The 72,089-nt window shown below is 42.3% G+C and overlaps 1 protein-coding gene and 1 non-coding gene across 2 annotated transcripts; one reads left to right on the forward strand and one right to left on the reverse strand.

The window, feature by feature from the left end:
- Positions 1 to 309: 309 nt before the first annotated feature.
- Positions 310 to 24,075, reverse strand: ADRA1B (adrenoceptor alpha 1B). Its single transcript, XM_005298002.5, has 2 exons — positions 22,625 to 24,075; positions 310 to 2,146 (listed from the first exon to the last, which is right to left on the reverse strand). The coding sequence occupies exons 1-2, from the start codon at positions 23,595 to 23,597 to the stop codon at positions 1,578 to 1,580; spliced, it is 1,542 nt and encodes a 513-aa protein (XP_005298059.1). The 5' UTR covers positions 23,598 to 24,075; the 3' UTR covers positions 310 to 1,577.
- Positions 24,076 to 51,507: 27,432 nt separating this feature from the next.
- Positions 51,508 to 51,702, forward strand: LOC112058782 (U2 spliceosomal RNA). Its single transcript, XR_002887959.2, has one exon. It is a non-coding gene; the product is annotated as a U2 spliceosomal RNA (small nuclear RNA).
- The last annotated feature ends 20,387 nt before the right edge of the window (positions 51,703 to 72,089 follow it).

Raw genomic sequence — 72,089 nt, forward strand, 5'->3', positions numbered from 1 at the left:
TCATCATTGTAGTATATGAGCATGTGATGACCTAGACACAAAACTTCTCTATCTTTGCTCACTGAGCTGGAGGATATTTGGCCCAACCACAGATCACATCCATCTTCATCAACCTAATGAGGGAATATACATATGCAATGAAACCAAGGGAAATGCTCTCATGGGAGTCAACATTGTAAAAACATCTGTTAAGTGTTTTCCGCACATCTGTTTATGGTTCAGCCTCTGTTTCAGTATTCACAAAAACATTGCTAAAATTCCTAATAAGGGAAGCCTTGGGTCAGAGGAAGGAGTAAAGACCAGTTGCCATGGTTTGTACCACTTTATGTAAAAATTCACAGTCGTTAGTTTCACGATTCACACTTAATTGAAAGAGATGAAAACAACTTCCAAACATGGGTTAAAACATATTTGAAGATGTCCTCAGAGATCCCCCAGTTATTACCATGTTATTGAGCTGAAGGATGCAAAGCAAAGTGGGACTCTCATATAACTGCATCCTTTTGATTTTTCCATTTCTGATTTCAGTGACAAAGCAAAAGTCACTAGAAATGCAATGTCACCTCCAAACACTGCCAAAAGCACCAAGTGGGTTTTACTGAAATCCAGCATATTTGCTCTCAGGCTGGGTTATGTGCTTCCAGCGGTCAGTGCTCTTTTGTGCTATGTCTGCAAAGCTGTTTATGAAGGATCTGGAGTGATTTATGGGTTTTGCTTTGGAAACCAGACCCTTTGGTTGCCCGTAAGCTTAAAGGACAATTACTAATGTGCTGGCGCACGAATACTGAGCCCTGACCATTGCTGATGTTTTTAAGCTTTCAAAAAAATAACATGGTAAAAGATAGGGGAGTTTGGCCAAGTTGGTTCACTTCCATTTTTAACTCGTCGCCAACTCATAATGCTACCCCAAAGGATATCAGTGGCTATGATGGGAGATCCCACCTCAGCCTGCGCGCACATGCACGAATGGGAGAGTGGGAAAGGAGGCTCTCCTGGAATGCCAATTGGATATTAATAAACAAAAGTGATGTATACATGTGAAGTTACTTTAATCTTTGACATTGTTTGTGGTTTCTAAAGTGCTAGCGTTCAGTGAAGTACACCAACAGGTAAGGTTTTTACAGACAAAACCAGAAGCAGCTGGTGGTACCCTGAAGAGGTACAAATAAAACCACACTTCCTCTTGACGATACACTCTCTCTCTCTCTCTCTACTTATATATACTTTCTATAGCTATGTGTGTTTGGCTACTCCACAGCCTTTCCATCAGAGCTGAATATTTGGCTGAGTGCACATCACTGTCTTTATAGGGCCCTTCCCTGCATTGTGCACACATTTCTGCAGCATCTCTGGAAATCAACGTGGAGCACTGATCTCCCTGCAGTGGTGGGACTATGCCAATATTCTGACATTAGGCTGCCTGTTACTGCCATCCTGAATGAACTCCCTCCCGGCACCATGTCAAGCATGTCTAGATTGGGTGCAGGTTCGTGTCTTTGCCTAAGTTAAACACCAACCAACTTAATGTGTGCAGATGAGCCCAGAGTCCAGGCCTTCCTGCATCCAGGGAACAGCGTTTAGAATTCGCTCATTTCAACAGCCATTCTGCAGTCAGCTGTGCTGTTCAGTGTGTCACAGATGGTCTTGCAGCCCCCATTGGGCGAGGCTTGGCTGCCAGCAGCGATATGTCCATTGTGCTCTGTTGGGAGCTTGAAGGTGAAGAGGTGGCATGAGTCCTTTCGCCTGCTGCCTTCCTGTAGGGGGCCCAGGAAGGAGCTGGAGCTCTTCCACTCCTGGAACGTGTACATTTCCATGGGAGGGTGAGTGACTTTGCTCAGGTAACTGGGGCTCGGGTTGGCTGAGGATAATGTCCTCTGACTGCCGCTTAGGAAGCTCCTGCTGTCTTCCAATGAGTCCTTGCGGGAGCGTTCGAAGGAGCCTTGGTTCCAGTTCCTGTAGTTGTAGGCCCACCACCCCAGCCGCCTCCGCTGGTGGCACTGGCACTTCAGGATCCGTATAAAAGCCCTCTTGAACTCTTTGCTCGAGCAGGGGTAGATGATTGGGTTCAAGCAGCTGTTGAAGTAGCCAAGCCAAAAAATTATCTTGAAGATGGTTTCAGGTGGCTTCAAAGCAGAAAACATAGACCCTATCAGGGAAAAACAAGCAGAGAAAGCATCAGAGATAACTGGTCCTGACTGCCTTTAATAAAGAGAATAAGGTGAACCCATGATGTTCATGGACGATCCTGTGAGGATGCCTTTGTTAAAAAGTTATGTCACCCTTGCCACTTCAGTTAAAGTCAACTTGACATTCTTGATATTTCTAAGGTACAAAACCCACCCCCCAAAAAACCTCTTTTGGATAAAGAAGCCTGATTTTCTTTTTTCGTCATGCAGCTACAAAAAGGTGCACAAATTCAATTTAAATCCCCTCCCCCCCAACCGCTGTATATTTATTTATTTATCTATTTATTTATATTGCAATAGCACCTAAAGAATCAGGGCCCCAGTGTTGTTGGCACTGTAAAAAACACAAAGAGATAGTTCCTACTGCAGAGAGCCATTTGTAGGTCACCTTCAATAGAGACAGATCTATTCACAAGGTCCTTTTGTGCTTCTAGTCCTGGTGCGTATCTGTGCTCAGACATAACTTTCCACAAACTTGCTATGGCAGCCCTAAGTTTGGGCACTTGTTCTTGCCTGTCCTGTCTAGGTTATCTAAGTCACCAATAGGAAATAATATTAAAAAGATACAAAATCTATTTACGCCTGAAATCAGTTAAAGGCCACACAGGTCTGCATAGACCAGGGCTTCTCAACATTTTTGTAGCACAAGTAGAGGGATCATCTCATGAATATATCCCCTCCCATTCACTATCACATGATTTCCTTGAATCAACTATTGCAGTTGTTACATAGTAGGGTTACCATACATCCGGTTTTTCCCGGACATGTCCGGCTTTTTGGTAATCAAACCCCCGTCCGGGGGTAATTTCCAACAAGCTGAACATGTCCGGGAAAAATACTCCCTGGCTTACCTTAGAGCGGGCACCGGGTGCTGCTGTGCTCCCTGACTCCTGGGCTCTGTAAGAGCCGAGCTGCCCGAGCGCTACCGGCTTCGGGCAGCCCCCATGCCTCTGGACCCTGCGCCCCCGGCCGGGCACTTCCCCTCCCAGGCTCCAGCTGTGCTGGGGAAGCGCCGGCCGGGGGCTCAGAGTCTGGGGGCTGCCCGGCAAACCGTGAAGCCGGTAGCGCTCGGGTAGCCCTTTTCGCATGGTTGGGAGGGAGGAGGGGGAATGTGGGGTGCTCAGGGGAGGGGGCGGAGTTAGGGTGGGGAAGGGGCGGAGTTGGGTCGGGGCCAGGGGTGGGAAAGGGGCGGGGCCAGGGCCCCGTGGAGTGTCCTCTTTTTTTATTTTTTAAATATGGTAACCTTATTACATAGAAAACTAATATTAGCAAAGCATTTAATGTATTTAACGTATTAATTCAATAAAATGAATTTTAGCAAAATGGAACATTCTGAACGAATGCCTGAAGGCTCTGAGTTAAAATTATGGGCCCCGTTCACACATTTATATTTCTAGCTGGAGCAAGCTGAGTACGTGGATTCAGTATGGGAGCTTAATTTCAGGAATTGATACTAGATTCTTCTAGGCCTTTTAAAAATGGAGAGATGCATCTGAACCCACATGTCAAGGCTCTGAGAACAGAATCCTTTTACACTGGAGCAGTTTCAAATGATCTGAGCCATGAAAGCACCCAAGTCAGCAATAGCTATCAGACTGCTTTACTGTGGCAGGAGGGATGTGATTGTAGGCATATTTCCCCATCTATCCCAGCAATGCAAAGGCTGTGGTCTCTAGACCTCAAAGCTATGCAAAACCCTGGTTAATGGACACAGCTATGTGCTATTTAGTAGTGGAACAGCTATGTCATTCAGATAAGCATAGCTGCTGCTTTTCCAGTCAGCTTGGTAGGCTTGATAGTTACTACAAGGGGCTGAGCAAGCTTAACTCCCATGAAGCTAGGGAGAGAGAGAAGCACATGCAACACATCTCATGCCTCAGCCTGCCTTCATCCATGCACCAACCAGCATGGCTGAGCTGGTGCAGAGGGGGAAGTAATGTGCTATTAATAGTGACAAACTGCAGATTACTTCCTGGGAGTCAGCATCTCTTGCTTTGGGCAGAGGCAGGAAGTAATCTTCAGTTTGTCAGTATTAATAGCACATTACTTCCCCTAGCTCTGAGGGTTTAAGTGGAATTTAAAAGGCGCATAGTTCTTTGTTCATGCCTTCTGCAGTGGACTGCATTTCAGTGCACAAACCAGTCTCTAACCATTGTGCTGCTCCTAATATTCTGCAGGTCTCTCCCTCCCATCTGCTGGAGCTCCCAGGAAGTGATGAATGCAGGAAGTGATGAATGTAGCACAGAGTCTAACACTGGAGAAACAGTGAAAAGTACCCAAAAGATTTCCAACGGACAAACCAAAATAATGCAAACACATTGACTGTCTGCTTAGCATTAAGTACTTTTTAATGAAAGATTCAACACACATTCATGTGATTCTAGGGAATAAACCATAAAAAGGGTGTGAAACCCTTGTACTGTCTTAGTGAAACTTGATCCAAACTTATGATTTGAGCCAATATGGGCAAGATACGCCAAGTCCTCCCATACACTCAGTCGCAAACTCTTTCAGGATTCGTTTTCTAAACAATAATTACAAATATTTTCCTTTGGATTTGAAGAAAAAAGTTTTGTGATTGTACTACACAAATATGAAAACTGATTATATGGAAGTACTAGTCTGGGGCTTATCCTTTAAAGTGTCTCTATTTTGTTTTCCAGAACCATCATAAAGTCTAGATGAACTCAAGATATTAAGGACCAGTAGGACCAATGAAAGCGCTGAAGAGCACATATTATTGTTGTGCTGGTCCTACATAAACATTGGCTCTTTCCCCCCAAGAAACTGGAATATGTATTTTTAATATTGGAAACATTTAGAATCTAGAAGAAATTCCTCCACCAGATTTTAAAGTTTTGGGGCAGGACAGAATTTGGACATAATCCATTTGACAGTGTCTTTTTCTGTAAATAATAAATAATAGCTAAAGAAGAAGGAAAGATTGCTGGAAAGACTTTGCAAGAGGAGTTCCACAGAAGAGATGAGTGGCTATAAGTATGGGGAAAGATAAATGGGATGCGTCTGTATATGCTGTCTTGCATATAAACAGAATACGATACAACACACTGATACACAAAGATCAAAGTCTCAAACAAAGCAGTGGAAAAGGTTAAAACAAAACTGAAAAAGTGGGTAATATTTGAAAGAGCTAGTGGAAATGTGTATAGTATACAGTTAAGGAAATAAGGTAACAGGCATGTCTCTCTCACACACTTTCAGGATAATCACGTTTTCAGATATTGACTGATGACAATCTCCAGTCAGTCAGTTTGAGTTCTCGTATGTAAAAGGGCAACTTCACAAGGGTGAAGAGAATTACTTCCTAACATTCCAGGCTGAGTGAGGTAGCATGTGTTCAGTTCTTATTCTTGAAATGTCACTGCACCGTGGCAGATAATTGAAAAAAAAAAAATGACAAAGCAACTACAGTACTGCAGTCCATCCATAATCGAGTGCTTAGCAGCAAAGATCTGAAGACATATCAATTTGGAAAGTAGAGGTTTGGACTTAAAAAATGATCTACGTCTAGCAACATTTGAAGGAGAGTTTTGCATATTTCTCTACTGCTTTTTTTGAGTAGTATGGGAACAAGATTAAAGATAGATATTTAAAACATTGATGATTAAATTATTATGTTTCCAAATATATTTATTTTATTTCCCACAGCCGCTGCAAAAATGAACAAAAACAGTTGTGACTATAAGACTTAGACCCATGGAGATAGCACACAACACCTAGAATTCATTATTCACACTATAGTATCCAAGATTATGCTTTTCTGAACAAAGAGATACTAATTTGACAAGTGGATATCCTTCGAGCTATTAAATTATAGAACTGTATGGTAATAGCTCTTTTTTCAGCAGTTGTATAAAACCAGTGACTTCTTATCTGAACAACGCAAGCCTTACAAATATGTAAAAACAGCTCTGGAGGCTAGAGAATTTCATTTAGTATGTAATGCAGGATTACTGCATAGTTTTAGGAACATATTAGATATTAGGATAATTATTTTGAAGGTGAACTGGCAAACAGAGATGTTATCATACCAAAGGAGAATTAACAAATTCCTGAATAGAAACGTAACTATTTTGCTTTTACACAGCACTTTGCATCTATAGGTCAACTCAAAGTGCTTTTACAAAGCATCATCATCCACATTTTACCAATGGGGAAACTGAGTCACAGAGAGACAAACTGATTTGCTGAGCCAGGATTAGAACCCCACCTCTCGTAAGTTCCAAAACCATTGTCTTATCATTGTACCATACTGGGTAGCTGATAAGACTTTGTAATAATGACTCAGATAGGTCCTAATCCCACAAAGCAGAGTTGAGGACACCTGAAATTAATGAAAGTTGAGCACTTTGCTGAGTCATTCCTACAGTTGGCAGTGCAGAGGTCATGGACAAATACAGTAGTTATTGTGAGATCAGCAAATACCCACATGCTATCTGACAGAGAGGGAATATTGACGAAAACTCAGTGATCATCTGAATGATGATGCCTCTACCATAGAATCCCCCTCTAGCTCTAGTCAGTTTGGATTATGAGCCCAAGACCTGGTTTGGGATCGGAAACTACATCCTTTGGCCCAGAAACTGTGAGCTTGCTATCAGCTAAACCAGGTTAAACCTGCCCCATTTTAATGCTTTATTTTCTTTATTTAGGGTCATAGTGTCCCTGACCTTTGTGCAGGCACACAGGGTAATGAGAGCGCCAATAAATTCCTACGTGTCCCACGCAAGGGCCAGTAACAGCCTTAGTCTCTGAGCTCAAAGGAGCACGGACTGCTACTTTTGTGTGTCCCCAGAGGTAAATCTAATCCCAAAGAGGGCAAAGATGGAGGAGGAACCCTGCCAAGCAGAGCAGGCTGCACCGTCCTAAAGTTAGGTGCACTCTGTACATTTCTGCTGCACTCCTGGCAGCTGAGGGAAGGATAATCCTTCCCTAAAGTATCAGTGGAGTAGGGAGCTCCATAGCAGCCCCAAAGCATGACTGTAACAATAGATGCAATCTAACCCGCAGACACTCACTAATGGGATTGAGGCATTTGGTTAATTTACTGCTGAACTTGTAAAGACTGAACACAGTTTCTTCACTTACTGTTGCCTAAGATCAAATGTAGTATCACTTTCTGTTTAGTCCTCTATGGGGAGCCTAGGGACTGTGTCCAGCTCCTATGGGGACACACACAATGATCTAGGGTGTGTCCATCTCCTATGTTCCCAAGACAGAACCACTGATAATATTTAAATGTTTTCTTTTTTTTTTTTTTTTTGCAACGCAGCAAATTTTACAGTTGCAGTAATGGAGGCCCATTGACAATCTGGCCCTCAGTAAATATATCCATTATTTAAGTGAGGATTGGTGTTAGAAAGACTGAATTCACTACACAAAGAAGCTTCTCAGGACAATCCATTGCCTTAGGCAAATCTTTAGTCTGCTGTCCCCTCCTGCCTCTGTAGAAAATTGGTGGCAGGCACACAGTGCCTCCCCCACAGCTGTCATCTCCACCTCCAAACCTCGGGTAGTCACCTTGGAGGCTGACAGGGCAGACAATGGCCTGGGGAGGCAGAAGCTGCTGGGCCCCAGTGACAGATCCCATGGGATGAGAGCAGTCTGACAGTCAGGCACTGGCCAGAGCAGCTCCCAGCCAATGTTGCAGAAGTGGGGAGGCCAAGGCCAAAGTGCCCCCTCCCTCTCCATGGCTGGATGCTCCGGCGATGAGCCACCTGCCCTCTCTTCTGGTGCTGCAGCAGGCCCCGGTGGGCAAAAGGTGTAATTGCAGCACCTCCCCAGGAGAATCAGTTCTGTGGGGGGTAAAAAAATCTGCGGGGGACATGAATTCTGCGCTTATGTTTATTTTGTTAAAAAGTAGGGGCTTATGGCCCTACCGCTTTTAAAAGTGGGGGGGGCATTGCCTTGACCCCTCCAGTTCCAGCACTGGTGCTCCCAGCCCATGGGTAATGGGTATCGCAGACCCCTACCCTGTACAAAGCAACCTGGGCTGGGGACAACAATCCCTCTCACACAGACGCAGCAGGCTCCTTCTCACTGGACACAGTGGGAGTCTCTGTACCTCAGCCCCCACACCACTGGCCTGGCCCCGCACCGCCAGTCCCCTGCCCGGCCCACACACACTGCACCTCCTGGCTGCACCCCCAGCCCACTCCAGCCCACACCATTTGCCCAGCCCCCCACAGACTCACATCTTCCTGGCTGTGTGCCCTGTTGTCGGGCTCGTAGCCCACATCACGGCAGTGCCTCCAGAGCCCGGACATGGTGGTAGGGAAGTGATGATACCTGGGCCCAGAGACTGCCTGGGGGCAGCAGGAGACAGGTGTAGTTGGCTGCCAGCATGGACCTGGATGGGTCACTGCACTTGTGGCCAAAGCCCCGCAGAGCTCAAGCAGCCCTGAGCTATGATGTTACCTGTTCCGGGGGTGGGAAGCGATTCCCTGGGAGCCCGGCTGTGGCTTCCTGCTCCTTGGAGCTCAGCCAGCCCAACAAGCCTTATCTTCCGCAGCTGCTGCCTAGTCATCTCCCTATAGCTGGGGCAGCCTCTAGGGTTACCACCTGACTGGTAGTTGACTGGCCTGGCTGGTTTTTTAAATGGATTTGCCAGTTGCCAGAAAAATAATTTAATCTGACGAGGTTTTTTTTTTATGTGGGTTTAAAGATTGGCATTATTATCACAATACACTGGAATATCTAATATTAAAAGTTTCTTTGTCCAACGAAAGATGCTGCCGTGTTCCCATTTCCACAGTTTAAGTGATAACAAATCAAAACAGTTGAAAATACAGCAGCTGTCTGCCCACGAACACGCAAGCTCACTGCACGTGTGCGTGAGAGGGGGTTTGAGTCTTGGGAGAGCGAGGAGACTGGGATGTTATCAATCTTATCTCCATGTGTTACCGCTCCAGATACTATAAGTGGCTGTTGAAGGGGGGGTTGTGGAATGCCTTGCGGTTGGGGGTTGCGGTTGTGGCCAGGGCTGGCTCTAGCGTTTTTGCCGCCCCAAGCAGCAAAAAAAAAAAAAAAAGAAAAAGAAAAAAAAAAGAAAAAAAGCCGCGAATGAACCTCTACCGCCGCTTCATTCTACAGCAGCAATTCGGCGGCAGGTCCTTCGCTCCAAGGGGGAGTGACGGCCCCGCTGCCCAATTGCTGCTGAACGGCAGGATGTGCTGCCCCCCTCTTCATTGGCCGCCCCAGGCACCTGCTTGCTACGCTGGTGCCTGGAGCCGGCCCTGGTTATGGCGGGCTTGCCTCATGTGCGGGGGTAGATGCTGGATTTTTTTCATTTCAAAGGTAGTTACTCTTGCGGCCTTTGAGTAGGCAAATAGCGCCCTGTGCACTTTATGTTCCCTTCAGGACTTTAGAAAGTGTCTCAGGTTTCATATCCTCTCCCCCTTCTGCATGTGGGACCTCCAAAGACATCAATAGGAATTTCCCACAAAGATAGAAGACCCTTTGTTATTAGGAATTTTAGTTTGATCGGGGCCTCTGTATGAACCACCTCATTCTAATCGTGCAGTCCTGGGCACAATTTGGCCACTGTTGCACAGAGCTCCTTTGACACTTATCCGACAGTAAAGGTAGGGAAAATATATTTTGATTAGCTTGTATATTTTTAACATCACCCTTTCCCCCTTCCTTGGTACTAACAATGCCTTTTATTTCATCATGCATCCATGCCTTACCTTGTAATTAACCTGCCAGGAGGAAACAACTGTGGGCTATTTTGGTACCTTGATAAAATAATAAAACTAATCCTACCAGGCACAGTCTCCAAACAACAAACTAATATTTCCTACTCTAATCTCTAGCTATTTTCCCATCACAGTCTGATAAACAGATTAAATATTTCCCAGTCCTGATTTAGATTGCCTTTCAGAATAGCTGAAAAAATGTCGCCTATAATTATCTCGTCAGTGATTTATTCCTGATGGGGAAGCCAGAATAACTCCCCCACTCTAAACTAACTGTTTCCTGGCACTTCATGTTCAATAACTTCCCAGCCAGGGAATGTAGTTTTTCTTCTCTTTTTATTTTTATTTTATTTATTTATATTTATTTTATTTATGATGGTTTATATTGTGATTCACTAAATATAGCATTGCATATGATTTACCTCTGTCTGCAGCCTTGACACCTTCCCCTTCTAGCCATTTTGCAAATCCCCTTATCCAGTAATAATGCAGAACAGGAAATATACCAGGAACTCAATCAGTCTAATAGTTTTTGATGGCATTTTGAAAAAAAAAAAATCCCTAATAATTACCAACTGTACGCACCAGACATGACAGAGCTATTCAGGTTGTAAGGAGACTGAACAAAAGTGAATAACATAATTAGGAATTAAAAGATATTTTGTCTAGTGAAAGTTAATTTCAATTAGAATGTCATTAGCATTTCAAGCAGTTTTTAATGAACTGTTTATTACAGTCAAACTATGTAAGTCACCCTCAGTGAAATTGGCGAAGGCTGTGGGAAACAATCTACGGGATTAGCCTGTCATTACACATTTTGAAGCATATCAGACCAGCAGCGCATTGGGTAATTGAAATGAACCAATCACTAGCTCTAGGGTGACTGTTCCTCATCAAGGGCCTGATCCTGGAAAACACTGAGAGGTACTGAGCACTTCATAGGATCAAGCTCTAAATAACTTTGTTATGTTCTACTATTTTTATAGAACCCAGGCTCAGCCCCTAAAAGTGGGTCCAATCCTGCAGTTTGTACACATCACGGCTTCTGTTAACATCTGGGATTTTGCCTGAGTAAGGACTGCAGGACTGGACCCAGGGCTGTGCAATACAAAACATACGCCTTTCTCTTTTTTGCGCTTCTTTTCTTACCTGATTATATTCTTCTTTTTTTCCCAGATGGAAAAACAAAGCATAGAAAATAATTCAGCACACACAGAAGAACACCCAGCCTTTCCCCACGAACTGCTAAGGAATAGGTAGCGATGGGCTGGAGCTGAAACCATGGGGGCAACTACCCTCCAACACTGGGAAAGCTTGGATGCAGGTCAGAACTTTGTGGTCAGTCCCATCTCTGCAGTGACCCTCCACATCTGAGCATTCTGAAACAATGGGGCTCAATGTTAGGGGCCTAATCTATTGCACATTGATTCCATGGGAGCCTTTGAATGAGATTTGGACTTCAGTGGGCTTTGGATCAGGCCCTAAATCAGCAGGGCGAACAGTAGGAAGATCCTCTGGATTTGCCAAATCCTGACACACATAACCGAACTTCACATTGAGGACAGTTCAGATATAGTCTGCTAGAGAGGAACCACAAACACTGTAATCTCTCATGTTCTCTCTTGCTTTTTTGGTTTCCTTTAATCTAAAGTAAAAGCTATTAACATTAAAATACTCTGTGTCTGGAAAAACAACACAGACCACCTTTAAAATTATTGGCTGTTCAGGCTTTGCTGTTCAGGCTTATCCGCAATCTGGTCTGTTACAGGAAAAGCCAGATATATAACAATAATCATCACTGCCATACTCTGTATCTTGCATTAAAAGCTAGATCGGAGTATTTCCAGAGTATGGATAATCACAGCTAGAAAAACAAAATTTTTTGTGGATCCGCTGACACCTTAACTAGCAGATTTCTAGGAAGGGCATTTCTTCTCCAAGATCTAGCTCCATTCTCAGCAGCCTAATATGGTATAAATATTTGCTCAATAGTTTCCTGTTACCTCAGTCCACCAGTAACTATATTCCTGTAATGTGTGACAGCAAGATGGCAAAGTTAAGACTCTTCATTTAAGTACAAAGGATAAATTTATTCTACTGGATACAGTACATCTGAGAGGGTCCTGTTCTCATTTTTGTAGGAAAGAACTGAGCGTAAATAGTTAGACTAGCCAAACTAAACCAAAAAACCCTACCTCAAACAGAGTTTTTACCCTGAAAAGGAGGGCACACGCCAGAGACTCCATGAAGCTCAATAGGGTCTTTGCTATTGCTATTGATTTTTTATTGGTTAAGGTGCTCAAATGCTGCAGTGATTGGCAGCAGTTTAAACCCCTAAGATATAGGACGTGTCTGCGAAGGAAATGCTGTTGAAGTTGGCTTATGCCAGGCCGTTAATTATGCCACTTCCATTCACACAAAAGGAAATAAATTGTGAACACCATATAAATCAAACTGTTCATCATTTATGACATCAGAGACCTCAATTGTGTGGCTACATTTCCTTTCATCTCCTCCTGTGTGCAGGGAATATATTTTATTTCTGCTGTGATGGGCTTGAGAGCCAGGCAGCCTCTGGGTACATATCAATTGATTTACACCTTGTTTTAATGTAAGTGGGTTGATAATCTTCATGCGTGGGTGTTCTCGGAATATAGATTTGCCAGGAGTGCTTATATATTTCTCATTTGTGCCTAGCCCGTGGGAAACTGTAAACCATTTTTATTCCAAATTACTGGCATTCTCCTCTTTTCCTTTCCTCCTTCTCTTTACCTCCCCCGGCGTTTCTTTTTCTATCTTCCTATTTTCTGCTTTCTGTCACTTTTCTTCTCTTATTCCTTTCTTCTCTTCATTTTTATCATTTATTCCTTCCCCCCTCTTCTTCCCTCCTACCTAGTTTTTCTCTCCATCTTCCTAGTTTTCTATTTTCTAATCACCATTTTCTCTTCACAGTTTATGATTTTCCATTAGCCTAGCACCCATCTTTAATTACATGTTGAAGTGGTCTTAAACACATAGGTTAATTACTCATTATTACAGTAGAAACACCTGCTCTGGTCAGACAGATGAAGTACTGGAGAGTAATCATTTTGCTATTTTGGCAGATGTATGATCACACAGTAACAAAGTTTTGGTGGATGTAGGTTCTCAGATGTCACCTTTTCTAGCTATAAGTGATAAAGGGACCATATTAAAAAAATCTTATACATTTGGTTTTATGTACACTGGGGCCCACTTAGAGAAAAATCTATCTGTTATCATTTATAGGAACAAATGGGAATCATTTGTTCATACAAAAGTAGGATGATGATCTGGAATTGCCGTTCTGGTAATAGCGCACTTCTTACAGAGAAATGTAATGTGAAAGAATAACCTGATAGTGAGAAAGTTTCACTGGATAGATTTTTTAAAAGATTAAATCAAAGCACACAATAGCATTTAGCAACTACCTGAGTTGGAGCGTAGTCCAGTATGAATGAAAAATCAAGAGTTCTAAAGTTCCAAACACTGAGTCAGGAGGGTTTTATAGACAACACTGTCACCTTCTTGTGTGAATGCCACAGGCTAGGACTAGCTGGGGGCGCTAGTTACTACTGATTCTGAGTGTGGGTGGTAGAATCTGATCCTAAGTTTTTAAACTTCCTAGTGGTGTTGTAGGGGTAGATGTAGGAAATATAATTACTAGGTGCAGAGAGGCTGAGTGTATTGCTGAGCAGAAGAGGGAAATTCCACTTCACGAAGGATTTTAAGATTTTGAAATTTGGCTTCCTTCCAAATTGGAAAGACACCTGAACCTTCTGAAATTTTCCATGAAAGAAAATAAATAAATAAATAAATAATTTCAGATCAATTAAAATGTATGGTATGGTACAACATTTAAAAAAAATTGAAACAAAAAGTAGCTTCAAAAAACAAAACAAAAAAAAAAAATAGAAATGTTTGTTCCAACAATGCCAAAACGGGATGTTTTGACATTGTCTGAACTTTTTTTCCTGGTTTGCTCTTTAGTGAAATTGCAGTTCATGAAGCATTTCAATTTTGAGGGCAATGCATTCTCTGACAGAAAATGGTTCTAAGTGTTTCACATGTGTTCTAGAAGAGAGACTTGTCCAGTGTCACACAATGTGTCATTCTCAAAGCCCAGACTAGAACCCCAGTCACCTCTTTTCCAATCTTCTGCTCTGCTCACTATCTCATGCTGCCTCCCTTAATAAGGATGAACTAAAAGCCAAGTTTTTATTACTGTAGTTAGTTATGGCATTATACTAGCAGTGAGAAAAACTGGCTTTTATGGGGTTGAAAGTCATTGCTTCCTATCTGTAAAAGGCAATGTTAAGCTAAATAGCAATAAAAGGTTAAACTAACATTGTGTTTGCCTAAGGGTAAAGGGCAGACACTACATGCGTGTGGTAATTAGGTTCTTATTGGATAAGTGAGAAGCATGGAAGCTAGCTATTACCAGAACTGTTGCAAGTGCTGAATATATGAAAAGCAGGAAGACACGCTGAACTTTGCTAGTTTGCTGTAGTCCTTGTTACAATGTACTTAGCCAAATCAGCATGCCAAGTTTTTAATGTTAATTGGATTCCTGAAGCTCCTGATTTTTTTGCCTCCAACATTCAATATTGGTTTACATTCCTCTAAACTTATATAAAACAGAAAAAATCCCTAGTTTACAAACATTTGGTAATTGAAGTCACAGACAGAGGCTCTGTTATCTGTCTCAGTGGTTTATGAATGATGCATACTCATGCTTCCATCCTGTTATAATTTGGAAATGCAACCTGTGCAAACCTATAAATATTGTCAGCATCATTAAATAGCCAATAACATTTACACACATAGAGCCTGATCTGTATTCTTTGCGCACACAAACTCCGCAGGGAATTCTGTGGGAGTACAGGGCGTGCAGGGAATGCAGAATCAGACTCTGAAAGAGCACTTCTCTGTACTAATACCTTGGTAAACAGGACAAAAAGCTCTGGCAAGGGTAGTCCCTGCCTTCTGGCAGCCTGGAGTAGCTTTGTTTTTTGTCCTCTTAGCCTAATTAAAATCCACACATTCAGATGCCTTCTCTTATCATCCACATCATCTATCTGTGATTAATGGTGCGTCAAATTCCAAGTGAACAACTCACCCTTGCGAACACAGTATGATTTCATTCTGCACTATACAAGGCTCCAGCTCTAGGGACTTGTCTACACACTGGCTAAAACTTCACTGGAGGATGCAATAGTGGAAGCTATAGCGTAGACAGGGTTCAGGCCTTTTTACCACTGTGTTGTCTAACACTGCCCAGAGCAGAGCCCTGTCTTCACTTTTCAGTGTGGCTGACATGGTCCTTGTATGTCCCATATGCTGCAGGCATTGACAGAATGGAGTAGATAAGATTCTACTCCCAAGCATCTACATCTTTAATGGTCAGTCCCCTGCCACTCACCCACTTAATCCTGGAATGTAATAGAGGCACTGGGAATGACCAATGATAACCCTCCTAACATGACAGAGAGTCATTGGCTGGCACATTCCATGATGCCATCTAGGGAATGGGGCCATCTCTGAGGCCCCACCCTGCAATTCAGCCCACATATGTAGATCTTCAGATGAAAGATGCTGTCAAACTAGAAAGCATTATTGTTATAATAAAGGGCTTGATATCTGAATTTAAGATTGGCACAATCTATACGAGGGCTGAAGGACCGATTGATCAAGGTGATCAAGGTGATGGTACAATAGCCCATTTGAAAATAGGTACTAAGAATGATTTCGTAACAGGAAGGACAATGGAAGCTTTCTCTTCTGGGGAGAAAGAAAGAAAGAAAGAAAGAAAGAAAGAAAGAAAGAAAGAAAGAAAGAAAGAAAGAAAGAGGAAGCCAATATCTTAAATAAAATACCACTTGGAATTCTTTGTGCCCCATCTGTAATATTGTAACTATCAGCAGAAATACAGGACATTTCGTGGATAGCACAAATTCTTTCAAGTTCATTCTCCCTTTTATTTACATGCTGTCAAAACAGTCCTTAAAAATGCATAGAGGGAAATTCAAGCAATAACTTTAATGCAAATAGAAATCTGTCAGCCAGATCCTCAGCTGGGGTAAATCAGTGTGCCTGCACTGAAGCCAATGGAGCCATGATGATTTCTACCAGCCGGGAATCTGGGCCTTTACGTTTAAGTTGTCTTCCTCTCCTGTTATCAAGACTTTCATTTATGGTATTTTTATATTCTAATATAATGGTCTTAGGGCCTAACCTTTCTCCCATTGAAGCCATTGGGAATTAAATGGGGACAGGAGTCTGATCTTATTATTTTTGGCCAGAATAAAACAGTTTTGCAGCTGGCTAACTGGATAGGATATGGCCAGGGCTTGCTCTTGTTTTGCAAAGGATTAGTTGATTAGGGAAAAGCTAATCTAAGTCTGCAGACATTTCATTTATTACACTTATGCATTTTCAAGTACTGGGCTTACTTTATAAACAGTTTTTAAAAACTTCTTATTCTTGATGTATGGCCTAAACATTCTTTCTTGGATATCTCTTTGGTACAGGATAACCCTCTAGCTGGGAGACCTAATAGGAGAGCTATAGAGAGGCTATCTTGGCTTCCATTCTAAATTCTGATATTCACACCTTGATGATCATGGCTTTTTAATTAAGCAGGTTAGTGCACAGGTTTTTAGGCCTCAATCCCAAAGCCATTGAAATAGCAAAATATCCCCATAGCATTCATTGGGTTTGGAATCAGGCTGTTTGTTCAGATGGTGCTAAACCCTATACTCTTGCCCCTGACCTTCATTTAATAGATCTGTCCATTTTTGCATTAAAAAGTACCTATCCCATACAGCTACTATGGCACTGATCCTGTAGGCACTTGGACATGTGTATAAATTTACTCACATGAATAATCTCACTGAAGGCAATAGGATGTGAGTAAAGTTACACACGTTCACAACATCTGCAGGATCAGGACATATGCCCATTGCTCTGCTGGGTGTTGATAGCAATGTTCCTCACTAGAAAAATCAATTCCTTCGTCTGTTTAAGTTTAATAGCTGCCCAATGGCTAAATCCCCATATTTCTCCTTTGAATCTTCTGGCTCAATAAAGTATGAGCCTTCCCAACAACAGAGAAATATATTGCCCTAGAAAATAAGAAGATATCCATATTACCTCCCTTCTTGAGATTCGTTATCATTTTTACTGAGGCCAGTTGGTATCACCAGAAATCAGAGCCTCTCTTGTCCTGCAATGTCTGTTTAGAATTTGTAGTGTTTAGTGCTGATGTTTATCTTTAGGTGACTAGTTACTGTCAATACTTTTCTTTATATTCAAACTGTTTTTGTATTTTACTTGCATATTTACTTCAGTGTGATGATGTGTTTTAACATTTGCCTGTTTGCCACCTAAAGCCCCAAATATAAGTTAGTAAATAAAAGAAGCATCCAATCCCTGGATGTTCATACAATTTCAGGTGTTTTGACAAACAGCTTTGCTTTGAAAATAAAACATTACAAGCAAAGTAACTAATTGCTTTGGGTATTTTGGATGAAATTCACCACTGTGCAGAAGGGTCTGAATAGGGCTTAACTGGAACTTGAGTGGCGCGTAGGCCTTGTGCTGCAATGAATCAATTTGAGAAGGGTAAGTACTCCATACATGGCAACGTGTGCTGGGCCTCTGCAGTAACTGTCCATCATGATCTTTGACCTCATGTGCATTAGTCAGAGAATAGACTGAGCTGTTTTGTCCTACAATTTGAGCTATTGAACTTTGTTCCAAAGATCTGGGCTGAAACTGAGCATAGGATTAAATTGCTTTTCTAAAGGGCTTTAATTTGCTATTAAAGGGATTAAATTGCTATTCTACTACTTTTCTAAAGGGCTGAAACGCTATCGGACACTGAACTGGCAACTTGAGGACACCAATCTTAAACAGCTAGACTAAAGAGGGTTATAGGAAGATATAGGTCTAAAGCGTTTAGGAGTCTACATACAAAGCCAGGACTAGACCTAAAACCTTTGATAAAATATGAATTCCATGGAAAGATGAGACCTGATCCTCAATTCCTGGTGCACCAGGAATGCAGAATCAGGCCCCAAATTACACAAACTTACATTGTAACTTTGTACTTATTGGTTGCTTGTAGGGCCCCTAATATTATAACTTATTTTATTGTCCAATTTAAAAAGCCTACTAAAAAAAGGCTTTTTTGAAAGTAACATTATTGCTGTTTTCTTTTACATATCTGGTCTCTCATGCTGCGGCCACTGATGTCAGTGGGAATTTTGCATCTCATTTCAGTGGTTGCAGAATCCAAATTTATTTAGGCCTGCAATGGGTAGACTCCTTGTACCTGTCTGGAGCCCCAGTGAAGTCAAGTTGCAGGACTTGTGTCTTACATGATAATAATTTTTAGTGCTGGTGGTGGCTTTTTTCCTTGCAACATATGTTATGTCGTGTATAAGCTTTACGGCTGGGCTTTTCAAAGGAGCCTGCAGGTGCTGGATGCCAAACGCGTATTGGTCAAATTGTGAGTTGGATGCCTAATTCATTTACACTTCTTTGGAAAGCTGTGCCTAATAATTCACCTCATAGAAATAGCATTGACTTGCAACTTGTAGCCCTGCTGTACCATATAGAGCCTTTTCACCCTGGATGCATTTCTTTTTATACATGTAATGGCTCAAAATTGGTTCCACCTTATGTAAAAGAGGGTCTGGATCACCAATGGTTTCAGACTTCTTTTCCCACTACTCTAGCTAAAAGTTGTCTATTTTTATTTGACATTTTTCAACAGTGAGTGTTTAATATGTTCCTGATGCCTTTGAATATTTTTGGGTGAAAAAAAGAAATATTTATTTTGAAATAACCAAGATATTTACATTTTGAAATTATGTTGATGAGTTTGTGGAGCTACCAATTGCCTTGACAGCATATATGCCTTCATTTTATTTATCATACTGCATCACACATAATTCTGAATAGCAGGATAGCTGGCTATATAAACTGAGTGTTTATAAACATGCACAAGAGGGATATAATGTAGGCCTTATTTACATGAAAGAACAGCTGGTACCTCATGGGGAAAAAAAACTTTGCACAGTATTCTGTTTGGAAACAATTCTGGTGCGTGCATCATCCTATGCTTAGTGCTGGAAGCAGCATGGTCCAGTGGTTAGAGCTAGGTGTGGGCGTCAAGCAATCAGGGTTCTATAGTGACTGGTTGTATGATATGTAACAAATCACAACCTCTGTGCCTTAATTTCTCTGTTTGTAGAATCAGCACAGTACTTTTTCACCTTTGTAAAGTGCTTTGAAGTCTTTGGTTGAAAAGCACTCTGTAAATGTGAAATATTATTTCTCTTCCTTTATTCTTTATTACAAGGAGCACATTTATTAAAACAAAATCTTTGTTTCTCAAGAATTCATGTGATCCTGCTGCGTATTCCCACCCCCGGTGCGCCGATGTTATAATCCTCTGTTTGGGACAGCACAACAGGTAGCTGTGGAAATTATTGCAATGTCACAACCAAAGGATTAGAACTTTAGCTGGGGAACAAGCAGCAGGAGTGGAGGAACCTTTGAGAAAAAAAGAGCTTATTTACATACAAGCAGAATCATTTGTCAAGGCAACATTTTTCAGTGTCCCGGGATTCAGGCATAACTGTACAGTTGTAAAGTGTTTCAAGATGTGGGTCAGATTCTGATCAGTCTTACATGACTGCAAATCCAGAATTGCTCTATTTTACATCCATGTATATTGTGGGGTCATGTCATCACTGAATGAATCAGGAGGGGAAAGCCGGATGATTGCAAAGGAGTGTGCATGTAGCTATTACTAGAAATAACGGGTTGGACTTCGGAAAGGGAAAATGTAGGCTGAACTATAAAGAGAAACTTGCAGGGAAGTAGAAGAAGCTGCTTTAAAAACTAGTTTGGACCCAACAGCAGAAAACGTATCATAGATAACAATTCTGTATTGATCTTATGTTCTTATGGGATGTGGCTGACATAACAGGCCCTTTTCACCTTTAACTTCTATGCATTTTCAAAGCACTGCAGAGGTGAATCTAAATGACCATCCATCAATGTTGAACAACTATGTATTGTCAAACAAATAGGATTGTGACATCTCTGAATGAATTAAGGAAGAAGATCAGGTGAATTAGGATCTGATACACCTTCTGTTTCTGGTGATTAGCAACAATTGAAAAAGTAATAAGAGGAAAAGTACACAGCAGTTAAATAGGCTTGACTAACATTTTTCTGGGGATCAGAGCAAATTGAACAAGGATTTGGGCTCCTGGAGTGGGCTGGCAGAGAGATGAGGTTGCAGACACAGACGACTGGATTGCTATTCTAATGTACTGATGAGTATGTATACCCTCTAACAGGAATGGATACTGACAACAAAAAACATCTCATAACTGATCTAAGTAGCAGCACTTTCAGTATCCCAATCCTGTGAGGTGCCAAGTTCTCTCAACTCCTCATTTTGTTCAATGGGAGTTGTGGAAGCTTAGCACCTTGCAGGGTCAGGCCTTAGAGCCCAGGTGCCAGAGCACCTGTTTTCAGCCAGATAGCTTCTCCTCAGCCCCTGCTTTCATCTCTGAATCTCTGTGTCTCCAAACACAGTGTTGAGACTTTTTGATCAGTCACTCCACTTGCAACATCTTGGGCTCATGGTTGAGACAACAGGTGAACTAATGTTTTAAATTCCTCACTCAAGTGTCTTAAGCAATAATTCATTAGCCATCCCATGGGTGAGCAGGGAGCCTGCAGCGGCTTTTAACCTTTCTCAAGGCAAAATGAAGACGTGTCAAAATATGGCCTCTTTTGACTCCATATCTATACTACTCTTGTTACTATGATTTTGGGATAGGTCCTCAGCTAGTGAAAATCAGCAAGTGAAGCTACTGACCTAAAAGGCTACACTTATGCCAGTTGAGGATAGGCTGACCAGATAGCAAGTGTGAAAAATCGGGACGGGGTGGGGGGTAATAGGAGCCTATATAAGAAAAAGCCCCTAATATCGGAACTGTTCCTATAAAATCGGGATATCTGGTCACCCTAGTTGAGGATCTGGCCCTTTACATTTAAGTATGCCAGGATATAGCAGTGATTTTTTGTAAGGTTCCTACAGCAATCTAAGCACAAAGGGACTGAGCTAATTTACTTTATCAGAGGGTCCTGAACCACTGGATTCTACTGCCTGAGTTTGGAGATTCTTTATATCTAGACTGTAATGTTGTACTTCATAAACATGCTTTGCACAACACATCTACCCTGTATGGATGACATAAGTATTTTCCCAATGATCTGTAGCATTATCCAGTATGGTGGAACTTTCTCTGACAGAGGATAGTGTTTGACATCAGGGGGGCTGAGGTCAGGAGACCTTAACTCAGAATTTCCCTGCCCTTGTGGGTTTGTCACACCGGTAACCTTATGTCTATGTAGGTGTTTATATGATTAATTTTAGACACATTGAGACAGATCTTCCCAATTTTCACCAGCTGAGAATCTAGCACAGAGAATAGCACACCCATAGTTTGATCCAGTAAAAATGATAAACTTAAAACTTTTAACCAGGACCCCTCGATCTTTGACGCAGTTTAGAGACAATTTGTTCAGCAGGAGTCAGGGGACCATAGGTGAAATGTATAAACAAATTCTTTAGCTTGCCACAATGACTGGATTAGAAATATTTTGTTTTACAGTGACTAAGTAAATATGAGACCCAGAACACCGAGAAGGCTATTTTCCACCTTCTTTCATAGTTAGCCAGTAGGATCATTTGCTCTGTGTAACAGCTGATTTTGGACAGAGATTTTAGAGAAGAAGTTTTAAGAATTCTGTGCTAACAGGTTGTGAGATGTTGTGCTGTGATGCTGATTCAAGGTGGTGAATAATATTACGGACAAAAAGGGAGAATGTCGAAAGGATTTCAGGAAGGGAGCCCTGTGTAAGGTTATGTAGGATGCTTTGGTAACATTTTCAGTTAAATGTACATCGTTTTAGAGCATTTAAAAATGAAAGAATTGATTGCTAAAAGTTCCAGCTGCAGCCTCTTTAAGGGCCTGATCCAAAAGCCCTTTGAAATCAATGGGAGACTTTCCCTTGGCTTTGGATCAGACCCCAAAAGAAGGGACGCAGTCAAGTCACAGTGTATGGATCCAGATCTAGATTCTGAATGCCCCATAGTTCAGAGGTGTTTGGATCCAGAGCTTTGGATCAGGCCATTTCTACTAAAAATGTTACAGCCTAGTCTGTATTATTAACAGCTGACAGTATAACATGTTAAAAAGCTTTGTATGACATCTGAATAGGCTGCCTACATCTGTTCAATTCATGACTTTTGCTATTCAGCATGCTACAAAAATGTCCATAAAACATTTTAAAATAAAACACTTATAAATGGAACCTTAATATAAAGTGTTAAGAAAAAATATGTGAAGGTTTTATCCATGTGCCATCTGTCTACCTGACAACTGAGCTGATTTCTTGCAGGCTGCAAGACACTGCAAAGTTTTTGCATGACTTTCAGCAAGAACAGTGTCAGAGGGAAATTATGATGTAGTTCTATCTATCTATCTATCTATCTATCTATCTGCAGTTCTAATGCATCTGTCTTTATGGCATCTAGACACCATTCAGCTGATTTTTATCTAACATTTCTGTAATAAACAATTGACCCTCATCCCTTGATCCCCAACTTACCTAGAGGCAGAGCTATGAAGAAAGGTAGCCAGCACAAAATAAACATGCCAACTACAATTCCCAAGGTCTTGGCTGCCTTCTTTTCTCGAGAGAATTTAAAAAGTTTGAAAGCTATGGAGTTTCTGGGGTGGTGCCCCTTGCTCTTGCTGCTGTTGAAAGTGTCCTCGTGAATGTTCCGGGAGTGAATCCTTAAGGTCAGCTCCTTGGAATCACACATTTCTTTCATGACCCCAGCTTCCAGGTTTTTAGTTGTCCTTTTGGCCACTATGTAGACTCTACAGTACATCACCAGTATGACAATCAAAGGAATGTAAAATGACCCCAAAGAAGAAAACAAGGCATAGAAAGGTTCTTCAGTGATGCGGCACTCTTTATCATCCTTGGGTGCTGGTTCCTTCCATCCCAGAAGAGGTCCAATGGAGATTACCGTGGAGAGGACCCAGACACTTAGGAGGGCAAGAATTGCTTTCCTCCTAGTTACCAAAGTCGGATACTGAAGTGAATAACTCACCCCTATATATCTATCTATAGAAATTGCACACAGGCTTAAGATAGAAGCAGTACAGCACATCACATCAACCGCTGCCCAGATATCACAAAATATCCTCCCTAAAGCCCAATAGCCAAGAATTTCTAGTGTAGCAGAAAACGGAAGGACAGTAAAACTCAGCAACAAATCTGCTATTGCGAGGTTAACTATGAAGTAGTTCGTAGGGATTCTTAAATGTCTATTGCAAGCTACAGAGAGAATTACCAAGATGTTACCTACTATAGCAAAAAGTATGAAGGCACCTAGGACAAGCCCCACAATTATAGCCCTAGTGATATCCAAGGCAGGTAAATTCAGATTGCTTGCTGACTGATTAGAGTTGTTTTCAGTGAGACTCCCATTACTTAGTACAGAGTAGTCCAAATATCCAGGTAATGATGAATTATAGTTATCATCAAGGTCGGTATTCATCTTAAAAATCATGCTCCATAGCAAGTTGTAATTGGATCCCCTGGACAATGCACAAAAGTGCTTCAGGTCTGTTGAAAGTTATCTCTCCACCGAAGAACTTGCTGCAAGGCAAAGCCCAGTTTCAGCGTGAGAACTCATCGCCGTTGTAGGTTACGAGCCACCAGCATGCAGAGTTTGCACAGCATGAAATCCTCTGAAGCTTGTCAAAAAGTAATAGGATGCTCAACTTGGTTAATTTTCCATGTCAATTCATTTAAACAGAAATTAGCAGATGGAACTCTTGGACTGAGTCTTAGAGTAGCTGTTTGGATCATGAGGTCTCTGAAACAAAAGGCTGGTTTACTATCCTCTCTTGTGCATTTGTGGCTTTGTTGGAAGGATGCCCCTGCCTAGCTGTTATGACATGCGTCTCCAAGAAGCGTTTGTAAGCATTTAGGCAGCTCTGCATGGAGTGCCTGCCTTTGCTTACACTGGCTGCTCTAATGACATCACTGGAGCCCTGACACATAACAGCACTAGAGGGCAATGCAGTTTAAGTTAAAACTTCCACATCCAAGCTTCAAAACTAAACAAATGGAATATATCAATCTTAATTAAAGCATTTGCCACATAGAAATCTGGATTGGAAACCTTAAAAAAATAGTTTCATTATCTGAGAAAAATATACTCAGTGGGATATGGAGAAAAAGCAACTGCAATACAAAATGATATAGCACCCTAGGACTTTCACTCACTAAATAAATATCTTGTAGTTTATTTTGTAATCAAAATGAATCATGTGCTATTTGACAGATCTAATGATCCCCTACCTTGTAACAATGAACACATTGAGTTGGGAAATGCAGCATTTATGGTTTTTATGGTCAAATATAGATAGACTTAGTATTCAAAAGTGACACAGAATTGCGCATGAGCTAGTTTCATTTCAAAGGCTGTTTTCTCCTGTAAATTAGGAAAAAAGTGCCAGATGTTGAAACTCAAAATCTGTGGCAAGATCTTTGATGATGATTCTGTATTGTATTATTCTGGATCCCTCTCTCTTTAGACCCCAGTTTTGCAAGCTGCTGAGTGCCCTCAACTCCATTTGAAGTTAATGGGGATTGAAGGTCCTCAGTACTTCTTAGCAAGCATTCAATATGCTTAAATACCTTGCTGCATCTGTGCCTTAGGGCATGTCTTCACTACCTGCCGGATCGGCGGGTAGCAATCGATCTATTGGGGATCGACTTATCGCGTCTAGGGAAGACGTGATAAAATCGATCCCCGATGGCTCTGCCGTCGACTCCGGAAATCCACCATGGCAAGAGGCGGAAGCGGAGTCGATGGCAGCGCAGCCGCGGTCAACTTGCCGCCATCCTCACAGCCAGGTAAGTCGACCTAAAATATGCAACTTCAGCTACCCCCCCCCCCAGTACTGTAGACCTAGCCGTAGACTGTGAGGTCTTTAGGACAGGGACTTATTATTTTTTATCCACAATGGAGTGCAGTGTATGCTTACAATACCACATAAACAAGAATTTGAATAATAAGTGATTTGTGCTAAGCTGTGGAACTAGCATTTACCCCTAGCATTGCAATGGTGGTAAGATCTTTATTCTGAAAACTGTCACCGCCTAATTTTGTGTAGTCTTGGATCACCAGATGCAGGAAAGTCCTGCAGCTTCACAGCCTAATACCATTAAAAAGTAAAACCAAAACATCAGCTAAGCATAAAGCTGCCAAAATACTGTTCTCTACTTTCTATCATTATATTATATCCTACAGCTGTTGTCTGAAGAACTCTGAGTAACCATATATTGGTTTTTCTGTTACAAAATGTACCATGTTTAAAATAAAAGGTTTATTTTCAATAAGGCGACAGTGAATGAACAGGGACGTTGTTTTGAGAGACATATTTTGTACACAAAAACTCTGCTTGAATTTTATTTCAGAAAGCGTATGACATGTTTGCATTGCACTTAATAATGGCAGTGTCAATAAGAAATAACTTGTGTTTAAAAGCTTTTCTTTGAAGCACCTACAATAACACAGTGAAAACATGTCAAGAGACCACTGGAGTAATAAAAAAAACATTCAATTATTTTATGAATATCTGTTTTCCTGGTTAGACTGAAATATTTTAAGTTCAGCCACCTTGGGACACCACATAGGCTCAGCATTGCAAAGCCTAACTGTAAGTGCCTTTCCACCTAGTGGAATCCACAGCTCTGAACCGGGCGCTCAAGATCCCTATACAATGCCTGGGGAGAGTTAGGTGGCTAAGGCCTGGTCTACGCCGGGGGGGGGAGGGGGAGGGTTGATCTAAGTTACGCAACTTCAACTACGTGAATAATGTAGCTGAAGTCGATGTACTTAGATCTACTTACTGTGGTGTCTTCACTGGGGTAAGTCGATGACTGACACTCTCCTGTCAATTCTGCCTGCGCCTCTCGCCTTGGTGGAGTACCGGAGTCAACGGGAGAGTGCTCGGTAGTCGATTTATCACGTCTAGACTAGACGCGATCAATCGACCCCCACTGGATCCATCGCTGCCCGTCGATCCAGCGGGTAATGTAGACAAGCCCTAAGAATGGGATCTACAAAAGCCAGGATGCTGAACAGGGCGCCACCAAAGTTAGCCAATAGGAAATGTCAAGGAGAGAGATGTGACATAGGCTCCACCCTTCTCAGGGACTTAGATCCCTAACTCCGGGTTGAAGGGAAGCATTTGTTGCCACTTGGGATTCCCAGCCATGACTGCTCTCCTGGAGTTAGGCATCTAAGCCAGGCCAGTCCTTTCTTGCAAAAAAAAAACAAAGAGGAGGTGGTGCGCCCTCTGTACCCACTATCCACCAGGGGTTAGAGCACTCACTGAGGGTGTGAGTGACCCAGATTCATACCCCCCCTTCTGGCCATGAGCAGGAACTTGAACCCAGGTCTCCCTCTAGAGTACCCTAAATCCCTGAGCTACTGAAGCTGTTCTACTTTGTATAAAGCACATACATATTAATTGGAGCAGGGACTGGAACCTGATTCTCCCACATCCCAGGGGAGTGCCCTCCATGGAGCTAGAGAGTCACTCTCACTGGGCTATAGAGTCATTCTGTCTCCAGCTATATTTTGTGCAGGTCCTGATCCTGTGCCCGAAGGTGAGATAGACTGGGGGAACACCTACCGTGAGCTTCCTGCTGGGGCTTAGGCATGAGCTAGGCACCGGCATCAGGACTTAGTTATGTGCATGGCCACTGGGGAAAATGGAGGTGCCTAGGGGACTTTACCAGTGGAAATGCAGATGCCTAGAGAATGTAAGTGTCTACAGGGGCTGAGTGGGGGCTTTGGGAGTGGCAGTTAGCTGCATAAATCCCTTTGTCGACCTAACCTCTTGCCTCTGCCCTTTCTTGATAGTAAGGAGATGTCTGGGCCATAAAAGCAGGATTTGTAGCTTTTGCTGCTGGGCAGACTTATATTTTTCATTTATTCCTCACATTTTGCTCTATTTCACTGGAATCCCATATCATTCCTCTCAAGTTTCTTTGTGATTTGTGATTCTGTTTCCCACTATTTGTCTTGTCCATTCAGATTATAAGCTCTTCAGGGCAGGGCCTTTCTCGTACAGTGTGTGTAAACAGTGTATAGTATCATGGGGCATCACTCTCAATTTGTTATTCATCAACAATAATAATGAAATTGGCATGCAAACAGTAAAAATCAGTGTAACATGAAGAGAGATTAAACCAACAATGCTAGTAAGGGAGTGAGTTTGTTCCAGTGGTTAGAGCAGAAGACAGGACTATTTTACTCTATGTTCTGCCACAGAGTTACTGTATAGCTTTGGGTGAGTCACTTTACCTATCCTTGTCTCAGTTTATTCATCTGTGTAATAATATTTACCTACCTCAGTAACTTGTGAGGCGTAACTGATTCATGTTGCTTTGAGATCTTCAAAGACAGGTTCTTTAATAAAGCATTGTTAGTGGAGAATGTGCACAGACATGGATATGAACATTAACTCTTTACCATCCTTTGCATGGATAAGAGGAACAGGTCCATTTAGGAAACAGGCTTCTCTTTCCATCATGCTTAAGATAGATTTTTATGTTACTGATACTGAAATCAGAGAAGGTCAGAGAAACATAGATCCTATTGATTGCAAAGTTGCTTTTATCCTGTAATTCAGATATGTCGTGTTCCCTGAAAAAAGATTTCTAGAGTTTGGAATTCCGATTCAAAACTGTAGGACAAATTGCTGTTCCTCTTAGCCTTTCAAAATGAGTGTGCTATGGTCAAATTGCCAAAGCAACGAGAGACTGAATATAGAACACATATTTGTGGAAACAAGGAGTACATCTTTAAAGGGACTCTGACTTGTTTGAAACTTGAAATGTACTGAACTCTTTAAAATATATTTTACCTTATCAGATCCAGGATGCAAAAAGATTCTCATCAGGGCCTAGCTTTGGAATTAGTTGAGTTGCTTTTTAAAAAAGTTTTCCAAAGTGCTTTTTAAAATGTATCAGTCTTTTGTTCACTTTGGGCCAGATTTTTAAAGGTATTTTAGTGCCCTAATACAGTTTCTATAGCTCTGGAATAGGCTTGAAAAGGAGGTTGTGGAATCCCCATCACTGGAGGTTTTAAAGAACAGTTGGACAAACACCTGACAGGGATGATCTAGGTTTACTTGTTCCTGCCTCACTGAAGAGGGCTGGACTTGACGTTTTGAAGTCCCTTCCAGCTTTACATTTCTATGATTCTAAAGATGCAGATAGGCACATAGTGGAATTGTCAAGAACACCTACACCATTCATCTCTCCTGGGAGCAGTGGTGGAAGTACGGCGGTATGGTCAGGTATGCTGTACCAGTAAGCTATTTATAGCCGGTACGGCATACTGGAAAGACACAGGAGGAGCAGAATGTGGGGCTTCCACGCAGCTGCATGCCTGCATCTCCTGCCCGGGGTCTGTCCCGGAACTGCAGCGGCAAAAAGAGCAAAACCCCATGCCGGCAGCTCCTCCAGTACGGCTGTACTGCCCCCAGCCCTGTCCTCCAGCGGGACTGCTGTACAGACCACAGACAGGACTCAGGAAACACAGCTATGGGAAGAACTGGGGGCGGGGCTTGGGTCAGTACAACCACGCCAGCGGGGCTGCTGGTGTGGGGCTCGGTTGCCAGCGTGTCTGAAAAAAATATTCTCTGCTGTTAGAGGGAGCTGGCTTGAAGTTCTTCTGCTGGCAATTCCCAAAGCAGGTGCTACTGTGAACTGGCTATTGTTCCAGAGAGCAAGCCCTCCTCTTCTCTTAGCAGCCCATACAGCAGCTGTGCCATGTCCACCCACTGGGCCTGCTTTCTGCCCCCCAGGTAACATGGGATGGATCATGAGAAGGGGAGAGGGAGAACACGGGACCCCGGGCTGGGGGCGGGGTGGGGTCATGTGAGGAGTCACGTGAGGGGTCACATGGGAAAGTCACGTGACCCCCCCTCCCCCCGGTTTAGCTAGTGCAGTGTACCGGTAAGAAATGAATTCTCCTTGCACCACTGCATGGGGGTTAGCACCTGGTGGAATTTTCAAAAGAACGCCCAGTCAAAAAGGGACCCTGGCAGCTCCAGTCAGGCTGTTAAAAGTCCAGTCAGTGGCACAGCATGGCTGTCAGGCTCCGTGCCTGGCTCTGCGTGGCTCCTGGAAATGGCTGGTATATTCCTGAGGTCCCTAGACACAGGGGTGGCCAGGGAGGCTCCGTGCACTGCCCCTGCCCTGAGTGCTGGCTCTGCAGCTTCCATTGGCCAGGAACCATGGCCAATGGGAGCTGCAAGGGCGGTGTCTATGAGTGGGGGCCGTGCCCAGAGTCGCCTGGTCACGCCTCTGCCTAGGAGTCGCAGGGACATACCGGCCCCTACTGGGGAGCTGCCTGAGGTAAGCGCCGCCCAGAGCCCACAACCCAAATGCCTGCCTTAGCCTGGAGCCCCCGCCCACATTCAAACTCCCTCCCAGAGCCTGCACCCTGTACCCCTCCCACACACCAACCCCCTGACTCAGCCCAGAGCTCCCTCCTGCACTCCAAACCCCTTGGCCAGAACCCTGAGACCGCTCCCGCACCCCAAACCCCTCATACCCGGCCCCACCCCAGGGCCCGGACCCCCAACAGGAGCCCTCACCCCCCGACACACCCTGACCCCAGGCCAGAGCCCCCTGCTGCACCCTGAACATTTCATTTCTGGCCCCACCCTGGAGCCTGCACCCCCAGCCAGAGCCTCCCCCCCTCCCATACCCCAACTCTCTGCCCCAGCCTGGTGAAAATGAGCGAGTGAGCAAGGGTGGGGGAGAGCAGAAGGAGGGGGGAATGGAGTGAGCGGGGGCAGGGCCTTGGAGAAGGGACGGGGCAGAGGGCAGGGCAAGGGTGTTCGGTTTTCTGCAGTCAGAAACCCTATTCCTGCTCTGAAGAGTTTATAATCTAAGTATAAGACAGGAGATAACAGATGGATGCAGATGAAACCTTCGTAATATCAGATTTTACTGCAGCACTGTCTCTGCTATTAAATCTTTCCTGAGAAGTGGGGTAAGCCTGCTGCTTTTTGTGAGATATAGCAGATTTGAGGCTAAGGGAGAATTAGTGACATGCTGGGGTCTGACATTTGACTGCAGCTTAAAAAAGGGATTCCTTATAAACAATGTCAGCAATTTTACTCAAACGTGTAAGTTAACATTTAAACAAGATATGTAGAAAATGATAAAACTTTTGTCTGTTATCATTGGACACCGCAACATTACTCATCTAAGCTGTCTGACATTAGATTCTGTCCTTTTACTGCTTGCTTTATTAATTGCAGGTGGTGCATAAAATGGTACCACTAGTTTGATATGCTTGTTTTACAATGTTTTTGAGATCTGTTTTCTTTCCATAAGAACCCCTGACATGTTCAGCCAAACTTTTAAAAGCCAGAGACAGTATTTAAAAAAAGTCATTAAACTGTCATATATCTCTTCCTTTCCTCTCATTGTCAATTAACAAGATGTTGAGTATAAAAAATCAGTTGGCATTAGACAGAGTTGTGCAAAAAAAAATCTACTGAAGTCCCAGTATCGGCGTGTTTTTGTATTTCATTGTGAAACTGAAAATTGTTCCATTTTGCATTTTTTTGTACTTATGCTCCTCAAAAAAGGGTTCATTTTCAAGATGAACTGAGAAAAATTGCATTAAAATGGGTCACATTTCAAGAAACATTTGGCCTATTTTTGAGCAAAGGCAGATTCACTTGCACTTTCTCCTGGTTTTGGTATGAAAAAACATGAATAAAAGCAAAATTTGCTGGCTTGAAATAAACCGAAACAAAATGCAAACAATATTGAACAGTCTGTATTTTCCAGTGCCATCACAGTCTTTCCCATGGCACAATAGTTAAAAAAAATCCACCTTGGCTAGTTAATTTTTAAAGTTATTAATCATCTCAGGCATCATCTCCAGCCCATAAGTCCCCTCCCAATTTTTATTTTTACACTCGCATTTTCTATTTTTAAAATATTTTTCTCTTCCCTGTTGCTGTGCCTAAGACCTACACAATTAACAGAAGGCACTAATACAAACCCCAGTCCCCAGACAGGTGAACCTTTTCAGCTGTGCCGAGCCCATTGACTTCAACGGAGCTCTGTGTGGGCACAGGGATCGTACCCACCTGTAGTCAGTTGTGGAATGGAGGCCTAACTGAATAACAGCCCAGGGGAAGGAGTGAAACTGACTCTACCCAAAGTAACAAACTACAAAAACATTTTAAATGGTAGGCAGCACTTTGAAGGTCAACAATGAGTATTGTATCATGAATTGGACAGGAGGGTAAGGTGATAATAATAATAAATGTACAGTGCCTAGCACAATGGGGTCCTGGTCCCTGACTGGGGCTATACTGCAATACAAGTAATAAATACTACTAGTAGTAGTATTTTGTATTTATATAGTGCTTCATACTGAGAGGTATCAAAAGACCCTACAAAGGCACAAATCCTTTGATAAACACTAATGCTAGAAACAGAAAGGCACAAAAATGTATGCATGTATATGAAGTTGTGGTAAAAATCTGCTTGAAAGTTTGCCTGTGTGTGTCAGTGGGTCTTTAAAAATAAAGGGAAAAAAGACTGCTTAGCTCTATACCAGCACAGGTGTGTGTGTGTGTGTGTGTGTGTGTGTGTGTGTGTGTGTGTGTGTGTGTGTGTGTGTCTTTAGATTCACAAACTGTGAAAACTGATGGGCAAACCTGATGCATTTATAAGTCATTGCTCACCTTTGCCAGTCATTGAGTTAACACGAGAATATGATGATATGACAAAGTGGAACTATTCTCTGTGCCTATAAATTATATCTATATACAAATTCAAAAAGAAAATGCACTTATGGCATAATCTTTCATACACATTAAGGTAAAACCACTCTTTTACTGCACACTGCACTTTATCAGAATCATTTCATGCAGAAAACTGGAACCAGCAGCACATACAGCTCAAATCAATCAAAATGCAATCTTGTCATGTGGTTGCATGTAACTGTCAGCCTGCCAACGCTCTGATCAGAACCTCTCACAGACATACACTGTTTTCTGATGTCTAAATGTACAGGAGTGTGACTTGCCTTTCAGAAAGTGCCTGAGATGAGTCCAAAGAAAAACAGAACAACAAAAAGCCTCAGAGATCACAGTAATACTGTCTCAGGGATTCCCACTCACTGTCAGGTGGGCCCAGTCTCCATTTGGACAAGCTCTGGCTTTCCTCGCCTTCCCCCAGCATCCCAGGGCACCACATTAGATTCCCAGAGTGTCAATAACATCAGGCTATCTTGGCCACCCCAAAATGGGAGCTTTCAAGGCAAAAGAGGTGCTGCAGCTAGGTTCTTGCTCTAGAGATCTCACAAAAGAAGGGCAGTGTGCACTTCCTGTCTACCATCACAGGGCGCTTTACCCCTATTGTGTATTTTACATCCCTACAAGCCACCTCATGCTGTTGTTACATGTGCCCCAACATCACCAGCCCTTCTGAAACAGCCACCTCTCTCTCCATAGAGGAGGATGCACTGGAACTGTGACGAGCCAGGGCCAGTATCCTTCAACTGATTCCTGTGGCCCAAACAACTCCACCCCAAAGCAATGTTCCTCCCTGCACAGAGTCCTGATATCAAAGGAAAACATCCAGAGGCCAGGAGCACCATTGAACAGCTGTCAACACTGCCCTTCAGCCACCCTCGAAAAAGCCAGATCCAGCTTCTGACCTTTAAAAACTCACCCCTTCTCTCTGCCCCAAGGGAATGTTATCTGCAGCTAGTCCTGCAGAGGATGCAGCTACAGACAAGCATCACAAGGAAAATGATGGGGGCAAGGCAAAGACATGAAAGATGGTGAAGTCCTGATCTTTCCTGTTGCCTTGCTGGCAAGCTGGCATGCAGCATGAGCATGCCATTCCTTTATTATTTACATCCCTCTTATCAGTTCAAACAATATTTTTTCCCCCCTCACGGCACTGCGACTATCAGTGGAACAAATGCATGCCTCTGTGGTGCAGCACCTCCCAACCTGCTAAAAATAAATACTAATAATCAAAATAGATTTCTACAGAGACAATAACTCGTGTAGTGCTTTTATGTAATATACTTCTGCTCTCAAGTATTCCTACTTACTGGTGTCAAAAAACTGTACATCTTTGGGTGCATAAAAATGAATTCTTGTGGTGGATGAGGAGGATTTCATTTTTATTAGATCTTCTCTGACATGTTCCAGGAAGGCATGCTGTCTTGAAGTTAGCTGAAAACAGTGAAGAGATCATGGAGCTATTATAAAACCGTATTAGCCAAGTGTAAATCTGGTCTTCTGGCAAAGGAAGCAATGATAATGAACTACAAATGTTTTCATTGCTCATCTAGAGCTGTGGGGCCTTAGAAGCTGCAGAACATTAGAAACTGGGGGCCATGTTCAACATGTGTTTGTAGGATTACACGTGTTTTTGAGGATGCAAACTATTAAAAATTTGGCCTAGAAGCCTGGGTACAAAGGTGTCTGCAAAAATGCACTCATGCTCATTGAACTTGTGCAACTAACTACCCATTTATATGCACGGTTACTCAGTATGTGCACCAATAGTTTTTGTTGCATCCTTTCTACCCATATTTGAAAGTTCAGGCATCACGGTTGCTGTATAAATAGCTCTGTTTTGATAAGTCACAATACATTGTGACTTGAATTAAGAACATAATATAAACTACACTCTGAAACGTATAGGCAAATCATTGCCTCGCTGTATTTGTTGCTTGAAATGTGGATTTATTGAAAGGAAAATAAAATAAAATAAAATAAAAAAACAGGCCTTGACATTAAAAAAGTCACAGAAGGCATGCGTAATACATGGGGTCTCCTTGCCAGTTTCATGAGACATATAGTTTGGAGCCTAAATTGGACCTTCCCTTACCACTGAGATAATCTGACAATTTCTCTGTTTTCTGGTTTTCCATAACACACTGATTACAACCCAAGCAGTGGGAATTAAAATGCAGTTTACTAGCACGTGACGCTTACTTAGCTTTGCCTGCAGTGAGCTCATCTTGCAGTCATACAGCTTTACATAGACTAGTTAAGGAGTCATGATTGAGGCACAGGGCACTAACCGATGGCGAATTCATAGCCTGCAATGAATTCCCAATTAATTGACTGGTACGTTGGCTAGCAAGAGTCCAGTTCAATTTATCTCTTTCATCTCCCCTCCTCACCTCTCAACTCCATTTTATGATAATAAATTCTTCTAACCCTGACTACAACTTCTTTAAATACGTTTAGGTGATTTTATAAACATAGCAATCTCTGGGGATTTGGGGGCGAGAGTGAATAAGCAGATTAATGTCCAGCAATCCAGCATTTAATAATGCTGAGTTTTGCAGTATTCAGGTGGAAGACTGCCAGGAGCAAGTTCCAGCACAGCCACCTGTTTCCAGGGAATTTAACTTTAAGTTAATTATTGGGATCATTACAGATGTAACAAGGCTGGATACATAAAGGAGGACTATAAAGCTTCTGTCATTTGAGGGAACAGCATTTTAAACAAACAATAACAGAACAGCTAAAAAGTTTTCTGCAATGACATTATTAAGAATTAACTGGTCCTAGTTTGGTGAGCATCAGTAAATAAAATTGTCACTGTGTAATAGAGCAGTGGCCAAGCTAATCTGTTTGGTATCTTGTCTCCTACAGTAGCCAATACAGGATGCTTCAAAGGAAAATGTAACCCCTCCACCCCACATAATTCACCACACTATGCTGTACTGTACCAAGGAAGAAGAATTTCTTCCAGACCTCATCTGGAGATCAGCCTTCAACCTGAGGACTGAAGGATGATTAGCTTTGTGATTTTTATCTTAGCTAGTGTCCCTGAAGGCACTATTTTAGTCAAATTAGTGTCCAGTCCTTTTATGAAATATACCAAGCTGCTTACCTCGGTTACAATGATTCTGCCTGTATGTATAATTACACACACAAAAAATATGTTAAAAGAACTGTGCTATCTGGACCGGTGATCTGCTAGGTCACTCCAATCCTTGACTCTGGGAGCCAGCCTTACCCTGTTCTGCTGTGAGAACCTTCACTCCTGGGCTGTTCACGCACAGCCTCTGGCATGTAATCTGCTCCTTGGATAGTGCAACTGAATAACACTAGCCAATATCTCCATCCCCAGACACAACCCTAGGAACCTCCGTCTTGCAGTGTCCAGTTATGCCCGCTGGATGCTGGAAGCTTATATGAGTTTGTCAATTTAACAAAGAAATTGATATGTACCAGGCTTGTTATCCCACGGGGAGTCTCTGACAAGCTTCAAACCAAACGCACTGCTTCAGGTAGAATAAACAAACAGATTTATTAACTACAAAGATACATTTTAAGTGATCATAAGTCAAAGCATAACAAGTCAGATTTGGTCAAATGAAATAAAAGCAAAATGCATTCTAAGCTGATCTTTCAATGCCCTTACAAACTTAGATGCTTCTCACCACAGGCTGGCTGGTTGCTCTTCAGCCAGCTCTCCTCTTTGATCAGCGCTTCAGTTGCTTGGTGAGGTGTTTGTAGATGTAAGTGGAAGAGAGGGAGAGCATGGCAAATGTCTCTCCCTTTTATCATGTTCTTTCTTCCCTTTTGGCTTTGCCCATGCCCCCCTTCAGAGTCAGGTGAGCATTACCTCATCGCAGTCCCAAACTGACCAAAAGAAGGGGGTTGACTCACTCGAGAGTCCAACAGATCCTTTTGTTGCTGCCTAAGCCAGCGTTCTTTGTTCCTGTGAGGCTGGGCTGGGTTTGTCCCATACATGCCCTGATGAGGTGTGAACTGCCCCTCTGTTCTTAGAGAGTTTTTGCCTGGACTTATTTTAAGCCATGAAGACACATTTTCAGCCTCATAACTATATACATGAAATTATAACCTATAACAGGGATTGGCAACCTTTGGCACATGGCCCGCCTTGGTAAGCCCCTAGGCGGGCTGGGCCAGTTTCTTTACCTGCCGCATCTGCAGGTACGGCCGATCACAGCTCCCACTGGCCGTCATTCGCCACTCCAGGCCAATGGGGGCTTCGGGTAGTGGTGCGGGCCGAGGGATGAGAGCCACAAGAATGATCTGAGATCTGGAAAACCTGTTGTGATGAACTGGGAAATAGCTGTATTTTTTTTTATGAATATGGTCCATATCTATGTGTTTGTTTATGATGGGCCACTTTCTATAGAGTGAGATCAAAAGGGGTTGCCAGAGCAAGCAGGAAAAGTAAAACAATAGCCTAGATAAGGAGCATCCCAGCAAACACTCAAACCCAATAGCCAGGTTTATCGCTGTGAAGAGGCAACTCCTTGGCCCAATGCTGGTGACAGAACTGTTTTGCCGGAGCTGAGAAGAGAGATCCAAGGAAACACTAGAACATTAGAGGAACTTGGTGCCCAGAAAAGGGTGGGAGTTGAGTGAGTGATGAGTGGCAGCCCAAGGAGTGTCAGTGAATGCGGACAGGTTGGCAAGGAATTATACAGTGATAGAAAGAGTCTGCTGAGAGCAAGGCAGTCTTTTTCTTCCAGCCAGATATGGGGGTTAGCTGGGCTGAGGGAAACTTACAAAAGTTGGCAAAGAAAGATTAAGGTATAAGCAAATTACAGGCCTTTTTTTATTATTGCCCTTTGCTGTACGTTCATTGTGCCTTTGGGGGAATTAATAAATAATGCTTTGTTTGGAAGACGCTGTTTTTGAGTCGCTTTAATCAGCTCACTGGTCACAGGTCCCCAGAGTGAAAGAGTGTACAGGTACCAAATGCATTTGGGCCTGTCACATCAAACATGTTTGGGAAACAGGGGTGTTGTAGCCCAGGGATCCAGTCTAAGGCCTGGTCTACACGGGGGGGGGGGGGGGGGGGGGGGAGGGCCGATCTAAGATACGCAACTTCAGCTACAAGAATAGCGTAGCTGAAGTTGACGTATCTTAAATCGACTTAGAATCACTTACTTCGCGTCCTTACAGTGCGGGATTGACAGCCGCCGCTCCCCCATCGACTTTGCTTCTGTCTCTCGCCGAGCTGGAGTTCAGCAGTCAACGGGAGAGTGATCGGGGATTGATTTATCGCGTCTACACTACACATGATAAATCGATCTCCGATAGATTGATCGCTACTCGCCGATCCGGTGGGCAGTGTAGACATACCCTAAGCGTGGTTGGATTGCACGGTCCACCTAGAGTAAGGTGCTGGATGGCAGTTCTGTCACCAGAGAGATGCACTCACAAGGGGCTAAAAGGTGGCTAAGGTACATTTCACCCTGGAACCATGATACCTGCCTTTCAGGGAGAGACTAAAGCAGCTCATTCTATTTAGTTTATCTAACAGAAGGTTAAAAGGTGACTTGATCACCATCTGTGAGCACCTACAAATGGACAGGGTTTCTGATAGTAGAGAGCTCTATAATTAAGCAGTCAAAACGTAACAAGATCCAGTGGCTAGATGCTTAAGTTGGACACATTCAAACTAGTGAGGGGAATTAACCATTCGAAATAACCTACCTAGGGGCATGACGGATTCTCCATTATTTGAAGTCCTTAAATAAAGATTGGATGTCTTCTAAAAGATATGACCAGAAGTTATGGGTTTGATGCAGAAATCACTCAGTGAAATTCTATGGCCTGTGTTATGCAGACTAGATGATCATAATGGTCCCTTCTGGCCTTAAACTCTATGAATGTCCACCATGTGACCAGTCAGATCACCATTAGCCTCCAAAGTGGGTAATCTGTGTTTGCTGCTAAAAGTCCAGGAGCCCTTTGCCAGATTATGCAGCCATACTGCTAAATCACTGGCCTGGGCAAGTTATGTGAGTGTAACAGGGCCAAGAGGCCTGGGGCTAGCCAATCCTGTTTAATAAGCCCTGCTTTGCCACACCTGTGCTGTGTGTAGGACTTAAAAAAAGAGGAAGCCCATCATTTAGGGGCTGGCCAAGGAGGAGAGACGTTGAACTGGGTGAGGGCTGGAGAGCTGAGGCAAAGGGGTGGAACTGACTCCTGTGATAGCCCCTGGAACCAGGGACCTAGCTTTAGGGAAGCAGTCTTGGAGCCTGAAAGATGGTCTGGTAGTGTTTAGTTTTGTCTGTAATGCTGGACATCTATTGGGTGGCCCAGGCGAAGCCCTGGGACCTGCTGCTTTGTGAATGAAGAGTGGTATTCTGTTTGATTTAGAAAGACTTTGTTGGTGGCCCAAAGGGGAAGCTGGGTGAAGGGGTGTTGAAAAGGCCATCTGGGAGAAGTTAGGGCCTGAGCAGTTACAGCTGGACTTGGAATCTTGGATACTCCAGAAAGGGATTCAGCTCTTAAGAGGGCTAGGCCACATGAGGCCCAGACAGAGGTGACCAACAGGAGGTGATGATCCAGGGAAAGGCACAGCAACTCTGCACCCAGCCACCAGGGAGTGCTATCGGGTGAGTCACTTCTGTGCACATGGGGCTTGCTCTGGGGTGGGACCTGTAGTAAGGAGTTAAAAAAAAACCCCTAAATCATACAACTGGATTTAAGGTTCCATTGGGTCTTTATTGTGACATGATAAAATAGAGCTGATTGCATACCATGGATTGTTGCTCCTAAAGGGTAGAATGTAAGGTATGATTTAACAGTGCAATTATTTTAATAAATCTCACGAAACTCCTCCCTACAAAAATTGCTAGGCCTGTTTTGCTTGTTGTGGTTTGCCATGTAGGGTAGCATTAAACTAAACAAACAAAGCTACACCCAAAAATCTACCCACCAACTATGGATTCAAAAAAATGAAGAAATTTATATCAAAGCATTAACATTTTCTACAACCTTATCTTGAGTTTATTTTGCATGAAAACCGTATACAAAAAAAGGCAGAGAGAGAGGTCATCTTTTTGACTCTTAACTGGGCTTTTGTGGGACTGCTGTCTCTTAGGTCCTCTCCTATCTCTGACTGTTCTTTCAGTGGGTGTTCTCCTGCCTTCTGCTACTGGTGTGTGGGGAGGATGCATCCAGGGCCGGCTCCAGGCACCAGGCACCCAAGCACATGCTTGGGGCGGCACCTGGTAAGGGGCGGCGGGGGGAGCGCGGCGCAGCATTCTGCGGGGGGGAGGCGCTCCGGCGGCGCGGCAGTCGGCGGGGGGTGGGCTCTGGCGGCGCGGGGGGGGCGTTCCGGCGGCGCTCGGCGGGGGGCGGGCTCCGGCGGCGCGGCGCTCGGTGGGGGGGGCGGCGTGGGGCTCGGCGCTTGGGGGGGGTTCTGGCGGCGCTCGGCACAGGGGGGGCGGGCTCCGGCATGCGGCGCTCGGCGGGGGGGCGGCGCGGGCGCGGCGCTGGAGGGGGGTTCCGGCGGCACTTGGCAGGGGGCGGGGGCGGGCTCCGGCGGCGTGGCGCTCGGGGGGGGTTCCGGCGGCGCTCGGCGCGGGGGTTGCGGGCTCCGGCGCTCGGCGGGGGGATGGTGCGGGGGGGGACGGCGCTCTGGGGGGGGTTCTGGCGGCGCTCGGCTGGGGGGGCGGTGCGGCGCTCGGCTGGGGGGCTCGGGGGGCGGCGTTTTTTTTTTGCTGCTTGGGGCAGCAAAAAAGCTAGAGCCGGCCCTGGATGCATCCCTAGGAGGTCTGTCCTTGTCCCCCTGCTCTTTTCAATTTACACTGTGTTTCTATGCAGTCTCATCCATTCACATGGCTTTACCTGCCCTCTCTCTGCTGATGACTCATGAGCCTACTCATCCCCCTTATGCTGAAGCACAGGGCCTGTGCATCACTTCAATCCCACTTGAGTCCTATTTTGAGGGTTTAAGTGGGATTCTCTTTCCATTCATTCCTGCTTCTCAGCCTGACTCTGACATCTCCTCTCAGCTTAAATATTAAATGTCCAAAACTGAATTGCTTCTCTTCTCTCTTAACCCTGCTCCAATTTGCCCTTTATCTCTGTTGACAAGAGCACCATTCTCTCTGTCACTTAAGCTTGTAATGCAGGGGTTATCTTCCTTTCCCTTGACCACACAGCCAGACCATGTCCCTATCCTGTGGGTTCTTCTTCCAGAACATTGGTATGAGACATTCTTTTCTTTCTCCACTATAGTGTCTCTCTCATTCAGGCCCTCATTTCCAGTCTTGAATACAGCAACATTTCCTGTCTGATCTCCCAAATGCCCATATTACCCCTAGTCTAGACAAAACATTGTCACTAAAGTTCTCTCCCTTGCTTGCTATTTTGCCCCTCTTTGAATCCGTCCACTTCTGCTATCACATCAGATTCAGTCTGTAAGTGGCATCGGGGCTGTATACTGAGTATTAATGCCCTGATTATCTCCTGCAATCTATAACACAAAGCAGCTAGAGAGTGGAAACTGGTCACCCATATCTCTCAACCAATGAAAGAGTAAATGTATAGCAGGGCCCTCAGATTTGTAGCCAAGGTCTGAAACATGAAGACTGAATATAAAGGCTCAGTCCCTGGTTGCAGGTGAATGTCCAAACACTAAAGTTGGAGATAGAATAGGGAGCTGATTTACCCAGAATCCACTAAAATGTTAAAGAGTTTCTTGATTACATGGGGATTCTTGCTGCATAAGAAGACTCCCTGGGTGGTATATAGTAGCTCGCTGTAATCCCCTTTCATGCTTCTGAAGTAGGGAGCGGACAAAGGGGGCACAGCTGCTGTGCTTTTGCACTGAAACATTTGCCAGGTGCCGGAATGGAACTGTATATATTTTAAAGTTGGCTGAGTTTGTTCTAAGTTGTGCTGGGAGCTGAACTAGCCCCTGATAAGCCCAAGGATCAGGAGGCCACACATGTGGCACAAAGCCTTTTCCTCCCCTTCTCTGGTCCTGCACTGAATCCAGCAAAGCTGGACCAGAGAATCTCGGCCTGTGGCTCTAGAGAACTGGCAATCCAAAGGAAAGCCAAAGAAGAAAGAGAATCTTCTGCATGAAGAGGTATATTCTTTCTTTCTGTAACAGGAAACAATATTGGAGCTAAAGATATGGAAAGCCCTGAATTCTAAGACATGGTTCTGGGTTCTAATGGTTTTTGTCAAAGTATACTATCACCCAATGTATTGGACACGGAGAATATGTTTGATCCTGTGAAGACCATTGAGTGAACATCAGGGGACCCGGATTGATGTCAAGGATGAATTTGACCTGATCATTGTCCCCAGGAGCTCACTATATAGGATGTATCCACATCTCAAGTGCGAATGATAGATTGTTGATGAGATCATTTATATTCCCTGAGACAGTTATATAAACAGTAACATATTTGACAAAGGGTCCTAATGCAGTTTTACAAATACTATTGGATTTACATACCATTGGCTTTCTAAATAGAAAGTCACTAACTGTATTCGCTCAGAACAATGTACCTCAATTCCTAAAATGAAAACCTCCCCTGCAATTTTCCCTTTGCCCTAAATTAATTATTTTAGGATTAAAATGAATAAGAACATTCTAATCCCCTGTAAAATGTGTGACTGCAATAAATTAAGGAAAGGTTTGTCACTGAAATGTTTGCCAAAATATTATTGGTTTTAATGGAAAAAGAGTTGTTTTGCTTTGCCAAAGATTTAAAAACCTGGCAGTTGAACAATGCATCCTGTTCTGTAGGCCAATGCCTGACATGGCTTTGTTTCGAAAACTACAATACAATTTTCATGTACTTTATTTGAAGAGCTCTTTACTTTATGTTTTTTTAAAAGTAAAGAAGTTGTGATCCATCCTGCAGGGTTCTGAGTAGAGCTGCAAGAGAACCTGATTTTCATTTCATGGGAAATTCTGCGATTTTTGAATTTTTTTCCATTTTGAAACAAAATTTCCCAGGAAATGAAATTTTGTTTAAAAAAATTTCAGGTCAACTAAAATGTTTTGTTTCAATAAAACTGAAACATTTAGTTTTGATTTTGACCTCTTGTACAATTTAAAAATGTTTTTTCATGAAAAATTCATTTTGAAAAGTAATTTCAAAGCAAAAGAATCAAACAATTTTAACCCAGAAATATTGAAATGGGGCGTTCCAACATTAGAAAAAAAAATGAAATTAAGCATCTTGATAAATGAAATTTTATCTAACGCCACACTTTTTGCAAAACATCTCAATTAAACAAAAAAGGCATTTTTTGTCAAGAAGTTTCGTCAAGATATTTACATCCAGCTCCAGTTCTACGTGTTCTTCACTCCCAGTAGAGTCAAGGGCAGATGAGAGTCCAGTATTAACACAGGACCAGGCTCTGTAGGTTAAGTAGTTAAATGGAAACAAATTCTGGAGAAATCTCTCTCATAACTTGAATATTTGATAGCCTAATTACTATGATTTTTGACTCGGGGTTTTAGGCTCTGTAGTAACATCTGTTCTACATCATATAGCTAAAGACTGATGTATTTTCTTTAAAAAAACCCCATATTGCTCAGGTATTTTACTAAAACAATCTCCATCTGAAATATTTAACATGACATTGAAAAGCAACACATTTAAAATTGAAAAAAGGGTACACTTTTTTATTTTTTTTTAACACAACACATAATTAGCTGGAGTTACTCATTGTCATAAAACAAGTCAGGCCAAGAACTCAGTAGGAATCTGAAACAATTAGACATTTATATGGGTAATAAAAACATCCACAGTTAGATTAGATCAGATGACAAAGTGGATGTAAACCTTCATGCTTCAGGGCACAAACCTGCAGCTAACACAGAGGTTAGGAAAAAACTTCCCTTATTGGAAGATTATTGCATAATTATTCACTACTATGTTTCTTGCACCTGCTGCTGAAGCAATTATTAACGGACACTGTTAGAAACTGTATATTAGGTTAGGGGTAAAATCTTCAAAAGCGACTACAAGCCAGATTTTCATAGGCATTTAGGCATCTAAAAATGCAGATATACACTTATTTGGTTATAGATAGTTTCATAGTTTCATAGATTATAGGACTGGAAGGGACCTCGAGAGGTCATCGAGTCCAGTCCCCTGCCCGCATGGCAGGACCAAATACTGTCTAGACCATCCCTGATAGACATTTATCTAACCTACTCTTAAATATCTCCAGAGACGGAGATTCCACAACCTCCCTAGGCAATTTGTTCCAGTGTTTAACCACCCTGACAGTTAGGAACTTTTTCCTAATGTCCAACCTAGACCTCCCTTGCTGCAGTTTAAACCCATTGTTTCTGGTTCTATCCTTAGAGGCTAAGGTGAACAAGTTCTCTCCCTCCTCCTTATGACACCCTTTTAGATACCTGAAAACTGCTATCATGTCCCCTCTCAGTCTTCTCTTTTCCAAACTAAACAAACCCAATTCTTTCAGCCTTCCTTCATAGGTCATGTTCTCAAGACCTTTAATCATTCTTGTTGCTCTTCTTTGGACCCTTTCCAATTTCTCCACATCTTTTTTAAAATGCGGCGCCCAGAACTGGACACAATACTCCAGCTGAGGCCTAACCAGAGCAGAGTAGAGTGGAAGAATGACTTCTCGTGACTTGCTCACAACACACCTGTTAATACATCCCAGAATCATGTTTGCTTTTTTTGCAACAGCATCACACTGTTGACTCATATTTAGCTTGTGGTCCACTATAACCCCTAGATCCCTTTCTGCCGTACTCCTTCCTAGACAGTCTTTTCCCATTCTGTATGTGTGAAATTGATTTTTCCTTCCTAAGTGGAGCACTTTGCATTTGTCTTTGTTAAACTTCATCCTGTTTAACTCAGACCATTTCTCCAATTTGTCCAGATCATTTTGAATTATGACCCTGTCCTCCAAAGTAGTTCCAACCCCTCCCAGTTTGGTATCATCCGCAAACTTAATAAGCGTACTTTCTATGCCAATATCTAAGTCGTTGATGAAGATATTGAACAGAGCCGGTCCCAAAACAGACCCCTGCGGTACCCCACTCGTTACGCCTTTCCAGCAGGATTGGAAACCATTAATAACAATTCTCTGAGTACGGTTATCCAGCCAGTTATGCACCCACCTTATAGTAGCCCCATCTAAATTGTATTTGCCTAGTTTATCGATAAGAATATCATGCGAGACCGTATCAAATGCCTTACTAAAGTCTAGGTATACCACATCCACCGCTTCACCCTTATCCACAAGGCTCGTTATCCTATCAAAGAAAGCTATCAGATTGGTTTGACACGATTTGTTCTTCACAAATCCATGCTGGCTGTTCCCTATCACCTTACCACCTTCCAAGTGTTTGCAGATGATTTCCTTAATTACTTGCTCCATTATCTTCCCTGGCACAGAAGTTAAACTAACTGGTCTGTAGTTTCCTGGGTTGTTTTTATTTCCCTTTTTATAGATGGGCACTATATTTGCCCTTTTCCAGTCTTCTGGAATCTCTCCCGTCTCCCATGACTTTCCAAAGATAATAGCTAGAGGCTCAGATACCTCCGCTATTAGCTCCTTGAGTATTCTAGGATGCATTTCATCAGGCCCGGGTGACTTGCAGGCATCTAACTTTTCTAAGTGATTTTTAACTTGTTCTTTTTTTATTTTATCCGCTAAATCTACCCCCTTCCCATTAGTATTCACTATGTTAGGCATTCCTTCAGACTTCTCGGTGAAGACCGAAACAAAGAAGTCATTAAGCATCTCTGCCATTTCCAAGTTTCCTGTTACTGTTTCTCCCTCTTCACTAAGCAGTGGGCCTACCCTGTCTTTGGTCTTCCTCTTGCTTCTAATGTTATGTGTCTACTCCCAATTGAAATCAATGGGAATAAGGTGCCCAGCCTTTTTAGGCATGTCTGTAAAACCTACTAGGCTCCTATTTGCATCTTAAGGTACCTAAATATCTTTGAAAAATCTGGCTTTTAGATAGTCTGAAAATTTTATCCCTGATCTGTTATGATGGAGCTGGGCCAGCTGCTCTTCTTTAGCCATTCCTGTGTTCCTAAGAAACCAAAGCTGAATTTTGCCAATGGTTTCTGTATTTATAATGAGCCAAACCAACCCCGGGGTTTAAATGCCCCTAAACTTTGGGATGATTGAAATCGGAATCTGAATTTTGCAGCTCAAGCCAATTTAGTTAAATGATTGGCTGCTATTTTGCCAATGGTTAAAAAAATAATAGATTTTGTGGTTTCTTTCCTGTTGTTGCAGACATTTTACTTTCCAGGCCTGCTGAGTACATTACCATCACATTCAGAATTTGAACCTACAATCTAAATATGTTATCATTGCCAATTAAATAATGAAGACTCATTATTGTTGATAGTGAACTGCAATTTGCCATGCTTGCATGTTGGCTCATTAGATGTTTTGCCTTCATGCATATACTTATAAGAGCAAGAGACTGAGTTTTGTACATTTAATATTATAGTTTCTAAAATGACCGTAAGTGACATACAAATCCTAATTTAAACTAGTCTTTGGCAATATTTCAATCCAATTTAATCTATTACTTTCCATAGATTTGTCATTAGATATCTTCCAGGATGTCTTTCTTGGAGCCAATCAACTTATTTATTCTTGAGGAAGTATTTTGGAGTTCCACTTGTGTTAAAATAATGCAGACTCTGAGAAAGCAAATATCTCAAAGCATTAGCTACATGTTCTTTTAGTTTTCTGGTACAGGGAGGAAACTGGGAAGGATAGATTGTGCTTCGCCTCCAGGCCCCAGTGATAGACTTTCCATTTGCTAATGATGCACAATTCTCAGTGCGTAATCATTACATAGGAAAAGGGTAATAACACAGCTCAGAATGATTTAGACCAGGAAAATGAGCAGATGAAGAGTCTGTGCAACTCAGTGTAGAGAAAATTAAGGTAATAATGAGGCAAGGTCCAAAAAACAAGATGAGGGAATGCTTCATTCAAGATCAGACTGCATAACATTAGGCCAAAGGATGAAACTCAACCCTTCAGTATTTAGGATGCAAAAATATGTCATATCTAAGGTGGAGAAAGTTATCCTGGCACTGCATAAGGGACAAGTAAGAACACGTTTGCAATGCTGTATGTACTGTCAGTCAACATAATAGGGGGATTCAAGAAACACTAGGGGGGAAGAGAGGAAGAGCCAACAGAATAGGGATCAAGGTCTAATGGAACAAGCTTCATTGTGTGGATGGTTTGCAGCAGAGAAGTGTTTGGGGAAACTCAAGCAAAACAAAATAATGCTAAAACAATCCCTTGACATCTGCAGAACTGCTACATACAACAGTTCATCTAATTTTAAAACTGACATTTAGCCAAAGCCAGAGAAACGAGTCATGCATAAGGCTAAACCATTCCTTTTTTTGAACTGGGAATAGAAAAAAATTCTACAAATTCACTGGAAAAAACCTGAAAAATGAGCCATCTCACAACACATACTGCCTCCTTTGCTCTATTGATAATTACAGCCCCTTGTTTAAGCAGTGAACAGAATTGTTTCTCATAATATACTTTTTAAAATTAATTCTATTAAAGGTTCAGTGTGTGATTCAAATATTCAGGTGGGGCAAAAACACCCTCATTCATAGAAAACAATACTTTGCACTTATGTATTGCCTTTCATCTAAAGATCTCAAAGTGCTTTACAAACATTCACTGATTGTCTCCCAACACCCTTGTGAGATATTACAGATGAGTACTACGTACATTGGAAAGGTGAGTGTAAAAAGAGGCACGCACAGATAAGTTAAGTTTCTTGCCCAAGATGACACAATGAATCAGTGGCAGAGTTAAACACATAACCTAGGAGTCCTCTGATCTAATAGACCATACGAATCTTTAGAAGAATCCCAATGTTGGAGCTGAGAGGTTCCAAGAAAGGAATTTAAATTAAAGCCTTTCATAAAAGACATCTGGGTTTATTCTGTATAGTTCCTTTGAAATGAATGTGACTCTTCTTTGCATTAATGCTAAATCATCATGACATTTGCTACTTTCCACAAAAGTTTTATATTGTTTTCTCAGTAAAGCCTGTCAAATATATTAATTTTTATTTCTCTAGAAACAATTAGGTAAATATATATATATTCCTCCCCTTCCTGTCTTATTCTTACTCCACATCTTGATGGTATAATATTAGTCACCATGAAAGCCTTTATCTTAATTCTCAACATAAGCAGAAAGCAGTTAAATATAGAAAAGAATAGGCGCATGCATTGCCTCAAAGTTTCTCAGTAGTGTCAGATCAATGATGTGGAGCTTCATTCTATGCTCATCAGCAGAATGAGAAAGATCTCTGCTGCTTAAATATTACTTTGGCTCACCTGAAAATTTGCCTTATTCTTTATTTAACAGGGCGGCATGCCATATATGACTGTTGCTTATCCAAGCACAGCCAGCTGCAAGTGAAAATGTAGCACAAATCTGGGTACAAGCCAGGGAATTCACATGATTTCTTTGTATTTGCAAAGGGGGAAAAAATCCATTTTAATTACCATACATTCAAAAATCTCTCCTGTTTATTAACCATTTTTCAGTTTGCTTTATGATCATGTTAATATTTTTACAAGAACCTAAGTTGTCTCATTGGATACCAGCTCCCACCAAAATACTACATGTAAATGTTTATTATTTATTGCACACATTTATCTGACACCCACCAGTGAACTGGGCTTGCTCTACGTGGCTTAAATTAAAGCAAAAATATTTCCCTTGCGTGCAGAATTAACACACCATAACCCTTTTTAAAAAACCAGGAATTAAAAAACACAAAGAGAAGATATACTTTACCAAGGAGGGAAAATGAGCTGTTCATTATTAAGAAGCGTTGGCCATGCTTCCTAACTGTAATGATCTGGCTCAGGATTAGGCAATTTCTCTATATAGCAAATTCCAGCGAGGAGAGTCTGCTCCCTGGCTCCTTTGAGCCTCATTTTTGAGTCAGTGAATGAAAGTGTTCCAGTGATGAGTGCAAATTGTACCACAGGACATAGAAGGAGAGCCAATCCCGGGGATAGTTGAGCCTCAGGACATTTGGGACTCTATAGACTGTAACCAGCAGAGGTACAGAATTACCTTAAATTTTACCTAAAATTTTGCTGGCAGCATCAGAGTTTTGTGTTTAGAATACATTCTGTAGTTCAGCGACACCCCCTACATCTGTCTCTCCATGGAGTTGTTGACATGTCATTACATAACCAACAAAAGCCAGGGCACCAGATATACAAAATAAGTACATGATACGGCAAAAACCTAGAACCACATGCATATTTACTCTTATATGGGCTCCCTTTGACTCCATATAAGAGTGGCACATTGTAACACTCCGGAGATTCCTGTTGTATGAGAATACAGTATAGATGAGGCAGTGTAAGGCCTGGGTTATAGTAAATAGGGTTTTAGAGGTCTTCGCTAAAAGATATTGTTGTTTTTAAATAGGACATTTAAAATTTATGACTGTTTATATTTTGTTTTATTTTGCTCAAGAAAATGGAAAAATGTCTAGTCCCTAGGGAGAAGGGTCACATTTTACACACCCATTCCAAGAAATGTTAATGGGAATGATGTATCTATATAGAGAGGAAAATAGACCCTCAAGTCATTATGGGCTAGATGGATATGTGGGATGAGGCTCTACAGGTTGAGATATACTGACTTTGGCCTGTTATTAACAGCTTCACTGGTACCTTGCAAGATAGTTCTAGGAGCTGTTATCTTCCCAAGGCACCAACTGCTGTCTAATCCAGGAAGAATCATAGCCACCAGCCCTGGGGAAGATCATATGTCTTTTGTCCAGACTGGAGGAAAGGCATTGTGGAGGCAGAACTTATAATGTGGAGTTGAGAACTGGTCAATGACTGACTTTGTAACAGAGGATGGGTCATAGACAACGCAAGGTAGCTGAAGGCTAAGTTAATAAGAGAATCTGCACAAAGGGCCAGCTGTGTAAAGGCACCTAAAGATGCAGATAGATTCCTAATGGGATTTTCAGAAGTGTCTAGGCATCTGATTCCCAGTGACTTCAATAGGAGTTAGGTGCCTAGGCACTCTCAAAAATCCCACTAAGCACATATTTGCATCTTTAAGTACCTAAGTACCTTTAAAAATCTGACCTTAAAATACTTTAGTTACATTCTCAATTGATATAGCTCCACTGAAGAAGCCAAGAGCTAAGCTGATTCCCACTGACTTAAATGGGAAGTGCCTAGATCCTTTTGCAAATCCCACTAGCAGGCCCAGTGCTACTGGGGTGAGGGGCAAAGGGGACATTTGCCCCCCCTCCACTGATCTTTAAGGGGCCCCAAATTATTGTCAAAAGACCAAAATATGTACAAAGTTATCAAATGTTAAGCAGTGCAACAGCAGAAGATTGTAGAGTCTTCATCCTTTCTATAAATTATAAATCACAGCAAAATACAGACAGAAATCAAATTTTAGTACTTTAAACTCTTATACTCCTGAAAAATCTTGGATTGGATTGTAACTAGCCCCTGGACTCCTGGAAGGTGTAGGCTTTTTGTCTTTTTTTTTTAAATAGTGACATCCAGTGGCCCCCCCAGTACCACTTGCCCCCTCAGAAATGGAGCCTTAGGACTAGCCCGGCCGCCTAGGTGCCTATCTGCATCTTTAGGCACCTAAATACTTTTAAAAATCTGACCTCTGGTGCTTTGCCTCTTTGTTGGACAGTTACTTGAAGTCAATGTAATTCAGACCAACTGAAAACTGTGGTTCTGAATAAATCAACTAATGGACCGTGGTTGATACAGTGTATGCATCATATTTTAGTGACCTCTGAAGGTTCTTGCTTGAGGAAACTGTCTCAATTCATGGTCTATTAGTAAGGTTAACTTTTGTTCTTATTAAAAATGACCAGTTTTTGACTCCAGCATGATCTATTTCCTTCAGAGAAAGACCTTGCATCAAGGCTTCTAGAAGGTAACAAGTTAGAAATGCCTCTTTCAGCAAGGCATAATCTCTTCTGATTAGCAAATTTGCTTTTGTTCTTAGGAGTAACTTTAGGATGCTGGGTGATGGAGACTGACTGTGTGTACCAAGTGTCTGATGCCCCCGGCTTGGCACACTGAGCATGACGAAGAGTACTCTTTTGGGGAAAAAGAGAAGTGAGTCTAGACCTCCTAGAGAAGCCACCCAGGATCAGCTGCTGAGAGAACCAATGAAAATTGGTCCTCAATTCTAGAATGGACAGGAGTAGGCAGAAGCCAATCAGGGCCCAGAAGTGAAGGTAGAAGGAGCTGGCTCCTTCCTCCAGGGTGCAGTCCTGGGTGAAGCTGGAACGTGGCAGGAGGGGAGTGAGATTTCTCATCTTAACCCAAGAACCCCAGCCAGACCAGGGAGTTAACTCTGACTGCACCTTTTTGGTTAGACCAGTGAAAGACTGTTCCATTTGACACTTGGGAATGTAAAGCCCAGGTAGCCACCCTGAGTTGGCCACATCAATTTACTGCTGTCAAATTAAAGGAAGTTTGCTTCATGAGATGCATCATTGGTTCAAGTGAACATGTGATGGAGACCCAGCACAATAATCTCCGGGGAACATCAAAATTGCTTGGGGGAGTGTCATTTGTAACTGCAAACTGTTTCTTTAACAACTCCCAGTTATAAAATAAATCACATTTGTTTAAGGGCATCTACTGTGTGGAAGAAATGTAGAATCTGACTTATCTCTAAAATGATCACAGCTTCTGACTTTTCAGAATGAACATTCAGTCATGGTGATGATAATGGAAGAAAATATGTATGAGAATGAGTCACTGAAGTTTTAGTTTGAGAGGCAAGACCCAGGTTCCCAAAGGATCTTTATTTATAGCCCAAACCAGTTCAGTTTAAAGCTTCAGAGGGACAAATTAAACAGCATGATAAATTAAAGACGTGCATAATGATAACTCAAATATTTTATTTCCACCACAATACATCACAGCACTGAGACTGCAAAGGATCTGTGACTGGTTTAGTGCAGCAGAACCCCGCAGGAGCTTTTTGGAAGACAGACTTGAGGAAAAGCTTATTAATCTCATTACTTGTTTCTCAATGTATCTGTTTACCTCTATATTTATATAGACATAGAGGGTGTGTGTGTGTGTGTGTGTGTGTGTGAAATATATAAAATTGAAAGATACGAAGATGAGCTGCAAAGTAAAGGTACAGAGGTGTAGAGATACACCTGTATCTGCACTCTGCATCTCATCTCTGTATCTATCTTTCTCCACTATCGCTTCCCAAATACATGTGTGAAATTTATCTTAAATCAATTGAAATATATTCAAAGGGAAAAAAGTATATAAAATTATGTTGATGAAATCAGACCATCCCAGTATAAAACTTCCTTCAGTTATGACTTAGTTCTGGGACTAAAACAATTGCAGGCATGAAATAGATTCTGCACTATTCCAGAACTGACCACTGAGAGACATTTCTTGTGTATTTAGTCCAGTGGAAACTCGTTGGGCAGTAGGACTTTACTAATTTGATGCAATTGAGTTACACAGGAACAGTTCCAGACTACTAAGGCATTAGAGTGAAAACTTTATTATGTAAACGTTACACAGCATCACTTCTCAGCCTTTTGGCTAAGATCAAACGTAGAAGCTGTTATCTGATCAATATCTAATACATCCCCTGTATGGGGCCAGTATTTGAGGCAGTTTTGCCTAGTGGATAGAGCACTGTCTGGGACCTGGATACCTGGTTTCTATTCCAGCTTTGCCACTGGCCTGTTAGGTGACCTTGGGCAAGTCACATCTCTCTTTGCCTCAGTTTCCCCAACTGTAAAAAGGGGATAGTGATGTTCACCTCCTAGGTAAAGTGCTTTGATATTAGCAGATAAAAAGTGCTATATAAGAGAGAGGCAATTTTGTTGTTGTCACAAGGGGAAAAGCCATGATTCTACAGGACTTATATATGTGCTCTAGTGCTGGTGTGTTGTTCTCCTTTATAATGTGTTCACAGATCATTGGTTCTATCGGTGTGAAGCTTTCAGTGGACACAGACACACACTCTCTGTGTAGCCTCTTACACATACTAAACAGGGGCAAATCCCTGTGGATGCTGTAGCCTACCATTCTTCTGTGGTGTTACTGAAAACATTGTAAAGAGAAATAATGTTAGTGTTTCCTAAAGTTCTTGGGTACTTGTTTATTCCATGCAGCACTGCCTGTGAACTCCTTCAGTCTTGGAGAACTGTAGCTGTTTGGACGAGAATTTGGGCCTTTTCATTTGCTGTTAGTTGATTCACTGATCTGCTGCAGCATGTGCACTGTCTGTAACAAAAGTATTTTTGGAAGAGAAGAACTGGTGATTTTTCTTGGCTTTCCTTGCATGTCACTGTGATCTCCGGGGTGCTGGATATGTGATGTATCACAGGCTGCAAATCTCACTAACAGCAGCTGTGCGGTGAATGTAAACTAGCAGTAACAGAAATAAAGGTTACTTCCAAGCTGAAGATAACTAACTTCCTCACTTTGTTTCATGTACCACCTGCCGATAAAGCAGGGGGAGGGGAAGACCCTGCTTCTAAAACTCAACTGGCTCTTTATTAAGAGAACTGTTTACAGAGATGCTACAACTGCAGCTAGGATTCTAGCCACACTCTCTTAAGTGGTTTTGGATCAATGCAGATCCTCAATTTACCTGATGGTTTTCTCATCACTGCTAGGCTACTAATTCCCTCTGAACTAGTCTCAACAGGTGTAACGATGCCACTTCTTTGCATGGTTGCCTATACCGGGAGTGGCTCCACCAGGGTTAATGCATTCAGTAGTTTTACAGGCTGCACACTGGAGGTCTACTTCTAACTCCAGCTTGCTATCTGGGTGTCCATCTCCTTGAAATATGTCCTGACATTCTGTTAGAATGCTGGACAGGGCCCTCGGTTCCATAGACTCATAGACTCATAGACTTTAAGGTCAGAAGGGACCATTATGATCATCTGGTCTGACCCCCTGCATGCTGCAGGCCACAAAACCGTCCCTACCCTTCCCTTGATTCTGCTGATGAAGTCCCCAAATCCTGTGTTTTAGTGACTTCAATTGGCAGAGAACCCTCCTGCTAGCGATCCCTGCCCCATGCTGCGGAGGAAGGCGAAAAACCTCCAGGGCCTCAGCCAATCTACCCTGGAGGAAAATTCCTTCCCGACCCCAAATATGGCGATCAGCAAGACCCCGAGCATGTAGGCAAGAGTCACCAGCCTGACCCTTGTTAGCCATTATACTATTTACCTTCCATAACTCTGTATTCCTCAGCTAATATGTTTTACCATTAAACCATTCCCTCCATAAACTTATCTAACTTAATCTTAAAACCAGACAGGTCCCTCGCCCCCACCGTTTCCCTCGGAAGGCCGTTCCAATATTTCACCCCTCTGACGGTCAGAAACCTTCGTCTAATTTCAAGCCTAAACTTTCCCACGGCCAGTTTATATCCATTTGTTCTCGTGTCCACATTAGTACTAAGCTGGAATAATTCCTCTCCCTCCCTTGTATTTATCCCTCTGATATATTTAAAGAGAGCAATCATATCCCCCCTCAGCCTTCGTTTTGTCAGACTAAACAACCCGAGCTCCTCTAGTCTCTTTTCATACGACAGGTTTTCCATTCCTCTGATCATCCTAGTGGCCCTTCTCTGCACCCGTTCCAATTTGAGTTCATCTTTTTTAAACATGGGAGACCAGAACTGCACACAGTACTCCAAATGAGGTCTTACCAGCGCCTTATACAACGGAAGCAGCACCTCCTTATCCCTACTAGATATCCCTCGCCTAATGCATCCCAAGACCGCATTGGCTTTTTTCACCGCCACGTCACATTGTCGACTCATAGTCATCCTCCGGTCTACAAGAACCCCTAGGTCCTTCTCCTCTTCCGTTACTTCTAACCAATGCGTCCCCAGCTTGTAGCTAAAATTGTTGTTAGTTGTCCCTAAATGCATCACCTTACACTTTTCACTATTAAATTTCATCCTATTTCTGATACTCCAATTCTCAAGCTCATTCAAGTCTCCCTGCAGAATATCCCTATCCTCCTCCGAATTGGCAACGCCTCCCACCTTTGTATCATCCGCAAACTTTATCAGTCTACTCCTGCAATTGGCTCCGAGGTCAGTTATAAATAGATTAAATAAAATGGGTCCCAAAACCGAACCTTGAGGAACTCCACTGGTAACCTCCCTCCAACCTGACAGTTCACCCTTCAATACGACCCGCTGCATTCTCCCCATTAACCAATTCCTTATCCACCTCTGGATTTTCATATCGATCCCCATCTTTTGCAGTTTAACTAATAATTCCTTATGGGGTACAGTATCAAATGCTTTACTGAAATCCAGGTATATTAGGTCCACTGCATTTCCCTTGTCTAGTAAGTCCGTTACTTTCTCGAAGAAGGAGATCAGATTCGTCTGGCATGATCTGCCCTTCGTAAAACCATGTTGTAATTTATCACCCTTGCCATTAACCTCAAGGTCCTCAGCTACTTTCTCTTTCAGGATTTTCTCCAGCACCTTGCATACTACAGATGTTAAGCTAACAGGCCTGTAGTTACCCGGATCACTTTTTTTCCCTTTCTTGAAAATAGGAACCACATTAGCTATTCTCCAGTCTAACGGAACCACCCCTGAGTTTACAGATTCATTAAATATTATCGCTAATGGGCCTGCTATTTCCCGTGCCAATTTTCCATTTCTTCCTCCTCTCACATTGAGGATATTCTGGTATTGAACTGCAAGCAAATCCATGGTTTGCACTGCCCAGCAGTGGGTGGTACTCCAATGTGTCAACTACTATAAATTCCAAGTTATGTCTCTTGTTTCATGGGTTTCTTATCAACAGCCTGCATTTGCCCATTGGTCTCAGAATGGTTTTATTGCACTTGGGTCATATTCCTCTAGTCTAATATTGATGCTTATCTGTGTTGCTGGGTTAAATTGCAGCTGGCTCCACGATCCACCTGGAATCTAACTGGTCATTGATCTAATAGCATAGTTGCAAATATGGCAGTTGAATGGCTGGCCGCCTTCTTCCTCAGTGTGTGTACACTGCAGGTCTTTGGGTCTGCTAGAAGTGCACTGCAGAAACTTTGTTGGAAGTCTCTACATCCTCAGTCCCTGCATGTGCTTCTGCCTTTCTTCTAGGGGTGGCTTCAGTATTGGGACATAAATTGGTTCTGTTTCCCACGTCCTTTGCACCACTACCCACAGGCTGGGCATTTTTCTTTGTGCCTTCAGTGTTGCTTTCCAAAGTATATACACTGCAGCATGATGTCTGCATTCTTGGCTGGTCAGTCTCTGCCCTGCCTCCTGGGTTCCTTCAGCTTGAGACTGTGCACTTGTTCTGCACTAGTGATTGTTGTTACTTTGATCCCTTCCATGGACAGTTCAGCTGCCCTTGCTATTTGCAGCCACTTCTCCAGGGTTAAATCTCCTTCTCCCCACACTCTCTCCTGTTAACGGGAATCACGTGTCCCACAAATAATTCTTTCTCCAATTAGGGAATTTCTAATGTCTCCAAAGTTACATGTGGATGCCAAAGTTCTCAGCTCTGTAATGTATCGATTTCCTCTTCGGCTTCTTGGTTTCAAGTTAAAAAAAAAAGACTATCTACAGCGATAAGGTGGGTGAGGTGATATCTTTTATTGGACCAGCATCTGTTGGTGAGAGAGACAAGCTTACACAGAGCTCTTCTTCAGGTCTCTCTACAGTGTCGTGCTGTTTGGGTTTACAGTACTCAGACACCTTTATCAGCTGTTCCAGTGTTTCAGGCATTATTAGAAAGAGTGTCTTCTCATGTACTTCTCATCCCTTCCTCCAATAAAATAGTAAAAAAGCACTATCTGTTCCTCACCTGTATCCCCTGTGGTCAGCTCTGTGTGAAGGTATAATTCTTGCTTCCATTGCTTCCATTCCAATGAAAGTTTTTTTGTTGAGAAATCTAGCATTCCTGGTGATCCTAGTCCTCTATGCTGCCTGTTTGCTGATGCTATCTATTTGCCTGCTAATCACACTCTCCTCCCTGTTATGGGGCTCACTAGACTGAGTTGCCACCATGTTTCAGGTACCATATGCTGCATAATAACATGACAGGTCTCCATGGTTCTAAAACTAAATTGACTCTTTATTAAGAGAACTATTTACAGCCATGCTACAACCACAGCTAGAATTCAAGCCATGTGCAAAACAAATTGGCTTCCTTCTTCTCTTGCCTTCTCCACATTATTTTCTCCTGCTCCTCCCTCCATGTTCCATGACAATTTGCTACATTTTGGACTCTTAAATAGGTGAACCTTAGTATTGTTTCTGTTTGCTTTAGAATTAAATATAAGCTATTGAGAGTCATTCATGACCTGAATTATGAAATCTATTCACTGCAAGACTTTTAGTTATCTCAAGACATTTTGTCTCATTCTAAGATCAAAATACAATTAAGATGTGCCCTACACTGTGGTACCCAGGCTTGTGGACTCAGTGTTTCCAAGCCCATGCTCCAGCGTCCACATTGCACTGTGAGACTGGGTTTACAATTGCTGGACCCAATTCTCACAGTTGTGCTAATGCATCCACACTGCACTACACACACCTTCTGACTTGGGTCTGCAGCTTGACATGCATCCACACTGCAAAATGACAGGGCTTGGACCCAAGTCACAGCAGGACAGAGCCGTAACAAGGAATTTTTGCGCCCAAGGCAAGGGCCGGCTCCAGGCTCTTCGGTGGCAATTTGGTGGCGAGTCCCTCAGTCCCTCTCAGAGGGAAAGTCCTGCTGCTGAATTGCCGCCGCTGCCTCATTCATTCTTCGGCGGCAATTCGGCGGCGGGTCCCTCAGTTCCTCTCGGAGGGAAGGACCCGCCGCCAAATTGCTGCCGAAGAAGTGGTGGCGGTAGAGCTGCCGCCAAAGCGCCGCTGATCGCAGCTTTTTTTTTTTTTCCTCCGCCCCGCTTGGGCGGTAGAGCTACGCACCTCCGCTTTGCGCGCCCGAGGCAAGTGCCTCACTCGCCTCGCCCTTGTTACGGCACTGCAGCAGGACTCAGGCTCTGACACACACACACACCCCTAGCAGGGCCCTAGGGCTTGGGTTCTTAGTGTTTGCTGACCTGAGTCGCACTGACTTGTGTGTGAACAGGTGCGGGGCTTGGGCCCAAACCTGAATCAGAGTCTGGGCTTAGTGTGCAGTAGACATACCCTATGAGCAGAGAGACACAGGGGAGGCAACTTGATCCTCCCCGATCATGGGGCTCTCGGAGGCCCATTTGGCACCTGGTACAGGTTAGGGCAGCTTGGAGGTCTGGTCTAATTTGGGCCATGGTTGCCATAGTCCCTATGAACATAGTGGAAGACAGAATTGCCTCCTCCTGTTATCTGCCTTGGGGTCTTCTGTGGGGGTGGAGAGTGTACAGATGCAGAAGTCTGGCTGCGTTTATTTAAGCATCATTTGCTCTGTGCTATACTTTTCTGGTTCCTTTCCATTTTTGATTTATAGCTCTGGCTCAGCATCCCACAAGTTCATGTAAAGCAAAAGAAATAAACAGGCAACTGCACAGCTAACAATTTTCGGAATGTGGATTTGGGGGCCAAATTCATTCTAGCCTAATGATGGGCATTCCAGAACTCTCCTGTCTCCGAGCTGTGCTGGTGCCACCAGCTAGGGATGGTTGAGGAGGAAGGCGCAATTAATTCCAGAGATGCTGGCTGGGAAAGAAATACAGCAAGGCTTCCTTTTCCCAGGCTACTTCTAATGCCACCAGTCTGGGTGAGAAAGGCCCTCAGAAACGCCCCTTTTTTCTGGGCCACTCTTGCTGCCAGAAGTTGGAGTAGGTGGGAAGGAGGACTTCCCCTACCCCTGCTATCCATCCTTCCTCCCTTCCTTCCATTTATCCTCCACTCTCTTTCTCTCACACACAGAGTGAAAATGAGGGCAAGGCATGTGGCTTGAGGAGGGAAATTGAAAGACAATGAGTAGCGGAGGGGTGGTGATAATGAATGTGGGGTTCAGAATGAAGGGTCAGTGGAGCAGGAGGAAGGAAGAGGTAAGGGAGAGAGGAGGAGGAAAAAGTGACAGTGGGAGCGCCTGTCCTCTGAGGGTGTTTATTTGAGCTGGGAAGTCATTTGTTCTGCACAAAAGTGCCCAATTAGGTTAGGAACCCAATTCCCATTAAAAATGGGACTTAGGCACCTAAGTCACTTAGGCATCTTTGAAAATGTTACCCATAATGATTTAGAATATGAAAAAGAATAAGTGGCATATGTGCACTGAAAGTTCACTTCAGAAAACTTTTCTTGGCTTCTCCATTTTTGGAATGGAACATGAAACTTGTTAGAATTTTTTTAGTCAATGTATTTATAGTTACTGAAGCCAAAATATTGTTAGTTTCACTTACATTCTTTAGTGCACCACAAGTACATGGAACATTGACAACGCAACCAGAGGAACTAATATATATAGTATCTAGAACAAAAGTATAATGAAAAAAAACCGAGAGCTATGTATATGACTATGGAAAATATCGTAATAAACCCAGGTTACTATAATTGCAAACTACCACACAGCCTGCTTACTTGATGGGGGTCCATAGGTAAAAGGTGAAAGAAGAAAAGGAAAACGTGAGGATTGCGGATCAGTAGAGACAAAGGCATAGGAGGAAGACAAGGGAAGGGAAGATGATGAAGAGGAAATGAATCTGAAGAGGGTGGAAATGAAGAGAAAGGGGAGATGAGAAACAAAGATAAGAGAAACAGAGAAAAGGGATAACAGGAGTGGAGGCATAACAGACTGACAACACAGTGGAGAAGGTTAATGGTGAATCAAAGAAAAAAAGACAGGAGGAAAAAGATGGGCAGGTAAAGGTGAAAAGAGAAGGAAAACAGAGGGTGAATGGAGAAAAGGTGGAAAACATTTTTTTTTCAAGTCCATCCCCTAAAATATAACCAACACCTGTTCACTGTGATTACACCATCATGCATAGGGTTGGCCAAAGGACGTTGGGGGACAGTTATATGGATCTTTGAGGTATCCCCAAATTTACCTGATATTTTTATATAAAAAGGAGATTGAGGGTTCAGGTTACCAGTAGCCTACTACGGGAGAGCTTACATAGAAACCAACATTTAACATAAAGAGTTCTGTCTAGGGAAAACCTGAAAAGAGAATTTGCCCAGCTGTAGTCAGAATCATTGCAAAATAAAAATGGTGCCTTCTCATTCAGCTATATTTTACTTTCATGATAAAGCAGTGGATAACTTTTGACACTATTTGGCATTGCTTAGCTAATACTACAGTGGAAGAATGAGCTGGATTCTGCCTTGTGCATCAACTAAATTGTCAGCACTACGTTTTTAAGTGCTCACAATGGGACAAATCATGTTATCGATTGTAAGCCGAAAGTCACATTGGTTCAAGGGGAAATTTCTGCTTCAAAACTGATGGTATATTAATAAGATCTAATATCTATACTTCCACTTCACAGATTCTCCAGTATTATAACTGTGTTGCATTCATCAGTTCCTGCAATACCAAGACAGGCCATACAGGAGGCAAAGGTGTTCATCTAACTCAGCAAGGTATGAAGGACAGCAAAATATTTAAGGACGGATCCGTTCATTGGTACTGACAGTGATGTGGGAAGCAGAAACACAGCTTAACTTTTGGATCCAGGCTACGTTTACAGTGAACATAAAAGAAAACACTTTTTTTTTGTAATTTTCATACTGACAAAATTTTATTTGGAGGTGTTTGGAAGGGAATAAATACAGAACCCTGTGATATCATTTTCAGCATTATAACTTTGCTACTCCTTTTCCTTTGCACTTATAAAACCTTTTTCATTCAAGGCTCTCAAAGTGCTTTACAAGCATTAACAAACAAAGATTTTATTAAAGTCATAAATTTTTGTGACTGTTAATACATTTTTAATGTCAGAAACAGAACTGCATGAGGCTGAAACGAGCAAAAATTCAGCGTAGCAGACATGATTTGCAGAAACATTTTTTATTCGCCGATTATTTTCTGTCGTGTTTCTTTGGTTAAAACAAAAGAAATGCGAATTTAGGAAACTAATCTTGATGACATTTCTTCCCAGAGAAATAGATTGCCAATGCTGGAGTTTGCAGTCTGACTGGCTACAATTTACTGTTCAGCCTTTTCTGGTGAGTGAGTGCAACTTTAGATAAAAAGTTGCAGATGTTATCCTAAACATCTTTTGATGTGAAGGACCAGATCTTCAGCTAGGCTGATTTACATCAGCTGAGGATTTGTCCTAAAATGACAGTAGATGGATTAAATCCCTGGCATTCTTAGAAATGGCAGAGATTAATTCCATAGCAATATAAACTTTCATTTTTGCTTTGAGTCTCAAGGCTGTATTTTGGATGATCTATTCCAAGGCCTGATTATTAATCAACCTCTGGGTTGTGAGGACTCATAAAATGTATTCCTTACCATTCTTAGGACTTGTCTAAATGCAGAGCTGCACAAGTTTAACAAAAAACATCTTTTTAATTTAAACTGATTTAGATAAACTGGTGCAAAGAGCTGTGTGAAACGTGTATTTCATTTTAGCCTAAGTCAATTAGGAACAGGTTTAACGAAACCATAGAAAGACATTTAAACTGAAGCAAGAATGTCCACATAGAGTATGTCTACGTGGCAATTAGACACCAGTTTCTGGTCCTTGTCAGCTAGCTCGGGCTACGGGGCTGTTTAATTGTAGTACAGATGTTCAGGCTGAGGCCGGAGCCCAAGCTCTGGGACCCTATAAAGGGGGAGGGTTAAACAGATGTGGATGCCTAATTGCAGGGTAGACTTACCCACAGGGGTTTGCACTGATTTAACTAAATCAGTTTAAATTAAACCAGTGCAAGTTATGTGTAGGCAAGGCCATAGTCTGGAATGATATGTATTGGAATGCTGACATGGTGACCCACACCCTTTCTTGTTCACTTGCAGATGCAATACTTCAGACTTGTATAATAATTAATGAAAGCGGGCATAGCCAAGAGAAGAAAGGGCTGTGGTGGCAATTGCAACAACTGTACTTCAGATACATTCAGAGCTAGATAGTCCATGGGCTTAACAAAGGTAAATGCTGATAGTTCATTTTCAAAACTCTTCATGGACTTGTGAAAGCCTGCTTCATGGATGTTCCACTCTGTACGTACCTTGCACCTATCTTTTCTAGGTTCCCTACTCACTTAGTAATAACACCTTTGTGACAGGTTTGGTCACAGAGACCCCTTAGACTGTCACCTGATGGGCTGAGACTACCCCTGAGCTCATTTTCCCTGCCAGCTTGGGACTTCAGAACTCTGTCTTGTTGAGCCAGACATGCTAGCCTGCTGTAAACACAGACCCAGGTCTGAACCACGTCCCCCAAAACTGCAGGCTTTAACTGAAAACGGCTTAGAAAGTGCTCCTGTCTCTAGCACCCAGACACCCAGCTCCCAATGGGATCCAAACCCCAAATGAAATCTGTTTTACTCTGTATAAAGCTTATACAGGGTAAACGCATAAATTGTCCGCCCTCTATAACACTGAAAGAGAGATATGCACAGCTGTTTGCTCCCCTAGGTATTAATTACTTACTCTGGGTTAATTAATAAGCAAAAAGTGATTTTATTAAGTATAAAAAGTAGGATTTAAGTGGTTCCAAGTAATAATAGACAGAAAAAAGTAATTTACCAAGCAAAATAAAACAAAACACGCAAGTCTAAGCCTAATACATTAAGAAACTGATTACAGTTGAAATCTCACCTCCAGAGATGTTCCAATAAGCTTCTTTCACAGACTGGACTCCTTCCTAGTCTGGGTCCATGAATGATTCATCTTTTTGCAGGCCAACGTCATTGTTTACATGTTAGTTTGAATGTTCCCAGGAAAGCTCAGATGTGGATTGGCATCTCCCAAAGTCCATTGTTAGTTAAGTACTCCCAATTACTTGAGTAATCCCTTCACAACATGTTGGCCAAACCTTTCTTATGTGTTCCCTACAGCAAACACTTTAAATATAAGCATAGAGCCAACGCTCATAATTTCAGATATAAAAATGATACGTGCATACAAATAGGATGAATATATTCAGTAGATCATAACCTTTGCAAAGATATGTTACATGGCATATCTAGCATAAAACATATTCCAGTTATGTCATATTTACACTCATAAGCATATTTTTATAACGCATTACGGAATGCAGCATCACAACCTCTTCTTCCCCCCATTTGCCTGGTGAAATATTGTTCCTGTAGGTAAAATAGAATTTAATAGGAACAAATGCTTAAAAGAACTGAAGGGGTCAAATCAAATGTTTCTTTGTAGAGCCATTAGCTATTCAGAATCTGGTACAGGAGTCATTTACTTTTTCTGTGAAGTAATAATTAAGCTGATTTAAATGTCCTTTTTTAACACAGACACTTTTTTACAAATCAAATTAATCCTTTGCTTTGAAAGGAGACAAACTTTCTTATTCATCTTTGATCATTATGATATTTTAGCTGAAAAATAATTGCATGGAAAAATTGATCTAATGAATATAGTTGTGTATATGAAAATGAAAATTTTGTTTCCTGTAGCGAAGCATTCTTGCATATTGCCCTCCTATTGAAAGTCATATTCTTTACTGCTATCCATATGAAGTTGGCTCATTGAACAGAATATTTTCATCAAAATAACATTGTCATAAATTTCATTTCTTTGCTAGTAACACATTTTCTCAATCCAAACATTGGAAATGCCCTATTGTAGTAATTATATTTAAAATGCTTTTAGTGGAATAATGCTACTGCTACAAATTAAATTTTTTGCTTGCTATCCTTCACTGGAAACACAGGATGTTTTTAGATTAAGTAGCGTGATGCTAAACTCCAGTAAATCAATAGTCATGAGTTGCAATGTCTTTTAATGAGTGGTAATAAATCCTAAAATGCCAATAACATTTACTTATCACTGGCATTATTCATATTGGTGGAAATTTGTTCCATTCCTCTGTTATTTATTCCCACTTGTGTCAATAATTGGTTAACTGGGATAATATTCCCATAATGTAGCTGGTTTCATTTCTATTAGTATAAAATTCTACAGAAATGTTGTAGGCAAGTTAAAGAACATAATACCCCCTTTGAAACCCACACTCCAAAATACACACGTCCCAGGCACAAAATATTCAGCTTCTTTATAAGGTTTCCATCACCACAGTAGCTGAGCACTTCTCAAACCTTAAGGTGCTCAAGTTGGGCACTCAGAAAATGAGGTACACTAAACTAGAGGGCACTTCTAAAAAAGTGGTCATTAATCTTTGTGCAACAAAGATCCCCATCAGTAAAATAGGGACAATATTTCCTTATCCTTATTTTGCTACCACCTGCCCTTAATCTAAGGACCCTTTGCCTGGGCTTGCCAGGGGTCAGCTCCCTGACTCCACCAGCCACTGGTAACACAAGTGCTCCTGGTCCCCGTCCCCATCCTGCTCTCTCTACAAGTTAGTAATAGGCACATTCCCACCCCGAACCTGCCAAGCATCACCCTGGAGTGCCCAGCCTCTCGTCCACTGGACAGTCACAGTATTTACAAAGTCACTGTTCCAGTGTACGTCAGCTTACCAGTTACACCTTAGAACACAGCTCCACTTAAAACACAGTGCTTAAAGTATGTCTGCACTACAAAATTAAGTCAACCTACCTTACGTCGGCATACAGTCACCTCAGTAAGTATATCACTTGGGCGTGTCTACATTTGGTTCTTGTGTCAGCGGTTCACGTCCTCATCAGGAGCACTTATATCGATTGTAATCACTGTGGGGCATTGTGGGATGGCTTCTGAAAGCCAGTAACAGTCAATGTAAGCAACATAGTGTCTACAATGACTCTGTGTCGATCTAACTACATCGACATAGACTCTACTCCTCTCATGGAGGTGGAGTTATTAAGTTGGCATAGTGGGACAGTTACATCAGTGGGAGCAAAATTTTAATGTAGACACTTCCATAGGTCGACTTAAACGTCCTTGCATTGACCTAACTCTGTAGTGTAGACCAGGCCTTAGATATGTTTATAATGAAAACAAGTAAAAGATAACTTAAAGTATGGAGATTCAAAAAGTAGCAAGTCAAAGTATTGGAAACAAATAGTTACATGTAAAATAAAATCATAACTCACCTTCTAGAGACTAGTTTTAATTAACAAAATACTGTCTTCTCTAATGAAGTTCAGCAACCCAAAGTCCTTGCAGCATTTTCTAGCCAGGTTGGATACGATCCCTTTTTCTAGAAACAAGGGATGATCTCAATTTGTCTCCTCAGTGAAGGATTTAGGGTGTCTCCCTGTACCCCATGTTAACAATCCATTGTCTTTTCTTGTAAACAGGACCCTCTCACTAGTTGTTTCCCCTCCCACCCCACAATATACTCCTTTATTGCTGGTTTTATAATTTCTCTCTGAGTAGTCAGCTCAGTCTATAGACAGGTTTCCACTGTGAAGCAGACAGTGCACACATGACCTGCCAGAGAGAGATAAGTGTACCTTCCCTTCTGCCTGACAGAAGCATGTTGACCACCTTTGGGTGACCTACCCTAATTTTAAGAACATAAATTTATTTTAAGAACATAACTTTCAGTATAGATATATAACTCCTTAAATATTACCTATACATATATTTTGCAATGACTACGAAGACCAGTACATTACTGGCTGTTGGCAAAGAACTCACATGCCACACTTTGGCATGCTATTATGCAGACATCCGACCCAGAGAGCGCAGCAAATCCCTATGTACTCCTTACATCCTCTGCCAGTTGGCACCAAGTGCTCCCTGCCACTTTATTCCTTGCTTTGTCATTCTGACGTGTAACTTTTGGTATGTCTGTTTCTCAGTTTACCCATTTATTAATTTTTTGCCTTATAAGATGAATGAATATTAGGAAAGTACTCAGAGATAATCAAAAGAAAGGACTTGTATGGCAAGTATCATTAATGTTAAAGATAAGATGCAACTCTGCATTTCATCTCATATTTTATTTTCAGTAAGTGTTATGCTAGCTCTCTCACATATGTGGAGGTTTCAGTAATGAATAGCATGCCCTGCAATCTGTAGATGCACTGTTGTCCTGTTTGGCTTGGCAGATGTAGAACTGAAGTTCTGTTGGGTACCTCCAAAACTGTCAGCTTTGTTTTTATTGATCCAAAGGATAGAGCTACAACATGCTTATTGCTTTGTATGACAACCCGTGGCCTTTTGATGTTAGGAGGATTTCACTGAGCATGCTCCCTGAGTCCAGCGGTGGCTTCCCATAAGATGATTCTGGTTAACTGAGTCACGTAGCTGTTGGGTGATATCAGCTGAAAGACGAGAAGTATGTTCAAGAGCCCAGCAAGTGGGGCTGAAATATGTATTGCAAATGTATTAAGAATGCTAATTCCAAGGGCTTTGTGGGAAGTAAGATGTGTAGGCCCTCAGACTTCTGTAACCTGCACAACCCATCTGGAGGAGGAAGGTTTGGCAGCTGGGCAGGTTATTGCTGAATGTCTTTGGGGGCATGCCAGAGGGAGGGAGAGACAGATTAACGGTGAGTGGTTCTGACCAGAGTTGGGAATCAGAGGGGTTTAATCAACTAGAAGGGGGCAAGCTGGGAGTACTTCAGCAATGGAGAGGAGGGTTTGACTCCCAGAGTTCATCTTTCAGGGTGTGTGTGTGTGTGTGTGTGCATGTGTGTGTGCACGTGGTGGTGAGGGGACAGGGTAGCTGACAAAGCTACTTCCCTCCCAGGGCAGGGTCCTGTGAAAGTGGCACGTGTGTCTCATGGTAAGGCTAGCTCTGTATATCAGGAGACGTGCTTCCTAGGACCTTTCTATACTGTTCCATGTAGATAACAGGCTACCTTCTTAGGAGCAAATTAGTCTGAAATACAAGACTTAAAGCCAAATGGCCCTTCTGGTTACATAAACCTGGAAAGTGCCCATCTGGGTCAAAGAGTAAAGGGATGTGCAATACTCTTAGTATCAGATCCAAGGTGCTAATTTAATTCAATAACACTTGCATGGCCCCTAGTGAGCCCAGAATGGGAGCAGATCAGTGGTGCCAGCATAATCCAATTAGAAGTCTAAATTGTATATTTTTTCCCTACTTGATTGGATTGTGGTTTGAAATTTAAACCAAAGGATAGTTCAGGGTATAGTACTGATAATCTGCATGTGCACTAAAACCACAACCTGGCTGCTGCTCACTTATAAACATTCCACGTCCTCTGCCAGCAGCAGCAGCATGTGTGACAGCAGGCACAGAAGTGTGATATTTCCATGAAATCAGCCACCCAGGCCCAGCAGAAACGGCCTGTCATCTTAAAGATAAGAGCATTGGCGGCACCAGGGTTTACAATGGTGGGTGAAGGTTGCTTTGTGAGCTCATGAGGAAGAGGATGTCCTTGTGCAATTGTGCAGAGTCCCTGCCTGTTGAGGTTTCAGGAAGGGAGGAAACGGGGCACTCTAGAAGTGGTGCCAAAAAAAGAAGCCAGTGTCACCTTAGGACTCAGGGCAGAGCTACACTTAAAACACGGCATCGGCGCAGCTGTGCTGCTGCAACGCTTTAATGGAGATGCTCTAAGCTGGTAGGAGAGAGGTCTCCTGTCGGTGTAGTTAATTTGCCTTCCCGAGAGGTGGTAGCTTTGTCGGTGGGAGAAGCTCCCCCCGAGATAACGCTGTCTACATGGGAGTTTAGGTTGGCATAACTACGTCACTCATGGGTGTGGATTACTCATACCCCTGAGCGATGTAGTTATACTGATATAGGTTTGTAGTGTAGACCAGACCTCAGTGGAAGAATAACCCATCCCTCCGTCACTCCAAGCTCTGGAAGAAGGAACACATTCATGATCATATTAGGTGGGGAAATCCATGAGAACGTTCTACAGGGATGGACAAATAGTATCTTACAGTGAAGCACAAATAGAAGTAAAAAAAGGAAGAATGGGCCTTTGGATTCAAAGAATTCCTAGAGGTCCCTTTACCTGGCTGCCACTGGCTTCCCTTCATGGGCTTTGCTGACTCATTTATGTCCCAGTTCAGCTGAGCACTTATACATGCACTTAAATCCTATCGGTGTGCATACCACTTCTCAGGCAAAACAATAGGTCTCGAGCACTCTCCCCACCACATCACTGTTCTTCTGTCTTCAGAGAGAGATAAGAGGGGGACGCCATTCCCACAGGATTCTGCCCTCTTGGAGGGGAGCGGCAGTCCACCAGAGAGGTCTCCCCCAAAATTTCCGTTGCAGCCTATCCTATGTATATCAATTTGATATTGGTTGAAGGCTGCTCTGAACCTTAACTATACCAGCTCATATTCTGATAGAAAAGTCTGTCTTCACTCATTCAGGGCTAGATCCTGCAAGATGCTGAGCACTCTCTCCGCAGTCCAGCAAAGAGCTTACGTATATACTTAACATTCAGCACGTGAGCAGTACCATTGTAATTAATGGGAGTATTTATGTGCTTACAGTTAAGCATGTCCTTAAATGCTCTTGTTGGATTGAGTACAGAACCTTGCAGAATCAAGCTATGTATGTATCATTTAGTTGGTATAACAATTAGGGCCATGCTCAGACCTGGTGTTAGTGGTGTTTTGTTGATCCAAATCAAGGGAATTGGATCTGCTTACACCAAGCCTGGATTTAACCATAAATATTTATTCCCATTTATTATGATTAAAGCAAGTCTTAAAACGTGTAGATCCGAGAAATAAAAAGGAAGTATGAAAAGCTATTGGAATTTAAACTGGTGCTAGAATCTTTTAGCTAGGAAATGAAGATGAAAAGAATCACAAGTACCTGACTCTGCCAGCTAAAGGATGTGCACACATTTTGCACGTAATTCCATACAAGTGTTATGTTAAGCATCTTCTGTGACGTTACTCAACCCATTTGAGATCAACAGCATTAACCACACTGAATTCTTTGGGCTAATGCTTTAAATAATCAGAATCAGATCATTTGGCATTATTTAATGATCTGTCCCTGTGGCCTATAAATAGGTCTCTCTCTCCACCTTTTCTAAACACTTCAAATATTTAGAACCCTGCAAATCCATGGATATCCGCTTATACCCACAGATCATTTTTGCAGATCAGGAATCGGATGTGGATACAAATTGTGTATCTGTGCAGGGCTCTACAAATATCATTTAAAAAGATTAGTTCAGGTTTATTACTTTGCTGGTGCTGAGATTCTCCAGACGGCCTCATTTCACCACTGAGTTATACCAGTTTTGTAGGTTTCAGGGTAGCAGCCGTGTTAGTCTGTATCCGCAAAAAGAACAGGAGTACTTGTGGCACCTTAGAGACTAACAAATTTATTTGAGCATAAGCTTTCATGGGCTACAGCCCACTTCATCGGATGCATAGAATGCACAGTTTTGTACTGGCATGACTTTACTGATTTCCTGCCCACTGACTTCAGTAGAGCGCATGATGGTGTATCAGGTTCAGCTGTGTAGATTTTTGATATATGCAGTGCTGTTGTAGCTGTGTCGGTCCCAGAATATTAGAGAGACAAGGTGGGTGAGGTAGTATCTTTTATTGGACCATCGTCTGTTGATAAGAGAGATGAGCTTTCAAGCTACACAGAGCTCTTCTTCAGGTCTGGGAAAGGTACTCAGTGTCACAGCTAAATGCAAGATGGAACAGCTAGTTTAGAATAAGTAGTTAGCACATATTCTAAGGGACCATTCAAGGTGAAGTGGCCTGTTAACACCCCTGTAGTCATAAGACAAAATAGGGTAGTTATAGCTTGATAAGCGCATAAATCTGGCATCTTTATTAAGACCACGATTCTTGGAGTCTAGCAATGTTATACATTTAATTGTTTGAGCTGGGTAATAATGTTTTAATAGACTTTTGCCTTTGATGCATATTTCTGCTCAGATGCTATACAGTTTTATGTGTGGATCGGATGATTATTTGTTATTGTGATGACTTTCCAGTAGAGTTTTCGCATGAAGGTTGTATGTCGGAGACACTGAGCTATGATTGCACCGACTATAACTGTCAGAGAATTTATGGGCAGAGTAGCTTAAAGAGTTTTACTGAGAACGCTTTGCCTAAAATAGGAACCTAATTCTTAGAACCGTGGTGTAAGACTAGAAGGATAGCAATGCAGTTTAAACTCTTATGTGATGAGTGAGAGCTGAGTGTGGAATTTTAGCCAACTGTGAGGAATAAAGGCTGCTATCCACCGCTGATCATTTAAGAATGATAAATGATGACAACATCCTGAAATACTGTGCTGATGCCAAGACGGTAGCCGGAAAAAGTGGAAGTGCTTCCAAGAGTTTGAGAGTCACATGCCATTGAGAACAGTCAAGGCTGTAGGTGGGTGCTGTACTAGAAGTGAGGAAGGGCTACAGCTGATGTGGGCTTCAGTTTTTATCTCTCTACAGTATTCTACAAGTGTTTTGTGAAGCAATTCGAAAAAAGAATTTCTTTGTCACTATAGGGGGAACTGGTAGTGACCCCTATATTTTTGTTGCCTGATACCTTCCATTACAACAGATTCTTGTGATCTTTTTTCAGAAGCTTTAATATCTCTGTTGTTGCAGCAGGGAGAAAAGCCTTGGCCTAGAGAAGGACCTTTTCTTTGTCCCATAAAGTTCCATTTGAGTTTAGCGGAGTTGTAAACTGTTAAATCGCCATTTCCCTTTCCCTCACTTGCCTTCCCCAGGAAAACGTCAGTATGACAAAATAATAACCGAACATATGAACATTCTAATGTGTTGTCCATGCCACAACTAATGCAGCAGAACACATTATACTAGGAATGCCTGGGAGCTTCTGACGCACCTGGAGGAAAGACCCGTTCCCTCATCCCAGCCACATCCCCTGGACCCAGCATATGGCCTGAGAGTCACATTCCCCTCTAAGGAGACATCATCATGGTGGACAGGACCACCCCCAGCTCCTGGGAGAGGGAGAGACAAGGGAGAGATGGGCTGAGCTCCTCCCATAATACTCTAAATGGGACAAGCTCATGGTCCCAGTAACTCACCCGCCCATTGAGGCACACCACATGGGGCATAATCACATTCTATCTTTTCCATAGACCCCTGCCTCATTCAGTGCTCAGGGTGGATGCACAAAGGGATAGAACTGAGGTTGCTTGGGCAACAGTAAATATGTCATTTTCTAACTTTTGAATACTTGACTTTGCAATGTAAATACTTCCCGTTTAACATAAATATTTGTATATGGGATGTATAACTTGAGGAAATGTAGCCTATTAATTAGCGCAGGGGACAGGGAATCAGGACTAGGATTAAAGTTATAGTCCTGACCATGAAACTGACTTGTGGCCTTAGGGAAAGGCATTGCACCCCTCTGTGCCTCAGTTTAGCTGCCCTTTATACTGGGTGCAATCATATCTATCTGTGTTGGGGTATATGAGCTAGTCTTAGGGTTGTGAAAGCATCATAGTAGCAGGTGATGACACCCATTGGCAGCCAAAGTAATGGGGCCGGGAGTGACAGCAATAAAGCAATGTATTTTTTCACATTTTAAATAGGAAGGAGTAAGTAGCAGAAACCTCCCAGTGGAAACAGGGGGACTGATGCCTGCATAGGCACTTCTGTCACTTTTCTCTTTAAATGTGTAAGAGCAGTATCAAGGTGACGTCAGTTAATGTTTAAGGGCATTATAATCATAGTAAATACTGAAAAGAAATAAAATAAAGATTTGGAAGGATATCAACCCGCATGCTTCAGGGCATAAGCCTACCTCTGCCAGGTGTTAGGAAGAAATGTTTCCAAAGTTATCTCCTACTAAGTTCCTCTGGAGACAATTGTTACTGGCTAGATGGCCAACTGGATTGACCCAGTATGGCAATTTCTATGGTCCATTAGATGCTATATGAATTCAAAGTATTATACAATCTTTCTTGGCTTTCAAATGTAGGTTTCTAAGGATTCAGTCTCATGTTTCTTACTCACTTTTTTTCAAGAGCTTACTCGTTCTTTTCAGCCGGACTACTCACCTGGGTAATAGCTTCAGGACAGGGCCACTGGGGCTGGTTTAATGCCTACTGGCTTCATTAAGAATTGGATTGGGTCCTTCATACTCCCCTGAAATAGCATGCATATTGCAGGCTTGCTGAGGAAAAGTTACTGATTTCAAGATCCTACAGGTTCATCCATCAATGAATGTCACGGACACTTATTGCTTACTCTGCCTCCACTGAGCTAGAACACTTCAGTTAACCTATTTTTCAGAGTGTTTCCAGGTTCATGAGAACCATATACATAAATCCATGAGCACAACTTAAGTCCCAGACTAGTAGTGCCAAACTCTTCAAAATAAATAGATAAATAAATAAAAACAATATCATATAGCAAGTAGAATGCCTAAGATTCCAAACTATGGCTAAAAGTAAATGGACTCTTTTTTTCTTAACTAGCAGCACTATCTCACGCTAGGCTGGATTTAGCAATGGCTATTAGAATATATGAAACTGCTATTGGTTAAAATGTTATAAAATGGATGTTTCTCATCCTGGATGTTTCTCACATGTCATATTTTTCAGCTGTGGTTTCTCAGTCATGATATACAGTCCCCTTGTGCCATCATAGTGTGGGAACAGGGTAGTATGAAAAATATACCCTCATAATATATGGATGTTACCCATACTGCAACTCTAGACAAAAACAATAATCCTAATGCATGAAAATCAATATTAAAACACACTTTTCATTGTATTAAAAAATATAAGGCAGGCACATTTTGAACAAAGGTAGTGATTTATTTATTGCTCACCTTCCCTAAGCTCTATCTGTTTCAGAGACCTGGGACTGTGAGCAATTCAAGCCATGGACTGTCCTTTCTTGAAAGTCTGGACATTGCCTAGCACATCATGGATGTTACAATGAATAAAAAATAAAGTGTAGGTAAATTGTAAAGCCTCCCACATTTGGACAATATTCTTTCAGTTCATACTGCTCTTTTAGATCCATAAAGCATTGCCCAGATGACTTTATTTTTCCCCAAAGCCCACTCCACTCTACTACATCCATATTATCCAATGTTTCCTTTAGCTTAAGGATTCCCAGTGACCTCTGATCATAGAGGTTCTGATCATCACTGTAACAAGCCCTGTGATTGACCTCTGTGGAAGTGAGCTGATATCA

Source organism: Chrysemys picta, chromosome 8 (assembly GCF_011386835.1).
Source record: "Chrysemys picta bellii isolate R12L10 chromosome 8, ASM1138683v2, whole genome shotgun sequence".
Taxonomy (NCBI): Eukaryota; Metazoa; Chordata; order Testudines; family Emydidae; genus Chrysemys; species Chrysemys picta.

Excerpts from the sequence above, each read along its gene's own strand:
- ADRA1B (XM_005298002.5), bottom strand. The coding sequence starts at position 23,597 with ATGATTTTTAAGATGAATACCGACCTTGATGATAACTATAATTCATCA. Across the intron at positions 2,147-22,624 it reads CTTCATAGCTCTGCCTCTAG|GGTCTATGTTTTCTGCTTTG; the intron begins GTAAGTTGGGGA and ends TTTCCCTGATAG.